This window comes from Chamaea fasciata, unplaced genomic scaffold (genome assembly GCF_029207755.1).
Source record: "Chamaea fasciata isolate MVZ Bird 193981 ecotype frontalis unplaced genomic scaffold, bChaFas1.0.hap1 SCAF_413, whole genome shotgun sequence".
NCBI lineage: Eukaryota > Metazoa > Chordata > Aves > Passeriformes > Sylviidae > Chamaea > Chamaea fasciata.
Genome location: NW_027094498.1, coordinates 3077 through 74177, shown reverse-complemented (window position 1 = coordinate 74177; position 71101 = coordinate 3077). Strand labels below are relative to the sequence as shown.

At 57.4% G+C, this 71101-nt stretch overlaps 4 protein-coding genes across 5 annotated transcripts; 2 read left to right on the top strand and 2 right to left on the bottom strand.

The window, feature by feature from the left end:
• Positions 1-3449: 3449 nt before the first annotated feature.
• LOC136305445 (kallikrein-14-like) lies at positions 3450-13147 on the bottom strand. The gene is made up of 7 exons (XM_066208701.1): positions 13031-13147; positions 7785-7947; positions 6511-6562; positions 5989-6030; positions 5161-5479; positions 4651-4787; positions 3450-4064 (listed from the first exon to the last, which is right to left on the bottom strand). Exons 1-7 carry the CDS (start codon positions 13113-13115, stop codon positions 3915-3917), a joined length of 948 nt encoding a protein of 315 aa, XP_066064798.1. The 5' UTR covers positions 13116-13147; the 3' UTR covers positions 3450-3914.
• A 20534-nt stretch (positions 13148-33681) lies between these two features.
• Positions 33682-47113, bottom strand: LOC136305444 (rRNA 2'-O-methyltransferase fibrillarin-like). Its single transcript, XM_066208700.1, is given in 10 exon segments — positions 33682-33805; positions 35187-35332; positions 38149-38178; positions 38180-38262; positions 39599-39731; positions 41669-41839; positions 42778-42872; positions 44893-45096; positions 46291-46332; positions 47080-47113. Coding segments are annotated over 10 exon segments (936 nt in total). The 5' UTR covers positions 47090-47113; the 3' UTR covers positions 33682-33783.
• Positions 47114-47165: 52 nt separating this feature from the next.
• On the top strand, positions 47166-51383 carry COX6B1 (cytochrome c oxidase subunit 6B1). 2 transcript variants are annotated; one of them, XM_066208696.1, is made up of 5 exons: positions 47166-47247; positions 47487-47553; positions 49585-49701; positions 50737-50837; positions 51196-51383. In XM_066208696.1, exons 3-5 carry the CDS (start codon positions 49596-49598, stop codon positions 51247-51249), a joined length of 261 nt encoding a protein of 86 aa, XP_066064793.1. In that variant the 5' UTR covers positions 47166-47247; positions 47487-47553; positions 49585-49595; the 3' UTR covers positions 51250-51383. The 2 variants fall into 2 exon arrangements, with proteins under 2 accessions (XP_066064793.1, XP_066064792.1); XM_066208695.1 differs by having other exon boundaries at positions 47487-47570; positions 49586-49701.
• A 5187-nt stretch (positions 51384-56570) lies between these two features.
• Positions 56571-59200, top strand: LOC136305443 (uncharacterized; the record flags this gene model as incomplete). Its single annotated transcript, XM_066208699.1, has 2 exons — positions 56571-58101; positions 58977-59200. Coding segments are annotated over 2 exons (1755 nt in total), but the record flags the coding sequence as incomplete, so codon positions are not given.
• Positions 59201-71101: the final 11901 nt, after the last annotated feature.

Below are 71101 nucleotides of genomic sequence, written 5' to 3'. Positions count from 1 at the left end.
TCCCGACCAGTCCATCCCAGTTCAAACCAGTCCATCCCAGTCCATCCCAGTACAAACCAGTTCAAACCAGTTCCATCCCAGTTTCTCCCAGTCCATCCCAGTTCAAACCAGTCCATCCCAGTACAAACCAGTTCAAACCAGTTCCATCCCAGTTTCTCCCAGTCCATCCCAGTTCAAACCAGTCCAGACCAGTTCAAGCCAGTTCCGTCCCAGTTCCTCCCAGTCCCTCCCAGTCCCCCCCAGTCCATCCCAGTCCATCCCAGTTCCCTCCCAGTCCATCCCAGTCCATCCCAGTCCATCCCAGTTTCTCCCAGTCCATCCCAGTTCAAACCAGTCCGGACCAGTTCAAGCCAGTTCCGTCCCAGTTCCTCCCAGTCCATCCCAGTACAAACCAGTTCAAACCAGTTCCATCCCAGTTCATCCCAGTCCCTCCCAGTCCATCCCAGTTCATCCCAGTCCATCCCAGTCCATCCCAGTTCCCTCCCAGTCCATCCCAGTCCTCTCCCAGTCCCTCCCAGTCCCTCCCAGTCCATCCCAGTCCATCCCAGTCCATCCCAGTACAAACCAGTTCAAACCAGTTCCATCCCGGTTCCTCCCAGTCCCTCCCAGTCGCTGGAATTCCATTTGTTTTTTCGTAATTTTTTCCTTTATTTTCCCGAATTCCCCCCAACTTCCGGTCACTGCTGGTCACTCGTGGTCACTAATGGTCACTGGTGATCATTGGTGGTCACTCCTGGTCACTGGTGGTCAGTGGTGGTCACTCCTGGTCACTAATGGTCACTGCGGGTCACTGGTCACTGGTGGTCACTGTTGGTGGTCACTGCTGGTCACTAGTGGTCAGTGGTGGTCACTCCTGGTCACTGGTGGTCACTGTTGGTCATTGGTGGTCACTCCTGGTCACTAGTGGTCAGTGGTGGTCACTCCTGGTGGTCACTGGTGGTCACTGGTCACTGGTGGTCACTCCTGGTCACCGCTGGTCACTCCTGGTGGTCACTGGTCATCACTTGTGGTCACTGGTCACTGTTGGTCATTGGTGGTCACTCCTGGTCGCTCCTGGTCACCAGTGGTCATTGCTGGTCACCGGTGGTCACTCGTGGTCACTGCTGGTCACTAGTGGTCACTCCTGGTCACTGGTGTTCACTGGTGGTCACTCCTGGTCACCGCTGGTCACTCCTGGTGGTCACTGGTCATCACTTGTGGTCACTGGTCACTGTTGGTCATTGGTGGTCACTCCTGGTCGCTCCTGGTCACCAGTGGTCATTGCTGGTCACCGGTGGTCACTCGTGGTCACTGCTGGTCACTAGTGGTCACTGGTGGTCACTGGTCACTGATGGTCATTGGTGGTCACCACTGGTCACTGCTGGTCACTGCTGGTCACTGGTGGTCACTGCTGGTCACTGATGATTATTTATGGTCACTCCTGGTCACCAGTGGTCACTGATGATTATTGGTGGTCACTGCTGGTCACTCGTGGTCACTGCTGGTCACTGGTCGCTGATGATCATTGGTGGTCACTCCTGGTCACTGGTGGTCACCGCTGGTCACTAGTGGTCAATGGTGGTCACTCCTGGTCACTGCTGGTCACTGATGATTCTTGGTGGTCACTGCTGGTCACTAGTGGTCAATGGTGGTCACTCCTGGTCACCGGTGGTCACTGGTGGTTACTGGTGGTCACTGGAGGTCACTGGCAGTCCTTGGTGGTCACTGGTCACCAGTGGTCACTCCTGGTGGTCACTGCTGGTCCCTGCTGGTCATTGCTGTTGGTCACTCGCAGTGGTCTGTGGTGGTCACTGCCGGTGGTCACTGTTGGTCACTCCTGGTCACTGTTGGTCACTCCTGGTCACTCCCGGCAGTCACTGGTCACTGTTGGTCACTGGCGGTCACTGTTGGTCACTCCTGGTCACTGGTGGTCACTGGTGGTCACTCGCAGTCACTGGCGGTCACTCCCGGCGGTCGTTGGTCACTGTTGGTCACTGGCGGTCACTGTTGGTCACTCGTGGTCACTCCCGGCAGTCATTGGTCACTGTTGGTCACTTGTGGTCACTCCCGGCAGTCATTGGTCACTGTTGGTCACTCGCGGTCACTGTTGGTCACTGTTGGTCACTCGCGGTCACTGTTGGTCACTGTTGGTCACTGGCGGTCACTGGCGGTCACTGTTGGTCACTCGCGGTCACTGGTCACTGGCGGTCACTGTTGGTCACTGTTGGTCACTGTTGGTCACTCGCGGTCACTGTTGGTCACTGTTGGTCACCGTTGGTCACTGTTGGTCACTCGCGGTCACTCGCGGTCACTGGCGGTCACTGTTGGTCACTGTTGGTCACTGTTGGTCACCGTTGGTCACTGTTGGTCACTCGCGGTCACTGTTGGTCACTGGCGGTCACTGTTGGTCACTCGCGGTCACTGTTGGTCACTGTTGGTCACTGTTGGTCACTGTTGGTCACTGTTGGTCACTGTTGGTCACTCGCGGTCACTCGCGGTCACTGTTGGTCACTGTTGGTCACTGTTGGTCACTGTTGGTCACTGTTGGTCACTCGCGGTCACTCGCGGTCACTGGCGGTCACTGTTGGTCACTGTTGGTCACTCGCGGTCACTCGCGGTCACTGTTGGTCACTGTTGGTCACTGTTGGTCACTCGCGGTCACTGTTGGTCACTGTTGGTCACTGTTGGTCACTGTTGGTCACTGTTGGTCACTCGCGGTCACTCGCGGTCACTGTTGGTCACTGTTGGTCACTGTTGGTCACTGTTGGTCACTGTTGGTCACTCGCGGTCACTGTTGGTCACTGTTGGTCACTGTTGGTCACTGTTGGTCACTCGCGGTCACTGTTGGTCACTGTTGGTCACTGTTGGTCACTGTTGGTCACTGTTGGTCACTGTTGGTCACTGTTGGTCACTGTTGGTCACTCGCGGTCACTGTTGGTCACTGTTGGTCACTGTTGGTCACTGTTGGTCACTGTTGGTCACCGTTGGTCACTGTTGGTCACTCGCGGTCACTGTTGGTCACTGGCGGTCACTGTTGGTCACTCGCGGTCACTGTTGGTCACTGTTGGTCACTGTTGGTCACTGGCGGTCACTGTTGGTCACTCGCGGTCACTCGCGGTCACTGTTGGTCACTGTTGGTCACCGTTGGTCACTGTTGGTCACTCGCGGTCACTCGCGGTCACTGGCGGTCACTGTTGGTCACTGTTGGTCACTCGCGGTCACTCGCGGTCACTGTTGGTCACTGTTGGTCACTGTTGGTCACTGGCGGTCACTGTTGGTCACTCGTGGTCACTCGCGGTCACTGTTGGTCACTGTTGGTCACCGTTGGTCACTGTTGGTCACTGTTGGTCACTGTTGGTCACCGTTGGTCACTGTTGGTCACTGTTGGTCACTGTTGGTCACTGTTGGTCACTGGCGGTCACTGTTGGTCACTGTTGGTCACTCGCGGTCACTCGCGGTCACTGTTGGTCACTGTTGGTCACTCGCGGTCACTCGCGGTCACTGTTGGTCACTGTTGGTCACTCGCGGTCACTCGCGGTCACTGTTGGTCACTGTTGGTCACTGTTGGTCACTGGCGGTCACTGTTGGTCACTGTTGGTCACTCGCGGTCACTCGCGGTCACTGTTGGTCACTGTTGGTCACTGGCGGTCACTGTTGGTCACTCGTGGTCACTCCCGGCAGTCATTGGTCACTGTTGGTCACTTGTGGTCACTCCCGGCAGTCATTGGTCACTGTTGGTCACTCGTGGTCACTGTTGGTCACTGTTGGTCACCGTTGGTCACCGTTGGTCACTGTTGGTCACTCGCGGTCACTGGCGGTCACTGGCGGTCATTGGTGGTCACTCGTGGTCACTGTTGGTCACTGTTGGTCACTGTTGGTCACTGTTGGTCACTCGCGGTCACTGGTCACTGGCGGTCACTGTTGGTCACTGTTGGTCACTCCCGGGTGACCCTGCGGATCCAGGCGCTGGCCCGGCAGACGTTGCTGTAGACGCCGGGCTGACCGCGCTGACCGCACACGGCCAGGCCCCAGGAGACCACGCCCTGCAGGTAACCGCCGCACACCAGCGGGCCGCCCGAGTCACCCTGCGACAGGTGAGACAGGTGAACACACCGGGGACACCTGGGACACACCTGGGGACACCTGGGGACACCTGGGGACACACCTGGGGACACCTGGGGACACCTGGGGACACCTGGGACACACCTGGGACGCACCTGGGGACACCTGGGGACACCTGGGGACACCTGGGACACACCTGAGATGCACCTGGGGACACCTGGGGGACACCTGAGATACACCTGGGGACACCTGGGGACACCTGGGGGACACCTGAGATACACCTGGGGACACCTGGGGACACCTGGGGACACCTGGGACACACCTGGGGACACCTGGGGACACACCTGGGGACACCTGGGGACACCTGAGATACACCTGGGGACACCTGGGGACACCTGAGATACACCTGGGGACACCTGGGACACACCTGGGGACACCTGGATACACCTGGGGACACCTGAGATACACCTGAGATACACCTGGATACACCTGGGGACACCTGGGGACATCTGAGATACACCTGGGCACACCTGGGTCACACCTGGGGGCACACCTGGGTCACACCTGGGGCACACCTGGGGCACACCTGGGGCACACCTGTGCGCTCACCTGGCAGGAGTCGACGCCGCCCTGGGGCACACCTGCGCAGAACATGTTGCGGGTGACGGCGCTGCCGTAGGCGCGGGCGCACTGCTGCGGGCCGAAGGTCTGCACCTGGGCGCACTGCAGGTCCCGCGGGAGCTTCGCTGCACCGGGGGGGGACGACAGGTGAGGGACAGGTGAGGGACAGGTGAGGGACAGGTGAGGGACAGGTGAGAGGGGAAAAAAAAACCAACCAAAAAAATTCCCGAGTTTGGGGCCCAAAATTCCCGGATTTTGCCCCATTTCGGGATCATTCCCGCCCTCTGTGGAACCCAGAACCTTCCTGGACCTGCCCAGGTGAGCTCAGGTGAGTTCAGGTGAGCTCAGGTGAGAGAAACCCCCCCAAAATTCCCGAGTTTTGGACCCCCAAAATCCCCAGATTTTGCCCCATTTCGGGATCGTTCCCACACAGGTGATGGCGGGACCCCAAAACACCTGCCCAGGTGTGCCCAGGTGTGCCCAGGTGTGCCCAGGTACCTCCAGGTGACTTGGTGGTGCCCCAGCCGGACACGCTGCAGTTCTGCCCCGCCCGGGGACACCTGGTGGCCACGCGGATTTTCTTGACGCGCGGCCCGAAGCGCACAGGTGAGTCCAGGTGCAGCAGCATGAAGTCGTTGTCGTTGCGGCGCCGGTCGTAGGCGGGGTGCACCTGCAGCCGGGAGACGCGGCGCACCTGGCCGGTGCCCGAGCGCAGGGTGTTGGTGCCGATCAGCACCTGCAGGTCACTGGAAGGACAGGTGAGCACAGGTGAGATGGGACAGGTGGGCACAGGTGAGATGGGACAGGTGGGCACAGGTGAGATGGGACAGGTGAGCACAGATGAGCAAAGGTGAGATGGGACAGGAGGGCACAGGTGAGATGGGACAGGTGACCACAGGTGAGATAGGACAGGTGAGCACAGGTGAGATGGGACAGGTGTGCACAGGTGAGATGGGACAGGTGAGCACAGGTGGGCACAGGTGAGATGGGACAGGTGAGATAGGACAGGTGAGAGCACACAGGTGAGCACAGGTGAGAGCACACAGGTGGGCACAGGTGAGATCGGACAGGTGAGCACAGGTGAGATGGGACAGGTGAGCACAGGTGGGCACAGGTGAGATGGGACAGGTGAGCACAGGTGGGCACAGGTGAGATGGGACAGGTGAGATAGGACAGGTGAGAGCACACAGGTGAGCACAGGTGAGCACAGGTGAGAGCACACAGGTGGGCACAGGTGAGATAGGACAGGTGAGCACAGGTGAGATAGAACAGGTGAGCACAGGTGAGATAGGACAGGTGAGCACAGGTGAGCACAGGTGAGCACACCTGGCCGGTGCCCGAGCGCAGGGTGTTGGTGCCGATCAGCACCTGCAGGTCACTGGAAGGACAGGTGGGCACAGGTGAGATGGGACAGGTGAGCACAGGTGAGATGGGACAGGTGAGAGGGGACAGGTGAGCACAGGTGAGCACAGGTGAGATAGGACAGGTGAGCACAGGTGAGATGGGACAGGTGAGCACAGGTGAGATAGGACAGGTGAGAGCACACAGGTGATCACAGGTGAGATGGGACAGGTGAGCACAGGTGAGCACAGGTGAGATGGGACAGGTGAGCACAGGTGAGCACAGGTGAGATGGGACAGGTGAGAGCACACAGGTGAGCACAGGTGAGATAGGACAGGTGAGCACAGGTGAGCACAGGTGAGATAGAACAGGTGAGCACAGGTGAGATAGGACAGGTGAGCACAGGTGAGATAGGACAGGTGAGCACAGGTGAGCACAGGTGAGATAGAACAGGTGAGCACAGGTGAGATGGGACAGGTGAGCACAGGTGAGCACAGGTGAGCACACCTGGCCGGTGCCCGAGCGCAGGGTGTTGGTGCCGATCAGCACCTGCAGGTCACTGGAAGGTGAGATAGGACAGGTGAGCACAGGTGAGATGGGACAGGTGAGCACAGGTGAGATAGGACAGGTGAGAGGGGACAGGTGAGCACAGGTGAGCACAGGTGAGATAGGACAGGGGAGAGGAGAATGATGGGACGGGTGTGAGGGATCTCCCTGGGACAGGTGAGCTGGGCAGGTGAGGTGGAGATCAGGGCACAGGTGAGGGGCTCCAGCACAGGTGAGGTGGGGCGGGTGTCACCACCCACCCGGGTGTGTCCAGGTGTGTGTGTCACCTCACCTGTCCAGGTGTGTGTCACCTGTCCCAGGTGTGTCCAGGTGTGTGTTACCTGTCTCAGGTGTGCGTTACCTGTCCCAGGTGTGCCCAGGTGTATCCCAGGTGTGTGTTACCTGTCCCAGGTGTGCCCAGGTGTATCCCAGGTGTGTGTCACCTGTCCAGGTGTGTGTTACCTGCCCCAGGTGTGCCCAGGTGTGTGTTATCTATCTCAGGTGTATCCCAGGTGTACCCAGGTGTGCGTCACCTGTCCCAGGTGTGTGTTACCTGTCCCAGGTGTGCCCAGGTGTGTCTCACCTGTCCCAGGTGTGTCTCACCTGAGCGGCTGTTTGCAGTGCGCGGCCGTCAGCACCCACCGCGCCCCCACCAGGTGTGTGTCACCTGTCCCAGGTGTGTGTCACCTGTCCCAGGTGTGTCCAGGTGTGTGTCACCTGTCCAGGTGTGTGTCACCTGTCCAGGTGTGTCTCACCTGAGCGGCTGTTTGCAGTGCGCGGCCGTCAGCACCCACCGCCCCCCCACCAGGTGTGTGTCACCTGTCCAGGTGTGTCTCACCTGAGCGGCTGTTTGCAGTGCGCGGCCGTCAGCACCCACCGCGCCCCCACCAGGTGTGTGTCACCTGTCCCAGGTGTGTCCAGGTGTGTCTCACCTGTCCAGGTGTGTCTCACCTGAGCGGCTGTTTGCAGTGGGCGGCCGTCAGCACCCACCGCGCCCCCACCAGGTGTGTCTCACCTGTCCCAGGTGTGCCCAGGTGTGTGTCACCTGTCCAGGTGTGTGTCACCTGTCCAGGTGTGCGTCACCTGTCCAGGTGTGTCTCACCTGAGCGGCTGTTTGCAGTGCGCGGCCGTCAGCACCCACCGCGCCCCCACCAGGTGTGTGTCACCTGTCCCAGGTGTGCGTTACCTGTCCCAGGTGTGTCCAGGTGTGCGTTACCTGTCCAGGTGTGTCTCACCTGAGCGGCTGTTTGCAGTGCGCGGCCGTCAGCACCCACCGCGCCCCCACCAGGCTGCCGCCGCAGAGGATCTGGCCCCGTTTGATCAGCGCCACCTGGAAGGGGCGCTGCGCCATGGAGCACGGCCGGCCCCCGATGATCCGCGACTCGTCCTCCTCGGGAACTGCCGGGGGGGAAAATGGGGAGAAAACGTGAGAAAACGGGAAAAAACGGGGAAAAACGGGAAAAAACGGGGAAAAAACGGGGGGAAAATGACAAAAAATGGGGAAAAAATGACAAAAAAATGGGGAAAAATGGGAAAAACAAACGGTGAAATGTTCTGTCAGGGATCCGCGACTCGTCCTCCTCGGGAACTGCCGGGGGAGGGAAAATGGGGAGAAAACGTGAGAAAATGGGAAAAAATGGGAAAAACGGGAAAAAACGGGGGGAAAATGACAAAAAACGGGGGAAAAACGACAAAAAAAATGGGGAAAAATGGGAAAAACAAACGGTGAAATGTTCTGTCAGGGATCCGCGACTCGTCCTCCTCGGGAACTGCCGGGGGAGGGAAAAATGGGGGGAAAACGTGAGAAAACGGGAAAAAATGGGAAAAACGGGAAAAAACGGGGGGAAAATGACAAAAAACGGGGGAAAAACGACAAAAAAAAATGGGGAAAAATGGGAAAAACAAACGGTGAAATGTTCTGTCAGGGATCCGCGACTCGTCCTCCTCGGGAACTGCCGGGGGAGGGAAAATGGGGAGAAAATGTGAGAAAACGGGAAAAAACGGGGAAAAACGGGAAAAAACGGGGAAAAACGGGGGGGAAATGGGGAAAAATGGGGAAAAAATGACAAAAAAATGGGGAAAAATGGGGAAAAATGGGAAAAAACAAACGGTGAAATGTTCTGTCAGGGATCCGCGACTTGTCCTCCTCGGGAACTGCCGGGGGAGGGAAAATGGGGAGAAAATGTGAGAAAATGGGAAAAAATGGGAAAAAACGGGAAAAAATGGGGGGAAAATGACAAAAAACGGGGAAAAAATGACAAAAAAATGGTGAAAAAATGGGGGAAAATGGGGATAAAACGGGAAAAACCAGAGAAAATTGGGGGGAAAATGGGGGAAAATGGGGAAATATGGGAAAAAGGGGAAAAAAAAGTGAAAAAATGGGGGAAATGGCCAAAAAAATGGCAAAAAGACAGGAAAAAAGGAAAATGGGGAAAACCGGGCGGAAATGAGGGAAAATTGGGAAAAAAAAAGCGAAAAAATGGGGGAAACGGGGAAAAAAATGGGGGGGAATGGTGAAAAACTGGGAAAAACTGGGAAAAACGAGAGAAAAAAGGGGAAAGCAGGAAAAATGGTAAAAAAATGAAAAATATGGAGGGAAATGGTGAAAAAATGGGGAAAATGGTGAAAAGACAGGAAAAAATGGGGAAAATGGGAGGAAAATCGGAGATGGTGAAAAAATGGGAGGAAAAAGTGAAAAATGGGGAAAAAAACGGGGAAAACAGGAAAAATGAGAGTAAAAAAGGGGAAATAGGGAAAAAATGGCAAAAAAGGGAAAAATGTGGAGGGAAATGGGGAAAAAATGGGAAAAATGGTGAAAAGATGGAAAAAAAAGGGGAAAAATGGGAAGAAAATCGGGAGATGGTGAAAAAATGTGGGAAAAAGGCGAAAAATGGGGAAAATGGGGGAAAACAAGGAAAAAATGGGAGAAATGGAGGGAAAAGGTTAAAAAAAGGGAGGAAAAAAGAGGAAAACGGGCAAAACCGAGGGACCGACCCCAAAAACGGGGATTGGGAATTTTTTGGGGAGAAAAAAGGAGATTTGGGGGGAAAAAAAAAATTTTAAAAAATGGGGAAAATCCAGGAGGGAAACGGGAAAACGATTCCTGGGTCGGAAGCGGCGGATTTGGGGTGGATCCAGGTGTGGTCACGTGACCCCCCCCCGAGCGGCCAATCGGGGAGGGGCGGGAGTTGTGACGTCATTGAGAGGGCACACCTGGGCGTGGTCAGGGTCTCCCACCTGCCCAGGTGAGTGTGGTGGGCGTGGTCAGGGTCTCCCACCTGGCCAGGTGAGCTGGGTGGGCGTGGTCAGGGTCTCTCACCTGGCCAGGTGAGTGTGATGGGCGTGGTCAGGGTCTCCCACCTGGCCAGGTGAGTGTGGTGGGCGTGGTCAGGGTCTCCCACCTGGCCAGGTGAGTGTGATGGGCGTGGTCAGGGTGCCTCACCTGCCCAGGTGTGATGGGCGTGGTCAGGGTCTCCCACCTGGCCAGGTGAGCTGGGTGGGCGTGGTCAGCGTCTCATTCTGGCCACGCCCAGTGGGAGAAGAACAAGCAATGGGGGGCCCAGGTGGGGCCGGGGTCACCTGAGGTCACCTGGGGTCACCTGGGGAAAGGGGCTCCTTGACCACCTGGACCCTGTGACCACCTGGACATTGTGACCACCCTGAGAGTGACCACCTGAACTCTGTGACCACCCTGAGAGTGACCACCCTGAGAGTGACCACCCTGTGAGTGACCACCCTGAGTGACCACCCTGCGAGTGACCACCCTGAGAGTGACCACCCTGAGAGTGACCACCCTGAGAGTGACCACCCTGTGAGTGACCACCCTGAGTGACCACCCTGAGTGACCACCCTGAGAGTGACCACCCTGAGAGTGACCACCTGAACTCTGTGACCACCCTGCGAGTGACCACCCTGTGAGTGACCACCCTGAGTGACCATCCTGGACCCTGAGTGACCACCGAGTGACCACCCTGAGAGTGACCACCTGGACACTGGGACCACCTGGACATTGTGACCACCTGGGCCATGGTCACCTGGACCCTGCGACCACCTTGACCACCTTGAGAGTGACCACCCTGAGACTGACCACCTGGACCCTGTGACCACCCTGAGTGACCACCCTGCGAGTGACCACCCTGACCTGTGACCACCCTGAGAGTGACCACCCTGCGAGTGACCCCCCCTGAGAGTGACCACCCTGAGAGTGACCACCCTGAGTGACCACCCTGAGAGTGACCACCCTGACCTGTGACCACCCTGAGAGTGACCACCCTGCGAGTGACCCCCCCTGAGAGTGACCACCCTGAGAGTGACCACCCTGAGAGTGACCCCCCTGAGAGTGACCACCCTGAGAGTGACCCCCCTGAGAGTGACCACCCTGAGAGTGACCACCCTGAGAGTGACCACCCTGAGTGACCACCCTGAGTGACCCCCCTGAGAGTGACCACCCTGAGTGACCACCCTGAGAGTGACCACCCTGAGAGTGACCCCCCTGAGAGTGACCACCCTGAGAGTGACCACCCTGAGTGACCACCCTGAGAGTGACCACCCTGAGAGTGACCACCCTGAGTGACCACCCTGAGTGACCCCCCTGAGAGTGACCACCCTGAGAGTGACCACCCTGAGAGTGACCACCTTGAGTGACCACCCTGAGTGACCCCCCTGAGAGTGACCACCTTGAGAGTGACCACCCTGAGTGACCACCCTGAGTGACCACCCTGAGTGACCACCGAGTGCCCGCCCTGAGTGCCCACCCTAAGAGTGACCACCCTGAGAGTGACCACCCTGAGAGTGACCACCCTGTGAGTGACCACCCTGAGAGTGACCACCCTGAGAGTGACCACCTGGACCCTCTGACCACCCTGAGTGACCACCCTGAGTGACCACCTGGGCATTGGGACCATGTGGACTTCATGAGCACCTTGACCATGAGCACCTTGACCACCTTGAGAGTGACCACCCTGAGAGTGACCACCCTGAGTGACCACCCTGAGTGACCACCGAGTGACCACCCTGAGAGTGACCACCCTGCGAGTGACCACCCTGAGAGTGACCACCCTGCGAGTGACCACCTTGAGAGTGACCACCCTGAGTGCCCACCCTGAGTGACCACCCTGAGTGACCACCCTGAGTGACCACTGAGTGCCCACCCTGAGTGACCACCCTGAGTGACCGAGTGCCCACCCTGAGTGACCACCGAGTGACCACCGAGTTCCCGCCCCGAGTTCCCGCCCCGCCCTGCGCCGGCCCTGCGTGACCCCGCCGAGGTCGCGACCCCTGTCCCCGGCGGCCGCCCCCCGGCCGTGTCCCCGCCCGGCCCCTGGGACATCGCGACGGGCCGACGGCGCTGCCGGCACCGGCCCCGACCGGTCCGGACTGGTTTGGACTGGTCCGGACTGGTTTGGACTGGTTTGGACTGGTTTGGACTGGTTTGGACTGGTCTGGACTGGTCTGGGCCGGGGGGGAGTTCCGGATCCTCCCCGACTCCGGAATCCGGCTCCGGGAGCTCCTCCCTGGGAATTCTCCCAGCCCTGGGAAATTCGGGAATCATCCCAGAGCCGGGAAATTCCGGAATTCTCCCACAGCCGGGAAATTCGGGAATTCTCCCAGAGCCGGGAAATTCGGGAATTCTCCCACAGCCGGGAAATTCGGGAATCATCCCAGACAGGAAATTTGGGACTTGTGTCCCCCAGGAAATTCGGGAATCGTCCCCTGGGAATTCTCCCAGCCAAGAAATTTGGGAATTCTCTCAGCACCGGGATATTTGGGAATTGTTCCTCTGGGAAATTCGGGAATCATCCCCTTGGAATTCTCCCAGGGCCAGGAAACGGGGGAATTGTTCCCCAGGAATTTTCCCAGCCCCGGGAAATTTGGGAATCGTCGCCTGGGAATTCTCCCAGGGCCAGGAAATTTGGGAATTGTCCCAGACAGGAAATTCGGGAATCATTCCCTGGGAATTCTCCCAGCCCCGGGAAATTCGGGAATTCTCCCAGACAGGAAATTTGGGATTTTTCCCAGCTGGGAAATTTGGGAATTGTGTCCCCCGGGAAATTTGGGAATGGTCCCCAAATTTTGGGACTCCGGCCCCGAGGGGGTTTCGGGAATCCCGGGATTGGCGGGTTTGGATCGGATCCAAAGTTTCGGCTGGAGAATCCCGGGAATTCCGATCCCGGGTGGATCCCAGATTTCTCCTCCTCGGAAATTCCCGGCGGGAATTCTCCAAAAACCCCCCAGGAACAAAAACCAAACCCCAACCCCCGATTCCGTTGGCTCCGGCCCCAAATCTGGCGAAATTCCCGGAGATTCCGGAGGAGGAGGAAAAATTTCTTCATCCTCCCTCCCCCGTACCGAAATTCCCGAAAGAAAAATTTCCCCGAAATCCGTGAAAAGAATTCCCCCGAAATAATTCCCGAAATAATTCCCGGATATAAAAAAAAAAAACAAACAACCCCCCCAAAAATTCCAAACTTTTCCCACTCACGCTCCTGGCTGCCGGTTCCCTGCGGCCGCGCCGGGACGACGACGAGGAGGAGGAGGAGGAGGATGAAGGATCCGTGGGGAGCCATTCCTGGCGGGAATTAAAATCCCAAAAAAAAAAAACCCCAAAAAAATCCCCCCAAAAAATCCGGGATCAGCCGCTGGGAGCGAAGGGGTTAAAGGGGCGTGTCCCTCCCCTCCCCTCCCCCCCAGGGGGGATCCCCGTACCTGCCGGAGGGGGCGTGGCCACCAGCCAGGTGCGATTCGGGGCCGATTTGTTTTTTTTTTTTTTTGGGAAAAAGGGGGATGGGAATTTTGGGATTTGGGGATGGATCAAACTTCCCCCCCCCCCCTCCCCCTCCCCCACCCACCCTCCCCAAAAATAAAAATCCCGGGAATTTTTTTGGAGGAGGGATTTTTTCCCCAGGAGAAAAAAAGCGGGATTTGGGCGGGGTTTTTCCCCCCAAAAAAAAAAGAAAAAAGAAAATCCCGGGAATTTTGTTGGGAACGGGCGGCGGGAATTCCGCGGGCGCGGGACTCACCTGGACGGAGCGCGGCGCCGGGCAGAGCCGAGCCGGGCCGGGCCGGGCCGGGCGCTTTATAGCGCGGGGGAGGGGGGAGGGGTGCGTGACTCAGGGCGGGGGAGGATCCCCCGGGAGGATCCCCCGGGATCGGGCGGGGGCGGGGAGGGGGGAGGGGGGGGGAGGGGGAGGGGCAGCCGCGCCCCCGCACCTGAGAGCCGCGCTGGTCCCGATCCCGATCCCGGTTCTGATCCCGGTTCTGATCCCGATCCTGGTTCTGATCCCGATCCCGGTTCTGATCCCGGTTCCGATCCTGATCCCGGCTCTGATCCCGGTTCTGATCCCGATCCCGGCTCTGATCCCGGTTCCGATCCCGGTTCTGATCCCGGCTCTGATCCCGGTTCTGATCCCGATCCCGGTTCCGATCCCGGTTCTGATCCCGATCCCGGTTCTGATCCCGATCCCGGTTCTGATCCCGATCCCGATCCCGGTTCTGATCCCGGTCCTGATCCCGGTTCTGATCCCGATCCTGGTTCTGATCCCGATCCCGGTTCTGATCCCGGTCCTGATCCCGGTTCTGATCCCGGTCCTGATCCCGGTTCTGATCCCGATCCTGGTTCTGATCCCGATCCCGGTTCTGATCCCGATCCCGGTTCTGATTCTGATCCCGGTTCTGATCCCGATCCCGGTTCTGATCCCGATCCCGGTTCTGATCCCGGTTCTGATCCCGGTTCTGATCCCGATCCCGGTTCTGATCCCAGTTCTGATCCCGGTTCTGATCCCGGTTCTGATCCCGGTTCTGATCCCGATTCTGATCCCGATCCCGGTTCCGATCCTGATCCCGGTTCTGATCCCAGTTCCGATCCTGATCCCGGTTCCGATCCCGGTTCTGATCCCGATCCCGGTTCTGATCCCGGTTCCGATCCCGGTTCTGATCCCGATCCCGGTTCTGATCCCGGTTCTGATCCCGATCCCGGTTCTGATCCCGGTTCTGATCCCGGTTCTGATCCCGATCCCGGTTCCGATCCCGGTTCCGATCCCGGTTCCGATCCGGGTTCTGATCCCGATCCAGGTTCTGATCCCGATCCCGATCCCGGTTCTGATCCCGGTTCTGATCCCGATCCCGGTTCTGATCCCGGTCCCAGCCCAGCCCAGGTGTGTGCCCCACCCCCCTCAGGTGTGACAGGTGACCCCCAAGTGACCCCTCCATTGACCCCCAGGTGACCCCAGGTGTGTCCCCTCAGATGACCCCCAGGTGACCCCAGGTGTGTCCTGCACAGGTGACCCCCAGGTGTGTCAGATGTCCCCTCAGGTGTCCCCAGGTGTGTCCCCCCAGGTGTCCCCCGTGTCTCCAGGTGTCCCCTCAGGTGTCCCCAGGTGTGTCCCCCCAAGTGTCCCCAGGTGTGTCCCTCAGGTGACCCCTCATTGTCCCTCAGGTGTGCCCAGGTGTGTCCCTCAGGTGACCCCTCATTGTCCCTCAGGTGTGCCCAGGTGTGTCCCCCAGGTGACCCCTCATTGTCCCTCAGGTGTCCCCAGGTGTGTCCCCTCATTGTCCCCAGGTGTGTCCCCTCATTGTCCCCAGGTGTGTCCCCTCATTGTCCCCGTGGGAATTCGGGGACACCTGGCCGGGCCGGTCACACCTGGCCGGGCTGGACACGCCCCGGGAAGGGCCAGGACAGGTGAGGTCGGGTGGCACCTGGGGAGGGGACACACCTGGGGACACCTGAGGGGACACCTGGGGACACCTGAGGGGACACCGGGGACAACGAGGGGACACACGAGGGGACGCACAGGTGACACCTGAAGGTGACACGGCGGGGGGAGGGGAGGACACGAGGGGACCCCAGATGTCCCCAGGTCGGCGACATCGGCGGCGACATCGGCGGCGACAGCGCCCCGGGCGCCGCGCGGGGGCGGGGCCGGACCGGTCCCGCCGGTGTCGCCGCCCGCGCTAATGGCCCCGGCCCCTCCCCCACCCGCCGTGTCACCGCCGGCCCCGCCCGCGGGGGACACTGGGGACACTGGGGACACTGGGGGACACTGGGGACACTGGGGACACTGGGGACAATGGGGACACTGGGGACACTGGGGACATTGGAGACACTGGGGACACTGGGGACACTGGGGACACTGGGGACACTGGGGACACTGGGGGACACTGGGGGACACTGGGGACACTGGGGACACTGGGGACACTGGGGACACTGGGACACTGGGGATACTGGGGATACTGGGGGACACTGGGGGACAATGGGGACACTGGGGACACTGGGGACACTGGGGACACTGGGGGACACTGGGGACACTGGGGACACCTGGGGACACTGGGGGACAATGGGGACACTGGGGACACTGGGGACACTGGGGGACACTGGGGACACTGGGGACACTGGGGACACTGGGGACACTGGGGGGACACTGGGGACACTGGGGACACTGGGGACACTGGGGACACTGGGGACACTGGGGACACCTGGGGACACTGGGGGACAATGGGGACACTGGGGACACTGGGGACACTGGGGGACACTGGGGACACTGGGGACACTGGGGACACTGGGGACACTGGGGGGACACTGGGGACACTGGGGACACTGGGGACACTGGGGACACTGGGGACACTGGGGGGACACTGGGGACACTGGGGACACTGGGGACATTGGGGACACTGGGACACTGGGGGACACTGGGGACACTGGGACACTGGGGACACTGGGGACACTGGGACACTGGGGACACTGGGGGACACTGGGGAACACTGGGGACACTGGGGGACACTGGGGACACTGGGGGACAATGGGGGACACTGGGGACACTGGGGGACACTGGGGACACTGGGGACACTGGGGACACTGGGGGACAATGGGGACACTGGGGACACTGGGGGACACTGGGGACACTGGGGACACTGGGGACACTGGGGACACTGGGGACATTGGGGACACTGGGGACACTGGGGGACACTGGGGACACTGGGGACACTGGGGACACTGGGGACACTGGGGACACTGGGGACACTGGGGACACTGGGGGACAATGGGGACACTCGGGACACTGGGGACACTGGGGACACTGGGGACACTGGGGGACAATGGGGACACTGGGGACACTGGGGACATTGGGGACACTGGGGGGACACTGGGGACACTGGGGACACTGGGGACACTGGGGACAATGGGGACACTGGGGACACTGGGGACACTGGGGGACAATGGGGACACTGGGGACACTGGGGACACTGGGGACACTGGGGACATTGGGGACACTGGGGGACACTGGGGACACTGGGGACACTGGGGACACTGGGGGACACTGGGGACACTGGGGACACCTGGGGACACTGGGGGACAATGGGGGACACTGGGGACACTGGGGACACTGGGGACACTGGGGGACACTGGGGATACTGGGGACACTGGGGGGACACTGGGGATACTGGGGACACTGGGGACACTGGGGACACTGGGGACAATGGGGGACACTGGGGACACTGGGGACACTGGGGGACACTGGGGACACTGGGGGACACTGGGGACACTGGGGACACCTGGGGACACTGGGGACACTGGGGACACTGGGGACACTGGGGACACTGGGGGGACACTGGGGATACTGGGGACACTGGGGACACTGGGGACACTGGGGACAATGGGGGACACTGGGGACACTGGGGACACTGGGGGACACTGGGGACACTGGGGACACTGGGGGACACTGGGGGACACTGGGGACACTGAGGACACTGGGGACACTGGGGGACAATGGGGACACTGGGGACACTGGGGACACTGGGGACACTGGGGACACTGGGGGACACTGGGGGACACTGGGGACACTGGGGACACTGGGGGACACTGGGGGACAATGGGGACACTGGGGACAATGGGGACACTGGGGACATTGGGGACAATGGGGACACTGGGGACATTGGGGACACTGGGGACACTGGGGACACTGGGGACACTGGGGGACACTGGGGACACTGGGGACACTGGGGGGACACTGGGGACACTGGGGACACTGGGGGACACTGGGGACACTGGGACACTGGGGGACACTGGGGACACTGACACTGGGGACACTGGGGACACTGGGACACTGGGGACACTGGGGACACTGGGGAACACTGGGGGACACTGGGGGACACTGGGGACACTGGGGGACAATGGGGGACACTGGGGACACTGGGGGACACTGGGGACACTGGGGACACTGGGGACACTGGGGGACAATGGGGGACACTGGGGGACACTGGGGGACACTGGGGACACTGGGGACACTGGGGACACTGGGGACACTGGGGACATTGGGGACACTGGGGACACTGGGGGGACACTGGGGACACTGGGGACACTGGGGACACTGGGGACACTGGGGACACTGGGGGACACTGGGGACACTGGGGGACGCACTGGGGACACTCGGGACACTGGGGACACTGGGGACACTGGGGACACTGGGGGACACTGGGGACACTGGGGGACACTGGGGGACACTGGGGGACACTGGGTGGGGACAATGGGGACACTGGGGACACTGGGGACACTGGGGGACAATGGGGACACTGGGGACACTGGGGACACTGGGGACACTGGGGACATTGGGGACACTGGGGGACACTGGGGACACTGGGGACACTGGGGACACTGGGGGACACTGGGGACACTGGGGACACCTGGGGACACTGGGGGACAATGGGGGACACTGGGGACACTGGGGACACTGGGGACACTGGGGGACACTGGGGATACTGGGGACACTGGGGGGACACTGGGGATACTGGGGACACTGGGACACTGGGGACACTGGGGACAATGGGGGACACTGGGACACTGGGGACACTGGGGGACACTGGGGACACTGGGGGACACTGGGGACACTGGGGACACCTGGGGACACTGGGGACACTGGTGGACACTGGGACACTGGGGACACTGGGGGACACTGGGGATACTGGGGACACTGGGGACACTGGGGACACTGGGGACAATGGGGGACACTGGGGACACTGGGGACACTGGGGGACACTGGGGACACTGGGGACACTGGGGGACACTGGGGGACACTGGGGACACTGAGGACACTGGGGGACACTGGGGGACAATGGGGACACTGGGGACACTGGGGACACTGGGGACACTGGGGACACTGGGGGACACTGGGGGACACTGGGGACACTGGGGACACTGGGGGACACTGGGGGACAATGGGGACACTGGGGACAATGGGGACACTGGGGACATTGGGGACACTGGGGACACTGGGGACACTGGGGACACTGGGGGGACACTGGGGACACTGGGGACACTGGGGGACACTGGGGACACTGGGGACACTGGGGACACTGGGGACACTGGGGACACTGGGGACACTGGGGGGACACTGGGGACACTGGGGACACTGGGGGGACACTGGGGACACTGGGGACACTGGGGACACTGGGGACACTGGGGACACTGGGACACTGGGGACACTGGGGGACACTGGGGAACACTGGGGACACTGGGGGACAATGGGGGACACTGGGGACACTGGGGACACTGGGGGACACTGGGGACACTGGGGACACTGGGGGACAATGGGGACACTGGGGACACTGGGGACACTGGGGACACTGGGGGGACACTGGGGACACTGGGGACACTGGGGGGACACTGGGGACACTGGGACACTGGGGACACTGGGGACACTGGGGACACTGGGACACTGGGGACACTGGGGGACACTGGGGAACACTGGGGGACACTGGGGACACTGGGGGACAATGGGGGACACTGGGGACACTGGGGACACTGGGGACACTGGGGGACACTGGGGACACTGGGGACACTGGGGACACTGGGGACACTGGGGGACAATGGGGACACTGGGGACACTGGGGACACTGGGGGACAATGGGGACACTGGGGACACTGGGGACATTGGGGACACTGGGGACACTGGGGGACACTGGGGACACTGGGGACACTGGGGACACTGGGGACACTGGGGACATTGGGGACACTGGGGGAACACTGGGGACACTGGGGGACAATGGGGACACTGGGGACACTGGGGACACTGGGGACACTGGGGGACAATGGGGACACTGGGGACACTGGGGACACTGGGGACACTGGGGGGACACTGGGGACACTGGGGGACACTGGGGACACTGGGGGACAATGGGGGACACTGGGGACACTGGGGACACTGGGGGACACTGGGGACACTGGGGACACTGGGGGACAATGGGGACACTGGGGACACTGGGGACACTGGGGACACTGGGGACATTGGGGACACTGGGGACACTGGGGGACACTGGGGACACTGGGGACACTGGGGACACTGGGGGACACTGGGGACACTGGGGACACTGGGGACACTGGGGACACTGGGGACACCTGGGGACACTGGGGGACACTGGGGACACTGGGGACACCTGGGGACACTGGGGACACTGGGGACACTGGGGGGACACTGGGGATACTGGGGACACTGGGGACACTGGGGACACTGGGGGACAATGGGGACACTCGGGACACTGGGGACACTGGGGACACTGGGGACACTGGGGGACAATGGGGACACTGGGGACACTGGGGACATTGGGGACACTGGGGGACACTGGGGACACTGGGGACACTGGGGACACTGGGGATACTGGGGGACACTGGGGACACTGGGGACACTGGGGGGACACTGGGACACTGGGGACACTGGGGGACACTGGGGACACTGGGGACATTGGGGGACAATGGGGACACTGGGGACACTGGGGGACACTGGGGGACAATGGGGACACTGGGGACACTGGGGACACTGGGGACACTGGGGGGACACTGGGGACACTGGGGACACTGGGGGGACACTGGGGACACTGGGGACACTGGGGACACTGGGACACTGGGGAACACTGGGGACACTGGGGGGACACTGGGGACACTGGGGGGACACTGGGGACACTGGGGACACTGGGGACACTGGGGACACTGGGGGACACTGGGGACACTGGGGACACTGGGGGACACTGGGGACACTGGGGACACTGGGGACATTGGGGACACTGGGGACACTGGGGGACACTGGGGACACTGGGGACACTGGGGACACTGGGGGACAATGGGGACACTGGGGACACTGGGGACACTGGGGACACTGGGGACACTGGGGGACAATGGGGACACTGGGGACACTGGGGACACTGGGGACACTGGGGACACTGGGGGACAATGGGGACACTGGGGACACTGGGGACATTGGGGACACTGGGGGGACACTGGGGACACTGGGGACACTGGGGACAATGGGGACACTGGGGACACTGGGGACACTGGGGGACAATGGGGACACTGGGGACACTGGGGACACTGGGGACACTGGGGACATTGGGGACACTGGGGGACACTGGGGACACTGGGGACACTGGGGACACTGGGGACACTGGGGGACACTGGGGGGACACTGGGTGACACTGGGGACACTGGGGGACACTGGGACACTGGGGGACACTGGGGACACTGGGGACACTGGGGACACTGGGGACACTGGGGGACACTGGGGAGACTGGGGACACTGGGACACTGGGGACACTGGGGACACTGGGGACATTGGGGGACACTGGGGGACAATGGGGACACTGGGGACACTGGGGGACACTGGGGACACTGGGGACACTGGGGACACTGGGGACACTGGGGGACACTGGGGGACACTGGGGACACTGGGGACACTGGGGACACTGGGGGACACTGGGGACACTGGGGACACTGGGGGACACTGGGGGACAATGGGGACACTGGGGACACTGGGGACACTGGGGACACTGGGGGACACTGGGGACAGTGGGGGGACACTGGGGGACAATGGGGACACTGGGGGACACTGGGGACACTGGGGGACACTGGGGATACTGGGGACACTGGGGACACTGGGGACACTGGGGACATTGGGGACACTGGGGACACTGGGGGACACTGGGGACACTGGGGGGACACTGGGGGTGACACTGCGGGTGGCACGGGCGGGGGGGTGGGGACAGCGGGGGTGGCACAGGTCACCCTGGGGCTGGCCCAGGTGACACTAGAGGTGACACAGGTTGACACAGGTGACACTGAGGGTGACACAGGTGACCCCGGGGTGGCCCAGGTGACACTGGGTGACAGTAGGGGTGGCCTAGGGGACACAGGTGACCCTGGGGGTGGCCCAGGTGACCCTGGGGGTGACACCAGGTGACCCCGGGGGTGGCCCAGGTGACACTGGAGGGGACACGGGTGACACGGGTGACACGGGCGGGGGGATGGGCACAGCAGGGGTGGCCCAGGGGACACCGGGTGACACTAGAGGTGACACTGGGGGTGGCACTGGGTGACCCCAAGGTGGCTCGGGAGGCACAGGTGACCCTGGGGCTGGCACAGGTGACACCAGGTGACACTGCGGGTGACACGGGCGGGGGGGTGGGGACAGCGGGGGTGGCACCGGTGACACTGCAGGTGGCTCAGGTGACACTGGAGGTGACCCTGGGGGTGACACAGGTGACACAGGTGACCCTGGGGGTGACACAGGTGACATTGGGGGTGACACAGGTGACCCCAGGGGTGGCCCAGGTGACATTGGGGGTGACACAGGTGGCACAGGTGACACTGGAGGTGACCCTGGGGGTGGCACTGGGTGGCCCCGAGGTGGCTCAGGTGACCCGGGTGACCCTGGGGGTGACACAGGTGACACGGGGTGACACTGCGGGTGACACAGGTGACCCCTGGGGTGACACCAGGTGACACTAGAGGTGACACAGGTGACCCTGGGGGTGATGCAGGTGACACTGGGTGACCCTGGGGGTGGCACTGGGTGACCCCGAGGTGGCTCAGGTGACCCAGGTGACCCTGGGGGTGACACAGGTGACCCTGGGGGTGACACATGTGACACTGGGTGACACTAGGGGTGGCACAGGTGACACTGCGGGTGGCAGTGGGTGACCCCGAGGTGGCTCAGGTGACACGGGGGACACCGGGGGTGACACCAGGGGTGGCCTCGGGGACACCAGGTGACACTGGGGGTGGCCCAGGTGACACTGGGGGTGACACAGGTGACACTGGGGGTGGCCCAGGTGACACTGGGGGTGACACAGGTGGCACTGGGGGTGGCCCAGGTGACACAGGTGACACTGGGGGTGACACCAGGGGTGGCCTCGGGGACACCAGGTGACACTGGGGGTGGCCCAGGTGACACTGGGGGTGACACAGGTGACCCTGGAGGTGGCACAGGTGACACAGGTGACACTGGGGGTGACACCAGGGGTGGCCTAGGGGACACAGGTGACACTGCGGGTGGCCCAGGTGACACTCCATGGCCAACTCCATATGGGCGTGGCGCGAGGGGGCGTGGCCAGGAAATAGGATTGATTAGCCCTTTGGGGGCGTGGCCGGGCTTGGGTGGGTGGGACTAATTAGGGGCGTGGCAAATGATTGGGTGGGGCCAAGCAGGGGGCGTGTCCCCCGTTCCATCGTCGGAGGGGCGTGGCCTCTCTGGGTGGGGCCAAACATTTGGGGCGTGGCCACTCCTGGGTGTGGCAGGCTTTTGGGGGGCGTGGATGAATTTTTTTGGGAGGTGGAGACCAGCTAGGGGGCGTGTCTGGTCATTTCGGGGCGTGGTCACGTTTGGGGGGCGTGGCTGTGGTTTTGGGGTGGATACCTTGTCTTGGGGGCGTGGCCAGGATTGGGAGGGACTTATTTTGGGGGCGTGGCCAGGATTGGACAGCGCTTGGTTTGGGGGCGTGGTCAGGATTGGGTGGGGCTGATTTGGGGGCGTGTCCAGGGTTGGGCGGGGCTGAGTTTTGGGGGCGTGGCCAGGGATGGGCGGGGCTGGATTTTGGGGGATTTTGGGGCGGATTTTTTGGGGATTTCGAGGTGAATTTTTGGGAATTTTTTGGGCTGTGACCCGGAATTTTTTTTTTTTTAGGATTTTTTTTCCGCGTTTTGGGAATTTCTGGGATGGATTTTTTGGGGTTTTTTTTGGGGGGGGGCCGGGGTGGATTTTTAAAAAATTCTGGGAATTTTTGGGGCGGAATTTTGGGGAGAAATTTTGGGATTTTGGGGGCGAAATTTTGGGATTTTTGGGGAGAAATTTTGGGGGCGAAATTTTGGGATTTTTGGGGTGAAAATTTGGGATTTTGGGGAGAAATTTTGGGATTTTTGGGGTGAAATTTTGGGAGTTTTTTTGGGTTTTGAAGCCGATTTCTTGGGATTTTTGGGGTGAAATTTTGGGATTTTGGGGAGAAATTTTGGGGGCGAAATTTTGGGATTTTTGGGGTGAAATTTTGGGATTTTTTTGGGATTTTGAAACAGATTTGGGATTTTTGAGGTGAAATTTTGGGATTTTGGGGAGAAATTTTGGGATTTTGGGGAGAAATTTTGGGATTTTGGGGAGAAAATTTGGGATTTTGGGGGTGAAATGTTGGGATTTTTGGGGGAGAAATTTTGGGATTTTTTTGGGGAAAAATGGGATTTTTTGGGGGGATTTTTGAAGCGGATTTCTTGGGATCATGGGGCGGGATTTTGGGAATTTTGTGATCCTGGCCACCAGGATTTTTGGGCCGGATTTCGGGGATTTTTGGGCCGGATTTCGGGGATTTTTGGGCCGGATTTTGGGGATTTTTGGGCCGGATTTTGGGGATTTTTGGGCCGGATTTTGGGGATTTTTGGGCCGGATTTTGGGGATTTTTGGGCCGGATTTTGGGGATTTTTGGGCCGGATTTTGGGGATTTTTGGGCTGGATTTTGGGGATTTTTGGGCCGGATTTTGGGGATTTTTGGGCCGGATTTTGGGGATTTTTGGGCCGGATTTCGGGGATTTTTGGGCCGGATTTTGGGGATTTTTGGGCCGGATTTTGGGGATTTTTGGGCCGGATTTTGGGGATTTTTGGGCTGGATTTTGGGGATTTTTGGGCCGGATTTTGGGGATTTTTTTTTAATTTTTGCGGCCGGAACTCTTCAGATTTTGGGGAATTTGGGGCTCCTGGGACACGGCGTTTTTTCGGGGTGAATTTCTTTATTTCTTTTCCCAATTTTCGAGGCTGCCGCTGGGATTTGGGGGGAATTTGGGGGGTTTTGGTCTCTCGGCCCCTGGGGGGGGTTTGGGGCGAATTTTCCCATTTTTGTGCTGAATTTTTCCCGTTTTTGGGCGAATTTTCCCATTTTTGTGTTGAATTTTCCCATTTTTGGGTTGAATTTTCCCATTTTTGGGTTGAATTTTCCCATTTTTGGGTGAATTTTCCCGGTTTTGGGTGAATTTTCCCATTTTTGGGTTGAATTTTCCCGTTTTCGGGTAAATTTTCCCATTTTTGGGTGAATTTTCCCCTTTTTGTGTTGAATTTTCTGATTTTTGTGCTGAATTTTCCCCATTTTTGGGTGAATTTTCCCATTTTTGGGTTGAATTTTCCCATTTTTGGGCGAATTTTCCCATTTTTGGGTTGAATTTTCCCATTTTTGGGTGAATTTTCCCATTTTTGTGTTGAATTTTACCATTTTTGGGTGAATTTTCCCGTTTTTGTGTTGAATTTTCCCGGTTTTGGGTGAATTTTCCCATTTTTGGGTGAATTTTCCCATTTTTGGGGTGAATTTTCCCATTTTTGGGTGAATTTTCCAATTTTTGGGTGAATTTTCCCATTTTTGGGTGAATTTTCCCATTTTTGGGTTGAATTTTCCCATTTTTGGGCGGATTTTCCCATTTTTGGGCGAATTTTCCCATTTTTGTGTTGAATTTTCCCATTTTTGGGTGAATTTTCCCATTTTCGGGTTGAATTTTCCCATTTTCAGGTGGAATTTTCCCGGTTTCAGGTGGAATTTTCCCGTTTCTGGGTGAATTTTCCCGGTTTTATGTGGAATTCTCCCGTTTTCGTGTGGAATTTTCCCAGTTTTTGGTCAGTTTCCGGCCCTGGTCTCCTGCAGCCATTTTTGGGTTGAATTTTCCCATTTTCGTGCGGAATTTCCCCGTTCCCGTGTGGAATTTTCCCATTTCCGGGTGGAATTTCCCCGTTTCCGTGCAGAATTTTCCCGGTTTTCGGTCAGTTCCCGGCCATGGTCTCCCGCAGCCGTTTCCGGGTGGAATTTTCCCGTTTCCATGCGGAATTTCCCCGTTTTCGGTCAGTTCCCGGCCATGGTCTCCCGCAGCCGTTTTTGGGTTGAATTTCCCTGTTTCCGGGTGGAATTTCCCCATTCCCGGGCGGAATTTCCCGTGTCACCTGTGTCACACCTGTGTCACCTGTCTCACCTGACACACCTGTGTCACACCTGTCACACCTGTGTCACCTGTCTCACCTGACACACCTGTGTCACACCTGTCGCACCTGTCGCACCTGACACACCTGTCTCACCTGTGTCACACCTGTAACACCTGTTTCACCTGTCACACCTGTCACACCTGTCACACCTGTGTCACCTGTGTCACACCTGTCCCACCTGTCCCACCTGTCCCCCCCGTGTCTCACCTGGCAGGTGTCGGCGCAGCTCCGGGGCTCACCTGTCCCATCTCACCTGTCCCATCTCACCTGTCCCCCCCCGGGTCTCACCTGGCTCCCCGGCGCAGACCGTGTTGGGGGTGATGGAGTTGGGGCAGATGCGGCGACAGGTGCGCTCAGGTACGATCCTCACCTGGCTGCAGCGCAGGTCCTTGGGGAACGTCACTGACAACACACAGACACACCTGGGGTCACCTGGGGGCACCTGGGGGCACCTGGGCAGGTAACACCTGGCTGGGGTCACACCTGGGGTCACACCTGGGGTCACCTGGGGGCACCTGGGCAGGTAACACCTGGCTGGGGTCACACCTGGGCAGGTAACACCTGACTGGGGTCACCTGGGGTCACACCTGGGGTCACCTGGGGTCACACCTGGGGGCACCTGGGGTCACACCTGGGGGCACCTGGGCAGGTAACACCTGGCTGGGATCACACCTGGGGTCACACCTGGGCAGGTAACACCTGACTGGGGTCACCTGGGGTCACCTGGGGTCACACCTGGGGTCACCTGGGGGCACACCTGGGCAGGTAACATCTGACTGGGGTCACCTGGGGTCACACCTGGGGGCACACCTGGGGTCACCTGGGGGCACACCTGGGGGCACACCTGGGGTCACCTGGGGGCACACCTGGGCAGGTAACATCTGACTGGGGTCACCTGGGGTCACACCTGGGGGCACACCTGGGGTCACCTGGGGGCACACCTGAGCAGGTAACACCTGATCTCAGCTCTCACCTGTCCCCAGGTAACCACAGCCATTCCCACCTTACCTGTGCCCAGGTAAACCTTCCACATTCCCACCCTCACCTGTGCCCAGGTGTGTCCCCTCACCTGTGCCCAGGTGTGTCCCCTCACTCCTCCCAGGTGTGTCTCACCTGTGCCCAGGTGTGTCCGCTCGCCCGGAGCCGGGGCCTCACCTGAGGGGGCGTGGCCGGGAGGGGCCTCACCTGGGCGCACCTGAGCGGGGCCGCGGCCGCCCAGGCGGACGGTGATGGGGCTGCGGGGAGAGGGGACAGGTGAGACATGGACAGGTGAGGGATGGAGACAGGTGAGCACAGGTGAGACAGGTGAGGCGCGGACAGGTGAGGGATGCTGGGACAGGTGATGCCCAGGTAACCCCTTTACCGGCCCAGGTGTGTCCAGGTGTCCCCAGGTGTCCCCAGGTGTGTCCCAGGTGTGCCCAGGTGTGTCCCAGGTGTCCCCAGGTGTCCCAGGTGTCCCCAGGTGTGTCCCAGGTGTGCCCAGGTGTGTCCCAGGTGTCCCAGGTGTCCCCAGGTGTGTCCCAGGTGTCCCCAGGTGTGTCCCAGGTGTGTCCCAGGTGTCCCCAGGTGTGTCCCAGGTGTCCCCACGTGTCCCAGGTGTCCCCAGGTGTGTCCCAGGTGTCCCCAGGTGTCCCCAGGTGTGTCCCAGGTGTGTCCCAGGTGCGTCCCAGGTGTCCCCAGGTGTGTCCCAGGTGTGCCCAGGTGTCCCCAGGTGTCCCAGGTGTCCCCAGGTGTGTCCCAGGTGTGTCCCAGGTGTGCCCAGGTGTGTCCCAGGTGTCCCCAGGTGTGTCCCAGGTGTGTCCCAGGTGTCCCCAGGTGTGTCCCAGGTGTGTCCCAGGTGTGCCCAGGTGTCCCCAGGTGTGTCCCAGGTGTGTCCCAGGTGTGCCCAGGTGTGTCCCAGGTGTCCCCAGGTGTGTCCCAGGTGTGTCCCCATTACCTGGCCCTACCCGGGGGCGTGGCAGTGCGCTGCCATCAGCACCCACACACCTGGCGGACAGGTGAGTCAGGGCGGGGCCAGGGCGGGGCCCAGGTGAGTTTCGGGGTCCCCCAGGTGAGTTTCGGGTCCCCAGGTGAGTTTCGGGGTCTCACCTGAGGCCGGCGGGAGCAGCAGCAGCAGCAGCTTCATCCCGAGGGGCTCCTGGAAACGGCGGAAAACCGGGAATTTCGGGAGAGAAAAAAAATGGGAATTCTGGGGAAAAAGTGGGAATTCTGGGGGGAAAACCGGGAGTTTTGGGTGGAAAATCGGGAATTTTGGGGGGGAAACCCAAGGATTTTGGGGGAGAAAAAGCGGGAATTTTGGGAAGTGAATGGGAATTTTGGGGGGGGAAAAATGGGAATTTTGGGAGGAAATTCGGGAATTCTGGGAGGTAAAAAGGGGAATTTGCGGGAAAATCGGGAATTTGGGGAGGGGAAACTGGGAATTTTTTTCGCGGGGGAAAAGGAATTTTGGGGAAATTTGGGAGGAAAACCGGGAATTTTGGGGTGGGAAATGGGAATTTTGGGGAGGGGGAAATTTGTGGAATTTTGGGAGGGGAAATGGGAATTTTGGGGGAAATTTTGGGGAAATTTGGGAGGGAAAAAAATGGGGAAATGTTGGGGGGGGAGGAGAATTTGGGGGAATTTGGGAGGGAAAATGGGAATTTGGGAAAGGGGGAAAATGGGGGGAAAAGGGAGAAAATTTGAGGGGAAAAAAAAGGGAAAAATGGGGAAAAAAGAGGAGGGAAAGGGGGAAGGGAGAAAAGGCGGGAAAAGAGGAAAAAATGGGAGGAAAAGGGAATTTGTGGGGAAAATTTGGGATAAAGGGGGGGAAAGGAAAAATGGGGGAAAAGGGGGAAAAATGGGGGAAAGGAAATTTGGGGGGAAATGGGGAAAACTGAGGGGAAAAAGGGGAAGGAAAAAATGGGGGGAAATGGGGAAAAATGGGGGAAAATCGAGGGGAAAATGGGGAAAAACTGAGGAAAAAGGGTAAAAAACGGGAGGAAAAAGGGGGAAAAGGGGAAAAGGAGAAAAAAGGGGAAAAAAGGGTAAAAGAGGAGAAAAAAAGGGAAAAAAAGAGAAGAAAAAAGGGAAAAAAGGAGAAAAAAAAGGGGAAAAAAGGAGAATAAAGGAAAACAGGAGAAAAAAGGGGAAAAGGAGGAAAAAGGGGAAAAAAGAGAAAAAGAGGAGAAAAAAGAGAGGGAAAAGGAGGGAAAAGGGAAAAAAGGAGAAAAAAGGAAAAAAAGAGAAGAAAAAAGGAGAAAAAAGGGGAAAAAATGGGGGAAAGGAGAAAAAAGGAAAAAAAGGAAAAAAGGAAAAAGGAGAAAAAGGGAAAAAAGAAGAATAAAGGAAAACAGGAGAAAAAGGGAAAAAAGGGGAAAAAGCGAAAAAAGAGGAAAAAAGGGGAAAAGGAGAAATAGAAAAAAAGGACAAAAGGAAAAAAGGGAAAAAAGGAGAAAAAAAAAGGGAAAAAAGAAGAAAAAAGGGAAAAAAGGAGAAAAAAAAGGGAAAAAAGGAGAAAAAAGGGAAAAAGAGAAAATAGGAGAAAAAAGAAAAAAAGGGAAAAAAGGGGGAAATGGGGGAAAAAAGGGAATAAAGGGAGGAAAAGAGGGAAAAAGGGGGAAAAAAAGGGGGAAAAGTGAAAAAATCGAGGGAAAAATGGGGGAAAATAGGAAATGAGAGGGAAAAAGGGAGGAAATAGGGAAAATGGGGAAAAAAGGGGGAAAAAAGGGGGGAAAGTGTCGGGAAAAGGGGGTGGAGGGGAGGGAAAACCCGGAAATACAAAATTCCCAGCGGGAAACCCCAAATTCCCAGTGGGAAACCCCAGAATTCCGGCCGGGAATCCCGAAATTCCACCCGGGAATCCCGAAATTCCGGCCGGGAATCCCGAAATTCCCTCGGGAACCTGAAAATTCCCCTGGAAAACCCAAAATTCCCTCGGAAAAAAACCCCCAAATCCCTCAAAATTCCCCAAATCCCTCCGGAAAAGCCCAAAATTTCCCCGGAAAACCCCAAAATCCTCCCGGAAAACCCCAAAATTCCCTAGAAAACCCCCAAATCCCCCTGAAAAACCCCAAATTTTCCCGGAAAATCCAAAAATCTTCCTGGAAAACCCCAAAATTCCCTGGAAAACCCCCAAATCCTCCCGGAAAACCTCAAATTTTCCCCGGAAAACCCCAAAATTCCCTCGAGACCTCCCGAAATTCCGCTGAAATTCCCCTGGAAAACTCCCTGATCCCCCTGGAAAAACCCCCAAAATCTCCCCGAAAAAAAACCCCAAAAAACCCAAAATTCCCTCTGGAAAAGTTCCCAAAAAATTCCCCCCGGGACCGTTCCCAAAATTCCCGGCTCCCGGAATTCCCGGAGTTCCTACCGGCGCCGGGATCCTCGGGAATTCTCGGGAGGAGGAGGAGGAGGAAGCGCCTCGAATCCCCCAAATCCCTTCCGGGAGTGGGAGCGGGAATTCCCGGCGGCCGGGCCGGGAAAAAGCGGGAGAAATTCCCGGAAAAACCAAACAAAAAGGAAAAAGGAAAAGGGAAAAAGGAAAAAGGGGCGGGAGAGTCTGGAAAATGGGGGAATTCCGTGAAAAATGGGGGAATTCTGTAAGAAATGGGGGGAATTCCGGAAAAAATGGGGGAAATCCATAAAAAATGGGGAAATTCCGTAAAAAATGGGAGAAATTCCATAGAAAATGGGGGGAATTTCATAAAAACTGGAGGAAATTCCGTAAAAAATGGGGAAATTCCGTAAAAAATGGGAGAAATTCCATTTAAAAAATCGGGGAAATTCCAGGAAATGGGGGGAAACTCCCCCAAAATGGGAGAAATCCTAAAAAAATGGAGAGAAATCCCTGGAAAATGGGAGAAATTCCGGGGAAAAAAAGGGAAAAATCTCCGTAAAAATGGGAGAAATTCCGGGAAAAAAAAAAGGGAGAAATTCCAGGGAAAAAAGGGAAAAATCCCCCCAAAAATGGGAGAAATTCCGGAAAAAATGGGAGAAATTCCAAAACTGAGGGAAAAAATCGTGAAAATTTGGGAAAATCCCAAAAATGGGATTTGGGTGCTGGGAAAAGTGGGAGAAATCCTGGAAAATTTGGAGTAGATCCAAAAAAATGGGAGAAATTCTCCAAAAAAAAAAAAATTGGGGAAAAATCCTGGAAAAATGAGGGAGAAATCCTGGAAAATTGGGAGGAATCCTGAAAAAAAGGAGGGAAAAATAAAAATCCCCAAAATTCGGATAAATTCCTGAAAAATTTCGGGATAAATCCCCAAAAATGGAGAAGTCGCCCAAAATTGTGGAGGAATCCCCCCAAAAATTTGTGGCAAATTCCAAAAAAAAAAACTAAAAAAAATTTGGGATGATTCCCAAAAATTGTGGAGAAATCCCAAAAATTTGGGAGAAATTCCCCAAAATTTTTTGGGGGATGAGTCCCGGAACTTGGGGGACAAATCCCCAAAATTTGGGGGATCAATTTCCAAGGATTTGGGATCAATTCCCCCAAAATTTGGGAAAAATCGAAAAAAAATTTGGGAGAAACAAAAAAAAAAAAATTGGGAGAAATAAATTAAAAAAAAAAAATTTCGGATAAATTAAAAAAAAAAAAATTTGGGAGAAATCCAAAAAAAAATTTGGGAGAAATCCCCAAAATTTGGGATTTTTTGGGGGGTTTTGGGCCGGCCGGAGCTCCCAGTTCAGCCCAGTTCGATCCCAGTTTATCCCAGTTCGATCCCAGTTCAAACCAGTTCGATCCCATTTATCCCAGTTTAAACCAGTTCAAACCAGTTCGATCCCAGTTCAGTCCCAGTTCATCCCAGCTCGATCCCAGTTTATCCCAGTTCGATCCCAGTTTATCCCAGTTCAAACCGGTTCAAACCAGTTCGATCCCAGTTCAAACCAGTTTGATCCCAGTTCGATCCCAGTTCAAACCAGTTCGATCCAGTTCGATCCCAGTTCAAACCAGTTCGATCCCAGTTCAAACCAGTTTGATCCCAGTTCGATCCCAGTTCAAACCAGTCCATCCCAGTCCATCCCAGTCCCCTCCCAGTCCCTCCCAGTCCACTCCCAGTTCATCCCAGTTCCCCCCAGTCCGATCCCAGTTTATCCCAGTTTATCCCAGCCCCTCCCAGCGCAGCTCGGGCTCTCCCAGTTGGCTCCGCTCCCAAACTGGGACGGACTGGGAGCGGCGGCGCTGAGTCAGCACCTGCGGGGCCCCAGCGGGGAGCGCCCAGTTCACACCAGTTCAAACCAGTTCACACCAGTTCAAACCAGTTCACACCAGGGCTCCCAGTCCATCCCAGTCCATCCCAGTCCATCCCAGTCCATCCCAGTTCCCCCCAGTTCATCCCAGTCCCTCCCAGTCCCTCCCAGTCCGTCCCAGTCCATCCCAGTCCATCCCAGTCCATCCCAGTCCATCCCAGTTCATCCCAGTTTGTCCCAGTCCATCCCAGTTCCATCCCAGTTCCCCCCAGTCCGATCGCTCCCGTTCATTAACGACCCAATAACGAGTTCATGAACCCCGGTCGTTAATTAGCCCGGTAATTAATGGCATCATTAACCCAGCAGTTAATTACCCCGGCAATTACCGCAGTAATTAGTTAACCTGCTAATTAATGCAGCAATTATTGTGGCAATTAATTCAGCTGGTAATTAACCGAATAATTAATTAACCTGGTAAATTAATGCAGTAATCAATTATCCTGCCAATTAACACAATAATAAATTAACCAGCTAATTAATGCAGTAATTGTTGTGGTAATTAATTACCCTGGTAATTAACTGAGCAATTAATTAACCGGCTAATCAATGCAGTAATTTTTATGGTAATTAACTGAGTAATTAATTAACCCGGAAATTAACCCAGTAATTAATGAACCTGGTTACCAACCCAGAAATTAATTAACCTCGTAATTAATGTGGTCATTAACTCAGTAATTAATGCGGTAATTAACCCACCAGCCAATTCCCAGCTCCTAATTAACCCCAGCCATTAATGGCAGCGGCCCACTGTTAATTAACCCCATCGTTAATTAACTCCATTGCTAATTAACCCCGTTGTTAATTAACGCCATCATTGGTTGATCCCATCATTAATTCTGTGATTCATTAACCCACAAATAACCCTGGCATTAATTAACCCTGGCATTAATTAACCCTGGCATTAATTAACCCCATCGTTAATACCACCATTAATTAACACATCATTAATTAACCCCATCGTTAATGCTGTCATCAACCCCCACTAATTAATCCTGTCGTTAATTAACTCCATCATTAACCTCGTCACTAATTGACTCCATCGTTAACCCTGTCATTAATTAACCTGTCATTAATCAACCTGTCATCGATTAACTCCATGAATTACTAATCCTGTCATTAATTACCCCCATTAATTAAAATGCCAATCAATGAATCCCGCAGCTAACCGCTTCCATTAATTAATTAACCCCAATTAACATCTCCTAGCCAATAATAAACCCCAATCATTAATTAAAAGCCCAATGATGCCCCTAATTAATAAAATCCTGACTTAATTAATGCAACCAATTAACCCTAATTAATGCCCCCAATTAATCACACCCCCCAATTAATCACTAATTAGCTAAACCACGTTAATTATTCACCCCCCCACTAATTAACCACCCTGCTAACTCGCATGCCCAGGAATTAATGAACTCTCCCTAATTAATTATTAGAGCTAATTAATCACCTGGAGCGTTAATCCATTAATTAATAATCGCATTCATCCCCCCAACCCCCTTCATGCCCCCATTAACCACGCCCCAACCCATTCATTAATCCCGATCAATTAATTAACGGCGCCAATTAACAAATTTTCCTTTATTTACCAACCCCCTCCCCGGGCCTCCCCGGGCCCCTCCCCCACCCCCAAAACGAGTCTCTTCCGGGTTAGGCCGCGCCCACTTCCGGAGCAGCGGCGAGAACTTCCGGCTTAGGCCACGCCCTCGCTGATGGCGCCCTCTGGCGGCCCGGCGGCGTGATGACGTCATTTCTCCTTTGGAGGCGGCCTGGGGGGGGCAGAGCGGCACTGAGCACCAGTACGGACCAGTATAAACCAGTATAAACCAGTCTGGACCAGTCTGGACCAGTATAAACCAGTACGGACCAGTATAAACCAGTATAAACCAGTTCCCTTTTTATCCCCCAAAATCCCATTTTCCCCATAAAATTCCCATTTTTCACCCTAAATCCGCCATTTTTGTGCCCAAACCTCCCGGGTTTTTTCCTCCCAGTCCAAACCAGTCCCTCCCAGTATAAACCAGTATAACCCAGTTACTTTTTCACCCCCAAAATCCCATTTTTCCCCATAAAATTCCCATTTTTTCACCTAAATCCGCCATTTTTGTGCCCAAATCTCCGTTTTTTTCCCTCCCAGTCCCTCCCAGTATAAACCAGTATAACCCAGTCCCCTCCCAGTATAACCCAGTATAACCCAATCCATTTTTCACCCCCCCAAAATCCCATTTTTCCCCATAAAATTCCCGTTTTTTCACCTAAATCCGCCGGTTTTGTGCCCAAATCTCCGTTTTTTTCCCTCCCAGTCCCTCCCAGTATAACCCAGTATAACCCAATTCCCCTCCCAGTATAACCCAGTATAACCCAGTTCCTTTTTCACTCCCCCCAAAATCCCATTTTTCCCCATAAAATTCCCGTTTTTTCACCCTAAATCCGCCATTTTTGTGCCCGAACCTCCGTTTTTTTCCCCTCCAGTCCCTCCCAGTATAAACCAGTATAACCCAATTCCCCTCCCAGTATAAACCAGTATAACCCAGTTCCTTTTTCACCCCCAAAATCCCATTTTTCCCCATAAAATTCCCGTTTTTTCACCTAAACCCGCTGTTTTTGTGCCCAAACCTCCGTTTCTTTCCCCTCCCAGTCCCTCCCAGTATAAACCAGTCCCCTCCCAGTATTACCCAGTATAACCCAGTTCCTTTTTCACCCCCCAAAATCCCATTTTTCCCCATAAAATTCCCGTTTTTTCACCTAAATCCGCCGGTTTTGTGCCCAAATCTCCGTTTTTTTCCCTCCCAGTCCCTCCCAGTATAAACCAGTATAACCCAGTCCCCTCCCAGTATAACCCAGTATAACCCAATCCATTTTTCACCCCCCAAAATCCCATTTTCCCCCATAAAATTCCCATTTTTTCACCTAAACCCACCCTTTTTGTGCCCGAACTCCATTTTTTTCCTCCCAGTCCCTCCCAGTATAAACCAGTATAATCCAATTCCCCTCCCAGTATAAACCAGTATAACCCAATCCATTTTCACCCCCCAAAATCCCATTTTTCCCCATAAAATTCCCATTTTTTCACCTAAACCCGCACTTTTTGTGCCCAAACCTCCTTTTCTTTCCCCTCCCAGTCCCTCCCCCCAGGTATAACCCAGTCACCGGTAGACGCCGACCACCACGGCGTGGTCCCTCTCGTAGGGCTCCAGGGTCAGCTGCTCCTGCGGCTTCATCCTCTCGGCCGTCATCTTCTTCACCTCGCCGGCGAACACCGCCTCGGCCGGCGCCGTCGAGTCGATGCAGTTGGCCTGCCGAACCGGTTCCCACCAGTCAGAACCAGTAAAAACCAGTTCGGCCCCAGTTGGAAGGAGAGAAATCCCAAGTAGGGGCGGCGAAAACCGGTTCGACGCCGGTTCGAAGCGGTAAAAACCAGTTAGAACCGATTGAGTCCCAGTTAGATCCGGTCCGAACCGGTTCAAGACCAGTTTGAAGCGGTGGAAACCAGTTCAATCCCAGTTTGATCCGGTCCGAACCGGTTCAAGACCAGTTTGAAGCGGTGGAAACCAGTTCAATCCCAGTTAGAAGCAGTTAAACCCCAGTTAGGACCAGTTAGAACCAGTAAAACACCAGTTAGAACCAGTCAAAACCAGTTCAATCCCAGTTAGAACCACTTAAATCCCAGTTAGGACCAGTTAGGACCAGTTCAATCCCAGTCTGGACCAGTCCAATCCCAGTCAGGACCAGTTCAATCCCAGTCAGGACCAGTTCAATCCCAGTTTGGACCAGTTCAATCCCAGTCTGGACCAGTTCAATCCCAGTTAGGACCAGTCCAATCCCAGTCTGGACCAGTCCAATCCCAGTCTGGACCAGTTCAATCCCAGTGTGGACCAGTTCAATCCCAGTTTGGACCAGTTCAATCCCAGTGTGGACCAGTTCAATCCCAGTTTGGACCAGTTCAATCCCAGTTTGGACCAGTCCAATCCCAGTCAGGACCAGTTCAATCCCAGTTTGGACCAGTCCAATGCCAGTTAGGACCAGTTCAATCCCAGTTAGGACCAGTTAAATCCCAGTTTGGACCAGTCCAATCCCAGTCGGGACCAGTTCAATCCCAGTCAGGACCAGTTCAATCCCAGTCAGGACCAGTTCAATCCCAGTGTGGACCAGTTCAATCCCAGTTTGGACCAGTTCAATCCCAGTTTGGACCAGTCCAATCCCAGTCAGGACCAGTTCAATCCCAGTTTGGACCAGTCCAATGCCAGTTAGGACCAGTTCAATCCCAGTTAGGACCAGTTAAATCCCAGTTTGGACCAGTTCAATCCCAGTTTGGACCAGTTAAATCCCTATTTCCACTCCCAGTGCCCCGTACTGGTCCATACTGCTATATATTGGTCCATACTGGTTTATACTGGTCCATACTGGTCTGTACTGCTCCACACTGGTTTATACTGGTCCATACTGGTTTCTAACCCTCCCAAACCCCCTTCCCAACATCCCCTGAACTGGTTCTTACTGGTTTTCAATGCCTCGTTACTGGTTTTAACTTGTCCCATTCCCAGTTCCGTACCGGTTTCTTGTGCTTCGTACTGGTCTATACTGGTCCCTACTGGTTTACACTGGCTTATAGTGGTTCGTAGTGGTTTATACTCGTCTGTACTGATTTATACTGGTCCATACTGGTTTATACTGGTCCTATTAGTTTATACCCGTCTGTACTGGTCTATACTGGTTTATACTGGTCCGCACTGATTTATACTGGTCCGCACTGATTTATACCGGTCTACACTGGTCCATACTGGTTTATACCCATCCGTACTGGTTTATACCGGTCTGTACTGATTTATACTGGTCCACACTGGTTTATACCCGTCCGCACTGGTCTATACTGGTCCGTACTGGTCCACAGTGATTTATACTGGTCCATACTGGTTTATACCCATCTGTACTGCTCTGTACTGGTCCGTACTGGTCCGTACTGGTCCACAGTGATTTATACTGGTCCACACTGGTCTATACCGGCCCGCACTGGTCTGTACTGGTCCGTACTGGTCCACAGTGATTTATACTGGTCCACACTGGTCTATACCCATCCGCACTGGTCTATACTGGTCCGTACTGGTCCACACTGGTCTATACTGGCCCGCACTGGTCTGTACTGGTCCGTATTGGTCCACAGTGATTTATACTGGTCCACACTGGTCTATACCCGTCCGCACTGGTCTATACTGGTCCGTACTGGTCCACAGTGATTTATACTGGTCCACACTGGTCTATACCCGTCCGCACTGGTCTATACTGGTCCGTACTGGTCCACAGTGATTTATACTGGTCCACACTGGTCTATACCGGCCCGCACTGGTCTGTACTGGTCCGTACTGGTCCACAGTGATTTATACTGGTCCACACTGGTCTATACCGGCCCGCACTGGTCTGTACTGGTCCGTACTGGTCCACAGTGATTTATACTGGTCCACACTGGTTTATACCCGTCTGTACTGGTCTATACTGGTCCGTACTGGTCCACAGTGATTTATACTGGTCCATACTGGTTTATACCCGTCTGTACTGGTCCACAGTGATTTATACTGGTCCATACTGGTTTATACCCGTCTGTACTGGTCCACAGTGATTTATACTGGTCCACACTGGTCTATACCGGCCCGCACTGGTCTATACTGGTCCGTACTGGTCCACAGTGATTTATACTGGTCCACACTGGTCTATACCCATCCGCACTGGTCTATACTGGTCCGTACTGGTCCACAGTGATTTATACTGGTCCACACTGGTCTATACCGGCCCGCACTGGTCTATACTGGTCCGTATTGGTCCACAGTGATTTATACTGGTCCACACTGGTCTATACCGGTCCGCACTGGTCTGTACTGGTCCGTACTGGTCCACAGTGATTTATACTGGTCCACACTGGTCTATACCGGCCCGCACTGGTCTGTACTGGTCCGTACTGGTCCACAGTGATTTATACTGGTCCACACTGGTTTTATACCGGCCCGCACTGGTCTGTACTGGTCCGTACTGGTCCACAGTGATTTATACTGGTCCACACTGGTCTATACCGGCCCGCACTGGTCTGTACTGGTCCGTCCTGGTCCGTACTGGCCGGTACCTTGATGGAGATGAGGAAGTGCCCCCCCGCAGCGCAGGAAGTGGTGCGCGTTCAGCGCCACGATCCGCGTCTGGTCCGGCTGCGCCACGTCCGCGAAGATCACGTCCACCATGCCTGGGGGGGGGGGGCGGGGCGGAAAAATGGGATCGTTCCAGGATTATCCGGAATTCCCCAGGAGGATCCTGGAATTCCAGCCCAAAATTCCCAAAAAAAAACCCCCCAAAAAAACCCCCGAATTCCAGCGAAATTCCCGCAAAATTCCACCCAGGAACATGAAATTCCCACAGAATTCCGTATCCCAGAAGATCGCGTCCACCGTGCCTGGGGACACGGAATTATTCCCGAATTATCCCGAATTCCCAACCGGCATCCCCGAATTCCAGCAAAAAATCCCGAAATTCCAAGGAAAAAACCCCAAAATTCCCACAAAATTCCCACAGAATTCCGTATCCCAGAAGATCGCGTCCACCGTGCCTGGGGACACGGAATTATTCCCGAATTATCCCGGAATTCCCAGCCGAAAACCCCGAAATTCCCACAAAATATTTTAGGAGTTAATTTGGGATAATTTTGGGAACTAATTTGGGAATATTTTGGGAGTTAATTGGGGAATATTTTAGGAGTTAATTGGGGATTAATTTGGGAGTTAATTTGTAATAATTTGGGAGTTAATTTGGGATAATTTGGGATAATTTGGGAGTTAATTGGGGAACATTTTGGGTGTTAATTTGGGAAAATTTTGGGAGTTAATTTGGGATAATTTGGGAGTTAATTGGAGAATATTTTAAGAGTTATTTGGGAGTTAATTTGGGGGACGATTTGGGATAATTTTGGGAGCTAATTTGGGATAATTTTGGGAGTTAATCGGGGACAATTTGGGAGTTAATTTGGGGTAATTTGGGAGTTAATTGGGATAATTTTGGGAATTAATTTGGGATATTTTGGGAGTTAATTGGGGAAATATTTTAGGAGCTAATTGGGGAATATTTTAGGAGTTAATTGGGAATTAATTTGGGAGTTAATTTGTAATAATTTGGGAGGTAATTTGGTTTATTTTGGGAATTAATTTGGGATAATTTTGTGAGTTAATTTGGGATGTTTTGGGAGTTAATTTGGGATAATTTGGGACAATTTGGGGAAGTTAATTTGGGATAATTTGGGAATTAATTGGGATAATTTTGGGAATTAACTTGGGATATTTTGGGAGCTAATTGGGGATAATTTGGGGAGTTAATTGGGGATAATTTTGGGGGTTAATTGGGGGTAATTTGGGAGTTAATTGGGGAATATTTCAGGAGTCAATTGGGGATATTTTGGGGATAATTTGGGATAATTTTGGGAATTAATTTGGGATATTTTGGGGGTTAATTGGGGATAATTTGGGGTTAATTGGGGATAATTTGGGGTTAATTGGGGGTCACTGGGGAGGTTTTCGGGGATGGCGACTGACCAATCAGCATGCGGTACTTGTGCGGGTGCCGCGCGTCCTCGATGACGGGCACCACGTTCGTTCTCTTCTTGGCCACGTTGAGCAGGTCGCGGCCCGAGCGGTGCGAGAACTCCACGGCGTAGACCACGCCCTCCTGGGGGGCGCCAGGGGTCACCAAAGGGCATCAAAAGTCAACGGGGGTCACCAAAGGTCAACAGGGGTCACCAAAATGTCAACAAGGGTCATCAAAGGTCAACAGGGGTCATCAAAGCTCATCAAAAGTCAACAGAGGTCACCAAAGGTCAACAAGGGTCACCAAAGGTCAACAGGGGTCACCAAAGGTCAACAGGGGTCACCAAAGGTCATCAAAAGTCAACAGGGGTCAACAGGGGTCACCAAAGGTCAACAGGGGTCACCAAAATGTCAACAAGGGTCACCAAAGGTCAACAGGGGTCACTGAAGGCAAACAGGGGTCACCAGAGATCACCAAAGGTCAACACGGGTCACTAAAGGTCATCAAAAGTCAACAGGGGTCACTGGGGGTCACCAAAGGTCAACAAGGGTCACCAAAGGTCAACAGGGGTCTTCAAAAGTCAACAGGGGTCACCGGGGGTCACCAAAGGTCAACAGGGGTCACTAAACAGGGGTCACCAGAGATCACCAAAGGTCAACAGGGGTCACCAAAGGTCATCAAAAGTCAACAGGGGTCACCGGGGGTCACCAAAGGTCACCAGGGGTCACCAGAGGTCAGCAGGAGTCACCAAAGGTTAACAGGGGTCACCACAGATCACCAAAGGTCAACGGGGGTCACCGGGATCATCTAAGGTCACCAGGGGTCACCAAAAGTCACCAGAGGTCACCAGGGGTCACCAGAGGTCAGCCGGGGTCACCAAAGGTCCCCAGGGGTCACCAGGAGTCACCAACGCCCACCCCGGGTCACCTGGGGCAGGAGCAGAAGCCACCACCAGGTGGTCCCAGGACCCCGGGGACACCAAAGGGGTGTCACCTGGCCCAGGTGAGACCTTGGGGACAGCCCAGGTGTGCCTCAGGTGTACCCAGGTGTGTGTGCGACCTGTGCCCAGGTGTGCGTGACCTGTGCCCAGGTGTGTGTTCCCTGTCCCAGGTGTCCCCAGGTGTCCCCAGGTGTGCGTCACCCGTCCCAAGTGTGTATTACCTGTGCCAGGTGTGTGTTACCTGTCCCAGGTGTGTGTTTCCTGTCCCAGGTGTCCCCAGGTGTGCGTCACCCGTCCCAAGTGTGTATTACCTGTCCCAGGTGTGTGTTACCTGTCCCAGGTGTATCCAGGTGTACCCAGGTGTGTGTTACCTGTTCCAGGTGTGCGTCACCCGTGCCCAGGTGTGTGTTACTGTGCCCAGGTGTGCGTCACCCGTGCCCAGGTGTGTGTTACCTGTCCCCAGGTGTGTGTTTCCTGTTCCAGGTGTACCCAGGTGTCCCCAGGTGTGTGTTACCTGTCCCAGGTGTGTGTTACCTGTGCCCAGGTGTGCGTCACCCGTGCCCAGGTGTGTGCGACCTGTCCCCAGATGTGTATTACCTGTGCCCAGGTGTGCGTCGCCCGTGCCCGGGTGTACCCAGGTGTCCCCAGGTGTGTGTTACCTGTGCCCAGGTGCGCGTCGCCCGTGCCCAGGTGTCCCCAGGTGTGTGTCACCTGTGCCCAGGTGTGTGTTACCTGTGCCCAGGTGTGCGTCACCCGTGCCCAGGTGCGCGTCGCCCGTGCCCAGGTGTCCCCAGGTGTGTGTTACCTGTGCCCAGGTGCGCGTCACCTGTGCCCAGGTGTCCCCAGGTGTGCGTCACCCGCGCCCAGGTGTGCGTTACCCGTGCCCAGGTGTGCGTCACCCGTGCCCAGGTGTCCCCAGGTGTGCGTCACCCGCGCCCAGGTGTGCGTTACCCGTGCCCGGGTGTGCGTCACCCGTGCCCAGGTGTCCCCAGGTGTGCGTCACCCGCGCCCAGGTGTGCGTTACCCGTGCCCGGGTGTGTGTCACCCGTGCCCAGGTGTGTGTTACCTGTCCCCAGGTGTGCGTCACCCGCACCCAGGTGTCCCCAGGTGTGCGTCACCCGCGCCCAGGTGCACCCACCTGCCCCACGATGTCGGACACGTGGCTGACGGTGGTACCTGAGGCCGCCCCCAGGTAGAGCACCTTGGCCCCGGGCCGGATGTGGATCTGGTCGATGCCGCCCAGGATCGCCGCCGCCAGCTTGGAGCGGAACGGGTTCCAGGCGCGGTACTCCACCGAGCTCTCGCCGTCCTGCGGCCGGGACAAACCAGTTTGGACCAGTACGGACCAGTATACACCAGTACAAACCAGTACGAACCAGCAGACACCAGTACGGACCAGTACGGACCAGTATAACCCAGTACGGACCAGAATACACCAATATACACCAGTACAAACCAGTACGGACCAGTACGGACCAGTATAACCCAGTATGCACCAGTATACACCAGTACGGACCAATATATACCAGTACACACCAGTATGGACCAGTATTCACCAGTACAGACCAGTATGGACCAGCATACACCAGTACAGACCAGTATACACCAATACAGACCAGTACAGACCAGTATGGACCAGTATACACCCGTACAAACCAGTATGGACCAATATATACCAGTACAGACCAGTATGGACCAGTATACACCAGTACAGACCAGTATGGACCAATATATACCAGTACAGACCAGTATGGACCAGTACACTACCACACCCACACGCTACAGACCAGTATACACCAGTATGAGCCAGTATAAATCAGTACGGACCGGTATACACCAGTACAGACCAGTATGGACCAGTATAAACCAATACGGGCCAGTCTACACCAGTACAGACCAGTACAAACCAGTATGGACCAGTGTGGACCGGTACGGACCTTTTCATCCCCAAAATCCCAGTTTTTGACCCCAAAATTCCCGTTTCTCACCCCAAAACCCGCCGGGATTTTTCCTCCCAGTACAAACCAGCATAAACCAGTACAGACCAGTATAACCAGCATAAACCAGTTCCCTCCCAGTTCATTCCCAGTCCCCTTTTCACCCCCAAAATTCCCATTTTTATCCCCCAAATCCCAATTTCCGCCCCCAAAATTCCCGTTTTTCACCCCAAACCCGCCGGGATTTTTCCTCCCAGCCCCTCCCAGTACAAACCAGTACAAACCAGTATAAACCAGTCTGTCCCAGTACCTCGACGCTGATGCGTTTCTCGCCGTACACCGACTCCCCCGGCACCAGGTTCCGCGTCACCAGCGCGTCCTCGCGGCCCCGGCAGATGAACACACCTGGGGAGGGGGCGGGGAGCACACCTGAGACACCTGAGAGACACCTGAGACACTTGGGGACACCTGGGGACACCTGGGGACACCTGAGACACCTGAGGGGACACACCTGAGACACCTGGGGACACCTGAGACACCTGGGGACACCTGGGGACACACCTGAGACACTTGGGGACACCTGAGACACCTGGGGACACCTGAGACACCTGGGGACACCTGGGGACACACCTGAGACACCTGGGGACACCTGAGACACCTGGGGACACACCTGAGACACCTGGGGACACCTGAGGGACACACCTGAGACACCTGGGGACACCTGAGACACCTGGGGACACCTGGGGACACACCTGAGACACTTGGGGACACCTGGGGACACCTGAGACACCTGAGGGACACCTGAGACACCTGAGACACCTGGGGACACCTGAGACACCTGAGGGACACCTGAGACACCTGGGGACACCTGAGACACCTGAGACACCTGAGACACCTGAGAGACACCTGAGACACCTGAGACACCTGAGAGACACCTGAGGGACACCTGAGACACCTGGGACACCTGAGAGACACCTGAGACACCTGAGACACCTGGGGACACCTGAGACACCTGAGAGACACCTGAGACACCTGAGACACCTGGGGACACCTGAGACACCTGAGGGGACACCTGAGGGACACCTGAGACACCTGAGACACCTGAGACACCTGAGACACCTGAGACACCTGAGGGACACCTGAGGGACACCTGAGACACCTGAGACACCTGAGACACCTGAGGGACACCTGAGACACCTGAGACACCTGAGACACCTGAGGGACACCTGGGACACCTGAGACACCTGAGACACCTGAGGGACACCTGAGACACCTGAGACACCTGAGAGACACCTGAGACACCTGAGACACCTGAGGGACACCTGAGACACCTGAGACACCTGAGACACCTGAGACACCTGAGACACCTGAGGGACACCTGAGACACCTGAGGGACACCTGAGACACCTGAGACACCTGAGACACCTGAGAGACACCTGAGACACCTGAGGGACACCTGAGACACCTGGGACACCTGAGAGACACCTGAGACACCTGAGACACCTGGGGACACCTGAGACACCTGAGAGACACCTGAGACACCTGAGACACCTGGGGACACCTGAGACACCTGAGGGACACCTGAGGGACACCTGAGACACCTGAGACACCTGAGACACCTGAGACACCTGAGACACCTGGGGACACCTGAGACACCTGAGGGACACCTGAGACACCTGGGGACACCTGAGACACCTGAGGGACACCTGAGAGACACCTGAGACACCTGAGACACCTGAGGGACACCTGAGACACCTGAGACACCTGAGACACCTGAGACACCTGAGAGACACCTGAGACACCTGAGACACCTGAGACACCTGGGGACACCTGAGACACCTGAGACACCTGAGGGACACCTGAGACACCTGAGACACCTGAGAGACACCTGGGGACACCTGGGGACACCTGAGACACCTGGGACACCTGGGGACACCTGAGACACCTGGGGACACCTGAGACACCTGAGGGGACCTGGGACACACCTGGGGCCCACAGCTGCTCCACAGCCCCATCCCCCACCCCTCCCAGTCCCCTCCCAGTTCCCGTCCCAGTATAAACCAGTCCCCCCAGTCCCCCCCCCCACTCCATCCCAGTCCCCCCCAGTTCCCTCCCAGTCCCTCCCAGTACAAACCAGTCCCCCCCAATTCCCTCCCAGTCTCCCCAGTCCCTCCCAGTTCCTCCCAGTCCCCCTCCCAGTACAAACCAGTCCCCCCAGTTCCCCTCCCAGTACAAACCAGTCCCCCCAATCCCCCTCCCAGTCCCTCCCAGTCTCCCCAGTCCCTCCCAGTCCCTCCCAGTACAAACCAGTCCCCCCTGTTCCCCTCCCAGTACAAACCAGTCCCCCCCAGTTCCCTCCCAGTCTCCCCAGTCCCTCCCAGTTCCTCCCAGTCCCTCCCAGTACAAACCAGTCCCCCCCAGTTACCCTCATGCCGATGCGGTTCCACCGTCACTTTCTTGCCGCCTTTGAACCCGCCGCGGGCCCCGCCCCTGGCCCCGCCCCCTCGGCCCCGGCCCCCGCCCCCTCGGGCCGCCGCGGGCCCCCGCCCCCGCCGCGGGACACGCCCCCTCCGCGGGACACGCCCCCCTCCGCGGGACACGCCCCCTCCGCGGGGCGAGAAACCGGAACCTGCGGGGAGGGAACTGGGGTTACTGGTTTGTACTGGGAGGGGAACTGGGGATACTGGGATGTACTGGGAGGGGAACTGGGGGGACTGGGATGGACTGGGAGGGGAACTGGGGATACTGGGATGGACTGGGAGGGGAACTGGGGATACTGGGATGGACTGGGAGGGGAACTGGGGATACTGGGATGGACTGGGAGGGGAACTGGGGATACTGGGATGGACTGGGAGGGGAACTGGGGATACTGGGATGGACTGGGAGGGAACTGGGGATACTGGGATGGACTGGGAGGGGAACTGGGGATACTGGGATGGACTGGGAGGGGAACTGGGGATACTGGGATGGACTGGGAGAGGAAATGGGGATACTGGGATGGACTGGGAGGGGAACTGGGGATACTGGGATGGACTGGGAGGGGAACTGGGGGGACTGGGATGGACTGGGAGGGGAACTGGGGATACTGGGATGGACTGGGAGGGGAACTGGGGATACTGGGATGGACTGGGAGGATACTGGGGATACTGGGATGGACTGGGAGGGGAACTAGGGGGACTGGGATGGACTGGGAGGGGAACTGGGGATACTGGGATGGACTGGGAGGGGAACTGGGGGACTGGGATGGACTGGGAGGGGAACTGGGGATACTGGGATGGACTGGGAGAGGAAATGGGGATACTGGGATGGACTGGGAGGGGAACTGGGGATACTGGGATGTACTGGGAGGGGAACTGGGGGGACTGGGATGGACTGGGAGGGGAACTGGGGATACTGGGATGGACTGGGAGGGGAACTGGGGATACTGGGATGGACTGGGAGGGGAACTGGGGGGACTGGGATGGACTGGGGGTGGAACTGGGGTTACTGGTTTATACTGGGATGGACTGGGACAGGAAGTGGGGGGGACTGGGGTTACTGGTTTGTACTGGGAGAGACTAGGGGGGGTTACTGGTTTATACTGGGATGGACTGGGAGGAAAACTCTTGATACTGGGAACAACTGGGAAGGGACTGGGGGGGAACTGGTTCATACTGGGAGAGCACTGGGGCTCCCAGTACGGGCTGGACTGGCCTTACTGGAGCTACTGGTTGTTACTGGGAAGGGACTGGGAGAGACTGGTTTATACTGGGAGGGCACTGGGGCAGCCGGGACAGGCAGCACTGGGGGTTACTGGTTCATACTGGTTTGTACTGGGACTCACCTCGGCCCCGGAAGCCGCCGCGTCCCCCCCGGGGGCTGAAACCTGCGGGGAGGGAACTGGTCAGACTGGGATGGAACTGGGATGGAACTGGGAGAGGCCCTGGAGGCTCCCAGTGCTCCCAGTTTGGCTCCAACCCCTCTCCCAGTTCCCTCCCAGTTCATCCCAGTATAACCCAAATCCCTCCCAGTATAACCCAGTTACCCCTCCAGGTCCCTCCCAGTCCATCCCAGTATAACCCAGTTACCCTCAGATCCCTCCCAGTTCCCTCCCAGTACCCCCCCAGTCCCAATCCCAGTACATCCCAGTTACCCCCCAAACCTCTCCCAGTAGATCCCAGTCCCTCTCAAACTCTCCCCGTTTGTCCCAGTCCCATCCCAGTACATCCCAGTCCCTCCCAGTTTGCCCCAGTTCCCTCCCAGTCCCATCCCAGTAACCCCCCAAACCTCTCCCAGTGCCCACCAGTCTCCCTCCCAGTTTATCCCAGTCCCCTCCAGTCCCTCCCAGTTTGCCCCAGTTCCCTCCCAAACCTCTCCCAGTTCCCTCCCAGTCCCGTCCCAGTTTATCCCAGTATATCCCAGTCCCTCCCAGTCCCCCCCAGTTCCCTCCCAGTCCCTCCCAGTCCCCCCCCAGTTCCCTCCCAGTCCTCCAGTCCCCCAGTCCCCAGTTCCCTCCCAGTCTCCCAGTCCATCCCAGTATATCAGTCCCCCCAGTTCCCTCCCAGTCCCTCCCAGTCCCCCCCAGTTCCCTCCCAGTCCCTCCCAGTCCATCCCAGTATATCCCAGTTCCCACCCGGCCTCATTGCTCCACGCGGGGCTCGCGCGCCTGTGTCGGAACGGGAAGTGACGTCACAAACCACGCCCCTTCCCCCGCAGCCCCCCAGACGCTCAGGCCCCGCCCCCTTCCGGGCGGAAGTGCCCTCAGAGCGCCGCGAGGCCGCTGCCGGGGGAGATTTTTGGGGTAAAAAACCGGGATTTTGGTGCCAAAACGGGGATTTTGGGGCTGGAATTGAACATTTTGAGCGCCGCGGGGCCTTTCGGGCTGATTTGGGGCCGTTTCGGGGCCGTTTCGGGGCCGTTTCGGGGCCGTTTCGGGGCCCTTCCGGCGGGCCCCGGGCCACGCGGGGTCGGGGATTCGCCGCCATTTTTCCTCCCGGCCTGAGACGCTCCGGTCTGACGCGAGCGCTCTGTGGGCTTTAGTGACGTCACTTCCGGCGACCTTCCGGCGTGACTCGTTGGTTCCGGCGGGCGGCGAGCGGCGGTGAAAGTGACTTTGAGGACTGGGACGTACTGGGATGGACTGGGGGGGACTGGGAGGGACTGGGGGGGACTGGGATGGACTGGGAGGGACTGGGGGGGACTGGGGGGGGACTGCGGGGTTACTGGTTTATACTGGGAGGGGTGTGGGGGGTTACTGGGATGAACTGGGAGGGGACCGGGGGGGATTGGAGGGGCGGGGGGGGCGCTGGGAGCGGGTTCGGCCTCACTGGGATGGACTGGGACGGACTGGGACGGACTGGGACGGACTGGGATGAACTGGGAGGGAACTGGGATGGACTGGGAGGGACTGGGAGGGACTGGGAGAGAACTGGGATGGACTGGGGAGGAACTGGGATGGACTGGGATGGACTGGGATGAACTGGGAGGGACTGGGATGGACTGGGAGAGAACTGGGATGGACTGGGGAGGAACTGGGATGGACTGGGGGGAACTGGGACGGACTGGGAGGGACTGGGATGGACTGGGATGGACTGGGATGGACTGGGATGGACTGGGAGGGACTGGGAGGGACTGGGAGGGACTGGGATGGACTGGGATGGACTGGGATGGACTGGGACGGACTGGGATGAACTGGGAGGGAACTGGGACGGACTGGGATGGACTGGGACGGACTGGGAGGGACTGGGATGAACTGGGACGGGATACTGGGATGGGCCTGGGCCTTACTGGGAGCACTGGGAGGGAACTGGGGCAAACTGGGAGCACTGGTTTGAACTGGGATGGACTGGGGGGGGGGGGGGAACTGGTTTGAACTGGTTTGAACTGGTCTGAACTGGGAGGCGCCCTCGGCCTCCTGAATTCCCCTTGCCCCTCATTAGCATATTTAATCAGCGGATGCTAATTAGCGATTGAGCATCTTCAGAACCCATTAGCGACCCCGGGGGTTGATTAATCCTGGGGCGCGTTAATTAATCTCATTAACCCCCGGGGGTGGTAATTAATTAGCGGGTTTAATTAATCCTTGGGGGGGTGTTAATTAGTCCAATTAACCCCCGGGGGTGTTAATTAATTAACGGGGGGTTAATTAATCCTGGGGCAGGGGGCGTTAATTAATCCAGTTAACCTCAGGGTGTTGATTAATTAGCAGGTTTAATTAACCCCTGGGGCTTAATTAATTAGTCGGAGGGTCTAATTAAGCCCGGGGTGCATTAATTAGTCCAATTGACCCTGGCAATGTGAATTAATTAAGGGAGTTAATTAACTGTGGGGTGCATTAATTAACTTAGCTAACGCTAGAAGCTGTTAACGAGTTGGTTGAGTGGTAACCAGGCTGTGAGCTCGTTAATTAGGCGCTAATTAGTGTAATTAGCTTTTAATGTTATTTTCCAGTGGCTTAAGGCTTGGTTTTCGTTCCGGGCGAGAATTTATTAACTTATTAATTAATTAACTATTATGATGGACATATGAGTTAATGCCATTAGGTAGCTAATTAGTTCCTAATCAGCTTGTTAATTAATTAATTAGGCACTAGCGAGTGTTATTAATGACTTTTTAGTGTTATTTTTTGTTAGTTTCTATTTTATTCCGGGACGGGATTAATTAACCTGTTAACGAGCTGGTCGTTACGAGGCAATTAACTAATTAAAATCGCACGTGGTTAGCTAGCTAATTAAGCGCTGACCAGCCTGCTAACTAATTAACTCGCTGCCAATTAACGCCGTTAACGACCTTTTCATCTCCCCGCCGTTTTCCTTGCCGGTTTATTTTTCCACTGTCGGGCGGCGTTAATTAATGAACTAATTACCGGCGCAGCTTGATAATTAATGGGGTGTTAATCAGTTGTTTGGTTAGCTATTTAGCTGCTGAGCGACTTAGTTAATTGTCTCTTAATTATCGGAGTTAATTGGTTGTTAATTACTCGCCAAACCCCCCAGGACGAGCTTGAGAATCTTCATTCCCCCCCTGTTAATTAAGCAATTAATGCCTCCTAGAATTAATTAATCGAGGCAGGGCGGTAATTAACCCCCAGCAGGGGGGGATTGACGAGCCCAGGCGCTAATTAGCGGGGTCTAATTAGGCTAATTAGCCATGGCTGAGGACATCAAGGCCAAGCTGGCTCGTTACAAGACGGCGCCGTTCGACAGCCGCTTCCCCAACCAGAACCAGACGCGCAACTGCTGGCAGAACTACCTGGGTACGGCCCCGGAAGTCACCTGGGCGAGCCCGGAAGTCACCTGGGCCCCCCGGAACTCACCTGGGCGTCCGGAAAAACCCCGAAATTCCCGGAATTCCCGAAAAAATCCCCCCGAAAATGCCCAAATTTGGGGTTTTTTTATCAGTGATAGTGGCGGGGTTCACCTGGTGTCCCAACACTTTGGAACCCCAAAACTGACCCAAAATTGACCCAAAAATCACCTGGGGGAGCCCAAAACTCACCTGGGCCCCCCGGAACTCACCTGGGCGTCCCGAAAAACCCCGGAATTCCCGGAATTCCCGAAAAAATCCCCCCGAAAATGCCCAAATTTGGGGTTTTTTTATCACCGATAGTGGCGGGGTTCACCTGGTGTCCCAACACTTTGGAACCCCAAAATTGACCCAAAATTGACCCAAAAATCACCTGGGCGAGCCCAAAACTCACCTGGGCACCCCGGAACTCACCTGGGCGTCCCGAAAAACCCCGGAATTCCCGAAAAAATCCCCCCGAAAATGCCCAAGTTTGGGGTTTTTTTATCACCGATAGTGGCGGGGTTCACCTGGTGTCCCAACACCTGAGAACCCAAAATTGACACGAAATTGACCCAAAAATCACCTGGGGGAGCCCAAAACTCACCTGGGCACCCCGGAACTCACCTGGGCGTCCCGAAAAATCCCGGAATTCCCGAAAAAATCCCCCCGAAAATGCCCAAATTTGGGGTTTTTTTATCCCCGTTGGGGGCGGGGTCGACCTGGTGTCCGTTTGGCCCTCCCGTTGTTCCCTGGGTGTCCCCAAATGTCCCCTGGGTGTCCCCAAATGTCCCCTGGGTGTCCCCAATGTCCCCTGATGTCCCCTGGGTGTCCCCAAATGTCCCCTGGGTGTCCCCTGGGTGTCCTCAATGTCCCTGATGTCCCCGATGTCCCCTGGGTGTCCCCTGGGTGTCCCCAGTGTCCCCGATGTCCCCTGGGTGTCCCCTGGGTGTCCCCAATGTCCCCTGGGTGTCCCCACTGTCCCCACTGTCGCCGTTGTCCCCAGACTTCCAGCGGTGCCAGCGCGCCATGGCCGCCCGCGGCGCCGACGCCGGCCCGTGCCAGTGGTACTACCGCGTGTACCGCTCCCTGTGCCCCACGGCCTGGGTGAGTGCCGCCGGTGTCACCGGAGTGTCACCGGAGTGTCCCCAGTGTCCCCAGTGTCCCCCAGTGTCCCCAGTGTCCCCAGTGTCCCCAGTGTCCCCAGTGTCCCCAGTGTCCCCCAGTGTCCCCAGGTGTCCCCAGTGTCCCCAGTGTCCCCAGTGTCCCCCCAGTGTCCCCCAGTGTCCCCCAGTGTCCCCAGTGTCCCCCAGTGTCCCCAGTGTCCCCAGTGTCCCCCCAGTGTCCCCGAGTGTCCCCAGTGTCCCCCAGTGTCCCCCAGTGTCCCCCAGTGTCCCCCAGTGTCCCCAGTGTCCCCCAGTGTCCCAGTGTCCCCAGTGTCCCCAAATGTCCCCGTGTCCCCCAGGTGACGGCGTGGGACGAGGCGCGCGAGGAGGGGACGTTCACCGGCAAGATCTGAGTGTCCCCGACGTCCCCAACGTCCCCCAGCCCCCACCGCGGGTGACAGCGGTGACACCGGGCCGGGGGAGGGGACGGCGCCGGGCCGGGGGAGGGGACGCGCGGTGACTGCGCCAATAAAGGGTTAAAAACTGGGCCTGGGGACGCTTGGGGACAATTGGGGACATGGGGGACATTGGGGACAGCGGAATTCGTCACAATCGGGACCCCCAATGTCACCTGGGACCCCCAAAATGTCACCTGGGAGCCCCAAATGTCCCCAAATGTCACCTGGGACCCTCCAAATGTCCCCAGATGTCACCTGGGACCCTCCAAATGTCACCTGGGAGCCCCAAATGTCACCTGGGACCCCCCAAATGTCACCTGGGACCCTCCAAATGTCACCTGGGACCCCCAAATGTCCCCAAATGTCACCTGGGACCCTCCAAATGTCACCTGGGAGCCAGGTGGCAGTTTGTGCCAGTCCATCCCAGTCCCTCCCAGTGCCCCCAAAGCCCCTCCCCCGTTCCCATCACCCCCCCCACGGCTGCGGCACCAGTATAAACCAGTTTGACTTCCCAGTGACTTCCCAAACCCTTCCCAGTCCATCCCAGTTCCATCCCAGTCCCTCCCAATTCCCTCCCGGTTCCATCCCAGTCCCTCCCAGTCCCTCCCAGTTCCCTCCCAGTCCGTCCCAGTCCCTCCCAGTTCATCCCAGTCCATCCCAGTTCCCTCCCAGTTCATCCCAGTCCATCCAAGTTCCCTCCCAGTTCCCTCCCAGTACAAACCAGTCCCTCCCAGTCCCCTCCCAGTTCCCCGGCAGGTGACACCAGTGACCCCGCCGCGCACAGGTGACACGGGCGCCTTTATTGTCCCCAGCCCCAGGTCAGGGCCCCAGGGGGGCTCCCAGTGCTCCCAGTGCTCCCAGTGGGGCTCCCAGTCCCCCTCCCAGTGCTCCCAGTGGGCCGCCCATGGCTCCTCCCAGTGCTCCCAGTGGCGCCCCCATGGCCGCTCCCAGTGGGGCTCCCAGTCCTCCCAGTCCCCCTCCCAGTCCTCCCAGTGCTCCCAGTTGTCCCAGTCCTCCCAGTCCTCCCAGTGGTCCCAGTTGTCCCAGTCCTCCCAGTCCTCCCAGTGGTCCCAGTTGTCCCAGTCCTCCCAGTCCTCCCAGTGGTCCCAGTTGTCCCAGTCCTCCCAGTCCTCCCAGTGGTCCCAGTTGTCCCAGTCCTCCCAGTGGTCCCAGTGGTCCCAGTTGTCCCCCTCCCAGTCCTCCCAGTGCTCCCAGTCCCCCTCCCGGTGGTCCCAGTTGTCCCAGTGGTCCCAGCGGTGCTCCGAAGGGCGTTCCCAGTGCTCCCAGTGCTCCCAGTGGTTCCAGCAGGTGGCCTGGGGTGGGGGAGGGAAACACAGGGTGGGGTCACTCTGGGGCGTCTTCGTCGTCACCATCATCATCATCACCATCATCATCACCCTATCAGCATCATCATCATCATCATCTTCATCATCATCATCATCCCCCGCTGTCTTCATCATCATCATCATCGTCATCATCATCTCGTCATCATCATCATCATCCCATCACCGTCTTCGTCATCGTCACCTTCATCATCGTCCCACCATCATCATCCCCCACCGTCTTCGTCATCATCATCTTCACCTCACCATCGTCGTCACCCTGTCACCACCGTCGCCTTCCTCCCCTCTTTATCATCCCATCATCATCATCATCATCCCACCACCATCTTCATCCCCATCCCTGCATCATCATCTTCGTCCTGTCATCGTCGTCTTCGTCCCACCATCATCATCATCATCATCCCGTCACCACCATCTTCATCCCACCATCATTCATCATCATCATCCCACCACCACCGTCTTCATCCTCTCCATCATCATCATCATCATCCCGTCGCCGTCTTCATCCCACCATCATCATCATCATCCCATCACCACCATCTTCATCCCGCCACCATCATCATCATCCCGCCACCACCGTCATCTTCATCCCGCCACCGTGATCACGCCGCCTTCATCATCGTCGTCCCACCGTCTTCATCCCGCCCTCATCTTCATCATCTTCACCCCAGCCCTTCGTGACCTCCCATCCCATCGTCTTCACCCTGCCTTTGTCCCATCCCAACGCCTTCGTCCCGGCCCCGCCGTCCCATCATCATCGTCGTCATCCCACCGCCGCCTTCCTCCCACCGCTGTCATCTTCATCCCTCCACCGTCTTTACCATCCTCATCCCGCCGCCGTCCTGCTCTTCATCCCATCATCGTCATCCCGCCGTCATCATCATCCTCGTCCCGCTGCCACCCTAGTCCCACCACCATCTTCATCCCACCCTCATCGTCTTCATCTTCGTCCCACCGCCATCTTTACCGTCTTCATCCCACCTTCATCATCATCTGCACCTTCGTCCCACCCTCATCATCATCATCCCACCTCCATCTTCATCCCACTGCCACCCTCATCATCATCCCACCCTTATCTTCATCCCACCACCCTCATCTTCATCCCGCCATCATTTTTACTTTCTTCATCCCACCCTCATCATCATCCCACCCTTATCTTCATCCCACCATCGTCTTCATCCCACCATCATCTTTACCGTCTTCATCCCACCACCACCACCATCTTCGTCCCACCATCTTCATCCTCGTCCCGCCATCTTCGTCATCATCAGCCCACCCTCATCATCATCCTCGTCCCACCACCACCTTCATCCCACCATCATCATCTTCTTCATTCCACCATCATCATCATCTTCGTCCCACCACCTCCACCACCATCGTCCCACCATCTTCATCTTCATCCCACCATCTTCGTCATCATCATCCCACCATCATCATCATCCTCGTCCCACCACCATCATCATCCCACCATCATCATCATCCTCATCCCACCACCGCCTTCATCCCACCATCATCATCATCATCTTCTTCATTCCACCATCATCATCATCTTCGTCCCACCACCGTCATCATCCCACCATCATCATCATCCTCGTCCCACCACCACCTTCATCCCACCATCATCATCTTCTTCATTCCACCATCATCATCATCCTCATCCCACCACCATCATCATCATCATCCCACCACCATCGTCATCGTCATCTTCATCCCACCACCACCATCGTCCCACCATCATCATCATCATCTTCTTCATCCCGCCACCATCCTCATCATCTTCATCCCACCCCCATCATCTTCATCCCACCACCGCCATCGTCATCTTCATCCCGGCGCCCCCGTTCGCCCCCGCCCGCCACCACCGTCATCATCATCATCATCATCGTCACCTTCCTCACCTGTGCTGAGGTCGCGGGGGGGCCGAGGGCCGGCGGCCGGGGGACACCGGGCGGCTGTGGGGACACACAGGGGTCACACAGGGGTCACACAGGGGTCACACAGGGGTCACCGAGGTCATGGGTGGACACTGGAGTGGATGCAGAGGTCATGGGTGGACACAGAGGTCATGGGTGGACACAAAGGTCATGGGTGGACACGGAGGTCATGGGTGGACACTGGGGTGGACACGGAGGTCATGGGTGGACACGGAGGTCATGGGTGGACACAGAGGTCATGGGTGGACACGGAGGTCATGGGTGGACACTGGGGTGGACACAGAGGTCATGGGTGGACACGGAGGTCATGGGTGGACACGGGTGGGCACAGAGGTCATGGGTGGACATGAGAAGGTCATGGGTAGACTCTGGGGTGGACACGGAGGTCATGGGTGGACACGGAGGTCATGGGTGGACACAGAGATCATGGGGGGACACAGGTGGACACAGAGGTCATGGGTGGACACCGGGGTGGACACAGAGGTCATGGGTGGACACGGGTGGGCACAGAGGTCATGGGTGGACATGAGAAGGTCATGGGTAGACTCTGGGGTGGACACGGAGGTCATGGGTGGACATGAGGGCCATGGGTGGACACAGGGGTCATTGATGGACACAGAGGTCACGGATGGACACGAGGGCCATGGATGGACACAGGGGTGGAGAAGGTCACGGATGGACCCGTGACGGTCACGGGAAGGGGATGGACACATGGAGAGGTCAAGGATGGACACAGGTCAAGGATGGACACAGGTGGATCAAGGATGGACATTGAGAGGTCAAGGATGGACATGAGGTCAAGGATGGACACCAGGAGGGGTCAAGGATGGACATGGAGAGGTCAAGGATGGACATTGGTCAAGGATGGACACAGGTGGGTCAAGGATGGACATTGAGTGGTCAAGGATGGACACAGGTGGGTCAAGGATGGACATTGAGTGGTCAAGGATGGACATTGAGTGGTCAAGGATGGACACAGGTGGGTCAAGGATGGACATGAGGTCAAGGATGGACACAGGTGGGTCAAAGATGGACATTGAGTGGTCAAGGATGGACACCAGGAGGGGTCAAGGATGGACACAGGTGGGTCAAGGATGGACATTGAGTGGTCAAGGATGGACACAGGTGGGTCAAGGATGGACATTGAGTGGTCAAGGATGGACATTGAGTGGTCAAGGATGGACACAGGTGGGTCAAGGATGGACATGAGGTCAAGGATGGACACCAGGAGGGGTCAAGGATGGACACAGAGAGGTCAAGGATGGACACAGGTGGGTCAAGGATGGACATGAGGTCAAGGATGGACATGAGGTCAAGGATGGACACAGGTGGGTCAAAGATGGACATTGAGTGGTCAAGGATGGACACCAGGAGGGGTCAAGGATGGACACAGGTGGGTCAAGGATGGACATTGAGAGGTCAAGGATGGACACGAGGAGGTCCCAGAGGACACATCAAGGTCCTGCGAGGCCCCACCCCGTGTCCCGTGTCCCGTGTCCCGTGTCCCGTGTCCGTGTCCCGTGTCCCCTGTCCCGTGTCCCCTGTCCCGTGTCCCGTGTCCGTGTCCCCTGTCCCCTGTCCCCTGTCCCGTGTCCGTGTCCGTGTCCCGTGTCCGTGTCCCGTGTCCGTGTCCCGTGTCCGTGTCCGTGTCCCGTGTCCCGTCCCGTGTCGCACTCACGGCAGCCTCCCTGGGGACACTTCCCGGCGTCCCCGAGGTCGTTGTGGGCGTGGCCGTCGAAGTCCCCGCACAGGCCGCAGGTGCGGTTGCGCAGCCGGGGGGACGCGGTGACCTCCAGGACGTGGCCGGTGGCCACGCGCAGGTCAGGGGTCAGCAGCACCAGGGCGGGGCCGGGGGCGGGGCCGGGGGCGGGGCCGACGCAGGCGGAGCCGTCCGGGAGGCAGAAGGGCAGCGGGAGGGCGGAGCCGTCCAGCTGGGGGAGGGACGGCGGCGTCTTCGTCATCGTCATCATCGTCATCGTCATCATCCATCCATCATCGTCATCAGCCTTCATCCAACCTTCTCCATCCATCCATCATCCATCATCATCATCAGCCTTCATCCATCCTTCTCCATCCATCCATCATCCATCATCATCAGCCTTCATCCAACCTTCTCCATCCATCCATCATCGTCATCAGCCTTCATCCAACCTTCTCCATCCATCCATCATCCACCATCATCGTCACCATCATCTCCACCATCTTCATCATCATCATTGTCATCATCGTCATCATCTCCATCATCATCATCATCCTTCATCCAACCTTCTCCATCCATCCATCATCGTCATCATCAGCCTTCATCCAACCTTCTCCATCCATCCATCATCCACCATCATCGTCACCATCATCTCCACCATCTTCATCATCATCATTGTCATTGTCATCATCATCTCCATCATCATCATCATCCTTCATCCAACCTTCTCCATCCATCCATCATCATCATCATCATCCTTCATCCAACCTTCTCCATCCATCCATCATCCATCCATCATCGTCATCATCATCTCCACCATCTTCATCATCATCATTGTCATCATCGTCATCATCTCCATCATCATCATCCTTCATCCAACCTTCTCCATCCATCCATCATCATCATCATCATCATCATCCTTCATCCAACCTTCTCCATCCATCCATCATCCACCATCATCGTCATCATCATCTCCACTATCTTCATCATCATCATCGTCATCATCGTCATCATCTCCATCATCATCATCATCAGCCTTCATCCAACCTTCTCCATCCATCATCATCATCGTCATCAGCCTTCATCCAACCTTCTCCATCCATCCTTCATCCATCATCATCGTCACCATCATCTCCACCATCTTCATCATCATCATTGTCATCATCGTCATCAGCCTTCATCCGACCTTCTCCATCCATCCATCATCCACCATCATCGTCATCATCATCTCCACCATCTTCATCATCATCCTTGTCATCATCGTCATCATCTCCATCATCATCATCCTTCATCCAACCTTCTCCATCCATCCCTCATCCATCATCGTCATCATCATCATCATCATCTCCATCATCATCATCCCTCACCCATCCTTCATCCACCATCCTCATCTCCATCGTCACCGTCCTCCATCCAGCCTTCATCCATTCGTCCTTCCCCCGTCATCATCGTCATCCTCGTCCTTCAGCCAAACTTCTCCGTCCATCATCGCCGTCACCTTCATCACCGTCACCCTTCCTCCACCACCCGCCGGCGCCGTCCTCACTCATCCACCCGCCCATCCATCATCTTCCTCCTCCTCCCCCTCCCCTCCCCCTCACCTGTCCCCTCCCCCCCGCTCACCTGTGCCAGCGCCCCCTGCAGGTGCCACCGTCGCCGTCCCGTTGTCACCGTCACCGCCCCTCCCCCCGCCAGCGCCACCTCCAGGGTGGGCGGGGCTCCCTCGGCCGGGGGCGGGGCTCCCTCGGCCGGGGGCGGGGCGCAGGTGCGGACCAGCAGGAGGGGGGAGGGGCAGCCCCGCCCCCCCCGCGCCCCCCCCGCGCCGTCAAAGGTGCGGAAGCGCCGCGGCCACACCTGGCAGGTACCTGCGGGGAGGGGGGAGGGGCCGGGGGGAGGGGCTGGGGGAGGGGCTGGGGGGAGGGGAGAGAGCGAGGGGGGAGAGGGGTTGGGGGAGGAGCCCGGACACAGATGGGGGAGGGGGGAGTGTCCGGGACCCGCCCCCACAGGTGAGGGGAAACACCTGGGACACACCTGGGACCTCCCACCCACACCTGGACACACCTGGGGACACCTGGGGACACACCTGGGACCTCCCACCCACACCTGGACACACCTGGGGACACCTGGGGACACACCTGGGACCTCCCACCCACACCTGGACACACCTGGGGACACCTGGGGACACACCTGGGACCTCCCACCCACACCTGGACACACCTGGGGACACCTGGGACACACCTGGGACCTCCCATCCACACCTGGACACACCTGGGGACACCTGGGACACACCTGGGACCTCCCACCCACACCTGAGATACACCTGGGGACACCTGGGACACACCTGGGACCTCCCACCCACACCTGGACACACCTGGGGACACACCTGGGACCTCCCACCCACACCTGAGCACACCTGGGGACACACCTGGGACCTCCCACCCACACCTGGACACACCTGGGGACACACCTGGGACCTCCCACTCACACCTGAGATACACCTGGGGACACACCTGGGACCTCCCACCCACACCTGGACACACCTGGGGACACACCTGGGACCTCCCACCCACACCTGGACACACCTGGGGACACACCTGGGACCTCCCACCCACACCTGGAACTCACCTGTGCCCTGCAATCCTCACCTGTCCCCCAGGTGACCCTCCCCCGCCCCGCCCGCCCCCCCATGACTCACCTGTGTGACAGGTGCGCTGCCCGGCGCAGGCCCCGCAGAGCCCCCTGGCGGCGGTGGCGGTCACGGTGACGGCTCCGTCACCTGCCCGGCTCACCTGCAGCCCCGCCCAGGTGAGCAGCACCTGCCGCTGCCCCCCCCGGCGCCGCACCTGCACCCGGCCCCCGGCCACGCCCACCGGGAGGCGCACGCGGCGGCCGGACACCTGCGGACAGGTGAGACACGCCTGGTCAGGTGACACACACCTGGGACAGGTGAGACACACCTGGGATACACCTGGGACAGCTGAGACACCTGGGATAGGTGAGGGGCCTGGGACAGGGGAGACACCTGGGACAGGTAGGACACACCTGGGACAGGGACATGGACAAACCTGGAACAGGGACACAGATACACCTGGGACAGGTGACACACCTGGGACAGGGACACGGACACACCTGGGACAGACACACCTGGGACAGGCGGGACACACCTGGGGACTGGGACATGGACAAACCTGGGACAGGGACACGGACACACCTGGGAGAGGTGACACACCTGGGACAGGGACACGGACACACCTGGGAGAGGTGACACACCTGGGACAGGGACACATCTGGGACAGGGACACGGACACATCTGGGACAGACACACCTGGGACAGGTGGGACGCACCTGGGACAGGGACAGACACACTTGGGACAGGGACACGGACACACCTGGGACAGGTGACACACCTGGGAGAGGTGGCATACCTGGGACAGGGACACACCTGGGACAGGGACACACCTGGGACAGGGACACACCTGGGACAGGGACACGGACACACCTGGGATAGGGACACACCTGGGACAGGGACACGGACACACCTGGGACAGGTGACACACCTGGGAGAGGTGGCATACCTGGGACAGGGACACACCTGGGACAGGGACACGGACACATCTGGGACAGGTGTCACACCTGGGACTGGGGCAGACACCCCTGTGACAGGGACACACACACACACCTGCGGGCAGGTGTCCCACCTGCCCAGGTGCGCACTCACCCAGGCCGTGGTGCTCTCTCCGTGCCTCAGCTCCACCTGGAACCCGTCCCCGGCCACGGTCACCTGCGAGAAGGTGGCGCGGGGCCCGGAGCCCACCTGGCCGGACAGCCACACCTGCAGCCCAGGTGAGCCCCCGCAGGCGGCCACCAGCGGACAGGTGAGCGGCAGCCGCCAGGTGCGGCCGTCGAAGGCGCGGAAGCGGCGCCGGCTCAGGACGTGGCACACGAGGGGCGGGGCCGGAGCGCAGGTGGGGCGGCAGGTGCGGCCAGGTGGGCAGGGCGGGTCCTGGCAGGTGAATCCGGGTGGGCAGGTGAGGTCCTGGCAGGTCACTGGTGTAGGGACACACCTGGGCGTGGCTTCATCCATCTGACAGGTGGATCCAGGTGGGCAGGTGAGGTCCTGGCAGGTCACTGGTGTAGCGACACACCTGGGCGTGGCTCCGTCCATCCGACAGGTGTACCCAGGTGGACAGGTGAGGTCCTGGCAGGTCAGTGCCGTGGGGACACACCTGGGCGTGGCTCCGTCCATCTGACAGGTGGACCCAGGTGGGCAGGTGAGGTTCTGGCAGGTTGATTTGATGGGGACACACCTGGGCGAGGCTCCGTCCATCTGACAGGTGGATCCAGGTGGGCAGGTGAGGTCCTGGCAGGTCACTGATGTAGCGACACACCTGGGCGTGGCTCCGTCCATCTGACAGGTGGACCCAGGTGGGCAGGTGAGGTCCTGGCAGGTTGATTTGATGGGGACACACCTGGGCGTGGCTCCGTCCATCTGACAGGTGGATCCAGGTGGGCAGGTGAGGTCCTGGCAGGTTAACTTCACAGGAACACACCTAGGGACCATTTTCTCCATTCTACAGGTGGACCCAGGTGGACAGGTGAGGTCCTGGCAGGTTGATTTGATGGGGACACACCTGGGCGTGGCTCCGTCCATCTGACAGGTGGACCCAGCTGGACAGGTGAGTTCCTGGCAGGTCAACTTGACGGGAACACACCTGGGCGTGGTTCTGTCTATCTGACAAGTGGATCCGGGTGGGCAGGTGAGGTCCTGGCAGGTCAGTGGTGTAGGGACACACCTGGGCGTGGATTTCTCCATTCTACAGGTGGATCTGGGTGGGCAGGTGAGGTCCTGGCAGGTTGATGCGATGGGGACACACCTGGGCGTGGCTCCGTCCATCTGACAGGTGGATCCAGGTGGGCAGGTGAGGTCCTGGCAGGTCAGTGGTGTAGGAACACACCTGGGGACCATTTTCTCCATTCTACAGGTGGATCCAGGTGGGCAGGTGAGGTCCTGGCAGGTCAGTGGTGTAGGGACACACCTGGGGACCATTTTCTCCATTCTACAGGTGGACCCAGGTGGGCAGGTGAGGTCCTGGCAGGTTGATGTGATGGGGACGCACCTGGGCATGGCTCCGTCCATCTGACAGGTGGACCTAGCTGGACAGGTGAGGTCCTGGCAGGTCAGTGGTGTAGGAACACACCTGGGCGTGGATTTCTCCACTCTACAGGTGGATCTGGGTGGGCAGGTGAGGTCCTGGCAGGTCAGTGGTGTAGGGACACACCTGGGCGTGGATTTCTCCATTCTACAGGTGGATCCAGGTGGGCAGGTGAGGTCCTGGCAGGTCAGTGGTGTAGGAACACACCTGGGCGTGGATTTCTCCATTCTACAGGTGGATCCAGGTGGGCAGGTGAGGTCCTGGCAGGTCAGTGGTGTAGGAACACACGTGGGGGTCATTTTCTCCATTCTACAGGTGGATCCGGGTGGGCAGGTGAGGTCCTGGCAGGTTGATGCGATGGGGACACACCTGGGCCAGCCCTGCAGCACCCGGCAGGTGGCTCCGGGCTCGCAGGTGACGTCGGAGCAGGACAGGGCGGGGACAGCGCGGGCGCGGCGCCGGCAGCCCGGGCCCCGGCAGGGCAACGGGGCGGGGCCACACCGCGGCCAGCCGGCGGTCACCTGGCACCTGGTGGCCTGAGGACAGCGGAGGTCACCGCAGGAAGGTCTGATGGACATCTTGGTCTGGACACACTGGGGATGACCGCTGACCACGTGACACATGGTGTCCTTGGGACACTGGACATCCTGGCAGGATGGAGAGGAGTGGACACACTGCGGCCACCCATTGGTCATCTGACACGTGGTGTCCTTGGAGCACTGGACGTCACGGCAGGAAGGTCTCCTGATGGACGTCTTGGTGGGGACACACTGCGGCCACCCACTGACCATCTGGCACATTGTCCCCTTGTGGCACTGGACATCCTGGCAGGATGGAGAGGAGTGGACACACTGTGGCCACCCATTGGTCATCTTACACTGGGTTCCTTGGGGACACTGGAGGTCACCACAGGAAGGTCTCCTGATGGACGTCTTGGTCTGGACACACTGGGGATGACCGCTGACCACGTGACACGTGGTGTCCTTGGGACAGTGGATGTCCTGGCATGATGGCGGCTGATGGACACACTGCGGCCACCCATCGGTCATCTTGCACCTGGTGGCCTGCGGACAGCGGAGGTCGTCGCAGGAAGGTCTGATGGACATCTTGGTCTGGACACACTGTGGCCATCCATTGGTCATCTGACACGTGGTGTCCTTGGCGCACTGGACGTCACGGCAGGAAGGTCTCCTGATGGACGTCGTGGTCTGGACACACTGGGGATGACCATTGACCATCTGGCACATTGTCCCCTTGTGGCACTGGACATCCTGGCAGGATGGAGAGGAGTGGACACACTGCGGCCACCCATCGGTCATCTTACACTGGGTTCCTTGGGGACAGTGGAGGTCATGGCAGGAAGGTCTCCTGATGGACGCCTTGGTCTGGACACACTGGGGATGACCGCTGACCATGTGGCACGTGGTGTCCTTGGGGCAGTGGAGGTCACTGCAGGATGGAGAGGAGTGCACACACTGTGGCCACCCATTGGTCATCTGGCAGGTGGTGTCCTTGGAGCACTGGACATCACCGCAGGAAGGTCTCCTGATGGACGTCTTGGTGGGGACACAGTGCGGCCACCCGCTGACCATCTGGCACATGTGACCTGTCTGGCAGTGGACATTGTGACAGGATGGTCGCTGATGGACACACTGCGGCCACCCATTGGTCATCTTACACTGGGTTCCTTGGGGACAGTGGAGGTCACCACAGGAAGGTCTCCTGATGGACGTCGTGGTCTGGACGCACTGGGGATGACCACTGACCACGTGACACGTGGTGTCCTTGGGACAGTGGATGTCCTGGCATGATGGCGGCTGATGGACACACTGCGGCCACCCATCGGTCATCTTGCACCTGGTGGCCTGCGGACAGCGGAGGTCACCACAGGAAGGTCTGATGGACATCTTGGTCTGGACACACTGTGGCCATCCATTGGTCATCTGACACCTGGTGTCCTTGGAGCACTGGACGTCACGGCAGGAAGGTCTCCTGATGGACGTCTTGGTCTGGACACACTGGGGATGACCACTGACCACGTGACACATGGTGTCCTTGGGGCAGTGGAGGTCACTGCAGGATGGAGAGGAGTGGACACACTGTGGCCACCCATTGGTCATCTGGCAGGTGGTGTCCTTGGAGCACTGGACATCACGGCAGGAAGGTCTCCTGATGGACGTCTTGGTGGGGACACAGTGCGGCCACCCACTGACCATCTGGCACATTGTCCCCTTCTGGCACTGGACATCACTACAGGATGGAGAGGAGTGGACACAATGCGGCCACCCATTGGTCATCTTACACCTGGTGCCTTGTGGACAGCGGAGGTCACTGCAGGAAGGTCTGATGGACATCTTGGTCTGGACACACTGTGGCCATCCATTGGTCATCTGACACGTGGTGTCCTTGGAGCACTGGACGTCACGGCAGGAAGGTCTCCTGATGGATGTCTTGGTGTGGACACACTGGGGATGACCATTGACCATCTGGCACATTGTCCCCTTGTGGCACTGGACATCCTGGCAGGATGGAGAGGAGTGGACACACTGCGGCCACCCATCGGTCATCTTACACTGGGTTCCTTGGGGACAGTGGAGGTCACGGCAGGAAGGTCTCCTGATGGACGTCGTGGTCTGGACGCACCGGGGATGACCACTGACCTCGTGACACGTGGTGTCCTTGGGACAGTGGAGGTCACTGCAGGATGGAGAGGAGTGGACACACTGCGGCCACCCATCGGTCATCTTGCACCTGGTGCCCTGAGGACAGTGGAGGTCACCGCAGGAAGGTCTGATGGACATCTTGGTCTGGACACACTGCGGCCACCCATTGGTCATCTGACACGTGGTGTCCTTGGAGCACTGGACGTCACGGCAGGAAGGTCTCCTGATGGACGTCTTGGTGGGGACACACTGCGGCCACCCACTGACCATCTGGCACATTGTCCCCTTGTGGCACTGGACATCCTGGCAGGATGGAGAGGAGTGGACACACTGCGGCCACCCATTGGTCATCTTACACTGGGTTCCTTGGGGACAGCGGAGGTCACTGCAGGAAGGTCTCCTGATGGACGTCGTGGTCTGGACACACTGGGGATGACCACTGACCACGTGACACGTGGTGTCCTTGGGACAGTGGACATCACTACAGGACGGTGGGTGATGGACACAGTGAGGTTGACCATTGGTCATCTTACATCTGGTTCCTTGTGGACACTGGAGGTCACCGCAGGAAGATCTGATGGACGTCTTGGTGGGGACACACTGTGGCCATCCATTGGTCATCTGACACGTGGTGTCCTTGGAGCACTGGACATCACGGCAGGAAGGTCTCCTGATGGACGTCGTGGTCTGGACACACTGAGGATGACCACTGACCATGTGACACGTGGTGTCCTTGGGACAGTGGAGGTCACTGCAGGACGGTGGGTGATGGACACAGAGAGCTTGACCATCGGCCATCTTACATTGGGTTCCTTGGGGACAGTGGACACCATGGCAGGAAGGTCTCCTTGGGGTCACCTTGGTCTGGACGCACCGCGGCCACCCGTTGACCACGTGACACAGGTGACCTTTCTGGCACTGGACATCACGACAAGATGGTGGGTGATGGACACACTGCGGCCACCCATTGGTCATCTTGCAGCTCGTGCCCTGTGGACAGTGGACATCACGGCAGGAAGGTCTCCTGATGGACGTCGTGGTCTGGACACACTGCGGCCACCCGCTGACCATGTGACACGTGGTGTCCTTGGAGCACTGGACATCGTGACATGACGGGGGGTCATGGACACACTGCGGCCACCCATTGGTCATCTGGCAGGTGGTGTCCTTGGAGCACTGGACGTCACGGCAGGAAGGTCTCCTGATGGACGTCGTGGTCTGGACACACTGGGGATGACCGCTGACCACGTGACACGTGGGGTCCTTGGGACAGTGGATGTCCTGGCATGACCTTGGTGACACCTTGGTCTGGACACACCGTGGCCACCCGTCAATCATCTGACACGAGGTGTCCTTGTGGCACCGGACGCTGTCACACGATGGCCAGTTGTGGACACACCGTGGTTGACCATCGGTCATCTGGCACGAGGTTCCTTGGGGACAGCGGAGGTCACCACAAGATGGACTCTTGATGGATGTCTTCATAAGGACACACTGGGGATGACCGCTGACCACGTGACACGTGGTGTCCTTGGGACAGTGGACATCGTGGCATGACCTTGGTGACACCTTGGTCTGGACACACTGCGGCCACCCATCGATCATGTGACACGTGGCATCCTTGTGGCACCGGACGTTGTCACACGATGGCCGGTTGTGGACACACTGTGGATGACCATCGGTCATCTTACACCTGGTTCCTTGGGGACAGTGGACGTCACCACAGGAAGGTCCCCTGATGGATGTCTTGGTCTGGACACACTGGGGATGACCGCTGACCATGTGACACGTGGTGTCCTTGGGACACTGGACATCGTGGCATGACCTTGGGGTCACCTTGGTGGGGACACACCGTGGCCACCCATCAATCATGTGACACATGGCATCCTTGTGGCACCGGATGTTGTCACACGATGGCCGGTGGTGGACACACCGTGGTTGCCCATCGGTCATCTGGCACGAGGTTCCTTGGGGACAGTGGAGGTCACTGCAGGAAGGTCTCCTGATGGACGTCGTGGTCTGGACGCACTGGGGATGACCGCTGACCACGTGACACGTGGTGTCCTTGGGACAGTGGAGATCGTGGCATGACCTTGGTGACACCTTAGTCTGGACACACTGCGGCCACCCATCGATCATCTGACACGTGGCGTCCTTGGGGCACCGGACGTTGTCACACAATGGCCGGTGGTGGACACACCGTGGTTGACCATCGGTCATCTGGCACGAGGTTCCTTGGGGACAGCGGAGGTCACTGCAGGAAGGTCTCCTGATGGACGTTGTGGTCTGGACACACTGGGGATGACCACTGACCATGTGACACGTGGTGTCCTTGGGACAGTGGAGGTCACTGCAGGAAGGTCTCCTTGGGGTCACCTTGGTGTGGACACACTGCGGCCACCCACTGACCATGTGGCACCAGGAGCCCTTGGGACACTGGATGTCCTGGCAGGTGGGCGGGTGATGGACACAGCGGGGTTGGTCATCCACCGTGTGACACGTGGTGTCCTTGGGGCAGTGGACATCGTGGCACGAAGGTCTCCTGATGGACGTCTTGGTCTGGACGCACCGTGGCCACCCATCGATCATCTGACACGAGGTCTCCTTGTGGCACCGGACGTTGTCACACGATGGCCGGTGGTGGACACACTGGGGATGACCATCGGTCATCTGGCACGAGGTTCCTTGGGGACACTGGAGGTCAGCACAAGATGGACTCTTGACCGACGTCTTGGTCTGGACACACCGGGGATGACCGCTGACCACGTGACACGTGGTGTCCTTGGGACACTGGACATCGTGGCATGACCTTGGTGACACCTTGGTCTGGACACACCTCGGCCACCCGTCAATCATGTGACACGTGGCGTCCTTGTGGCACCGGACGTTGTCACACGATGGCCGGTGGTGGACACACCGTGGATGACCATCGGTCATCTGGCACGAGGTTCCTTGGGGACAGCGGAGGTCACTGCAGGAAGGTCTCCTGATGGACGTCTTGGTCTGGACACACCGGGGATGACCACTGACCACGTGACATGTGGTGTCCTTGGGACAGTGGACATCATGGCATGACCTTGGTGACACCTTGGTCTGGACACACCGTGGCCACCCGTCAATCATCTGACACGTGGCGTCCTTGTGGCACCGGACGTTGTCACACGATGGCCGGTGGTGGACACACTGTGGTTGACCATTGACCATGTGACACGTGGTGTCCTTGGGACAGTGGACATCATGGCAGGATGGTCTCATTGTGGTCACCTTGGTCTGGACACACTGAGGCCACCCACTGACCATCTGGCACACGTGGCCGGTCTGGCAGTGGACATCACGACAAGATGGTGGGTGATGGACACACTGCGGCCACCCATTGGTCATCTTGCAGCTCGTGCCCTGTGGACAGTGGACATCACGGCAGGAAGGTCTCCTGATGGACGTCGTGGTCTGGACACACTGGGGATGACCATTGACCATGTGACACGTGGTGTCCTTGGGACAGTGGATGTCCTGGCATGACCTTGGTGACACCTTGGTCTGGACACACCGTGGCCACCCGTCAATCATCTGACACGAGGTGTCCTTGTGGCACCGGACGCTGTCACACGATGGCCAGTTGTGGACACACCGTGGTTGACCATCGGTCATCTGGCACGAGGTTCCTTGGGGACAGCGGAGGTCACCACAAGATGGACTCTTGATGGATGTCTTCATAAGGACACACTGGGGATGACCGCTGACCACGTGACACGTGGTGTCCTTGGGACAGTGGACATCGTGGCATGACCTTGGTGACACCTTGGTCTGGACACACTGCGGCCACCCGTCAACCATCTGACACACTGTCCCCTTGTGGCACCGGATGTTGTCACACGATGGCCGGTGGTGGACACACTGTGGTTGACCATCGGTCATCTGGCACGAGGTTCCTTGGGGACAGCGGAGGTCACTGCAGGAAGGTCTCCTGATGGACGTCTTGGTCTGGACACACTGGGGATGACCGCTGACCACGTGACACGTGGTGTCCTTGGGACAGTGGAGGTCACTGCAGGAAGGTCTCCTGATGGACGTCGTGGTCTGGACACAACGGGGATGACCACTGACCATGTGACACGTGGTGTCCTTGGGACAGTGGAGATCGTGGCATGACCTTGGGGTCACCTTGGTGGGGACACACCGTGGCCACCCGTCAATCATGTGACATGTGGCGTCCTTGTGGCACCGGACGTCGTCACACGCCGGCGGCCGGTGGACGCACCGCGGCTCGCCGCCCACCGCCCGGCACGAGGTTCCCCGGGGACAGCGCAGGTCACCGCAGCCGGGTGGCCTTGGGGACACCTGGGCGGGGACGCAGCGCGGCCACCCCCGGGTGACGTCACACGCGGCGCCTCGGGGACATCGGGGACACGACGCGCTCCGGCGGCGACGCCCGACGCACACCGGCCACCCGTCGGACATCTCGCACCGGGGACAGCCGGCCAGGGGACACGAGGGGACAGGGACACAGCGGGGCCACCCGTTGGTCACTCTGCACCGTGTCCCCTCCCCGCACCGGACGTTGTCACACGAGGGGACAGGGACACATTTGGGCCACCCGTCGGTCACCCTGCACCGTGTCCCCTCCCCGCACCGGACGTTGTCACACGAGGGGACGTTGGGGACACATTTGGGCCACCCGTCGGTCACTCTGCACCGTGTCCCCTCCCCGCACCGGACGTTGTCACACGAGGGGACGTTGGGGACACATTTGGGCCACCCGTCGGTCACTCTGCACCGTGTCCCCTCCCCGCACCGGACGTTGTCACACGAGGGGACAGGGACACATTTGGGCCACCCGTCGGTCACTCTGCACCGTGTCCCCTCCCCGCACCGGACGTTGTCACACGAGGGGACGTTGGGGACACATTTGGGCCACCCGTCGGTCACTCTGCACCGTGTCCCCTCCCCGCACCGGACGTTGTCACACGAGGGGACAGGGACACAGCGGGGCCCCAGGTCGGTGACCTGGCAGGTGCCACCGCGGCCGCAGGTGACGCCGGAACAGCCGCTCCAGGTGAGGGGGTCGGCACCTGGGGGAAAAATAGGGAAAAATGGGAAAAATGGGAAAAATGGGGAAAAATGGGGAAAAATGGGGAGAAATGGGGAAATGGGGGAAATGGGGAAATGGGGAAATGGGGAAATGGGGAAATGGGGGAATGAGGGAAATGAGGGAAATGGGGAAATGGGGAATTGGGGGAAATGGGGAAATGGGAAATGGGGAAATGGGGAAATGGGGAAATGGGGAAATGGGGAAATGGGAAAATGGGGAAATGGGGAAATGGGGAAATGGGAAAATGGGGAAATGGGGAATGGGGGAATGGGGAAATGGGGAAATGGGAAATGGGGAAATGGGGAAATGGGGAAATGGGGAAATGGGGAAATGGGAAAATGGGGAAATGGGGAATGGGGGAATGGGGAAATGGGGAAATGGGGGAAATGGGAAATGGGGAAATGGGGAAATGGGAAATGGGGAAAAATGGGGGAAATGGGGGAAAAATGGGGAAAAATGGGAAAAATGGGAAAAATGGGGGGAAAATGGGGGAAAAATGGGGGAAAAAGGGGGAAAATGGGGGAAATGGGGAAATGGGGAAAATTGGGGAAATGGGGAAATGGGGAAATGGGGAAATGGGAAATGGGGAAATGGGGGAAATGGGGAAATGGGGAAATGGGGAAATGGGGGAAATGGGGGAAAATGGGGAAATGGGGAAATGGGGAAATGGGGAAATGGGGAAATGGGGGAAATGGGGAAATGGGGAAATGGGGAAAAATGGGGGAAATGAGGGTAATGGGGAAATGGGGAAATGGGGGAAATGGGGAAAATGGGGAAATGGGAAATGGGAAAATGGGGAAATGGGGAAATGGGAAATGGGGAAATGGGGAAATGGGGGAAATGGGGGAAATGGGAAATGGGGAAATGGGGAAAATGGGAAATGGGGAAATGGGGAAATGGGGAAATGGGGAAATGGGGAAAAATGGGGAAATGGGGAAATGGGGAAATGGGGAAATGGGGGAAATGGGGAAATGGGGGAAAATGGGGAAATGGGGAAAAATGGGGAAATGGGGAAATGGGGAAATGGGGAAAAATGGGGGAAATGAGGGTAATGGGGAAATGGGTAAATGGGGGAAATGGGGAAAATGGGGAAATGGGAAATGGGAAAATGGGGAAATGGGGAAATGGGAAATGGGAAAATGGGGAAATGGGGAAATGGGGGAAAAATGGGAAGTAATGGGGAAAATAGTTGGACAAATAATGGGGAGAATAATGGGTGAAAAATGGGGAAATTTGGGGAAAATAATGGGGAAAAGGGGGTAAAATGAGGGAAATCATGGGGGGAAATGGGGAAAATAATGGGGGAAAATGGGGAAATAATGGGGGGAATTTGGGAAAATAGTGGGAAAAATAATGGGGAAAATGGGGGAAAATAAGGAGGGGAAATAATGGGGAATATGGGGAAAAAATGGGGGGAAAAATGGGGAAATTTGGGGGAAATAATGGGGAAAATGGGGAAATGGTGGGGGAAAAATAACGGGGGAAAAATAACGGGGGGAATGATGGGAAAAATGGGGGAAATAAGGGAAATTGGGAATTTGGGGGGAAAAATGGGAAATTTGGGGGGAAATGGGGGAAAATAACGGGGAGAAATAATGGACAGAAGAGTGGGGAAAATAATTAGGGGAAATTTGGGGGAAAAATGGGAAAATTTGGGAAAATAATGGGAAAAAGTGGGGGGAAAATGGGGAAAATAATGGGGAAATAATGGGGAAAAACGGGAAATGCAGGGAAATAATGGGGAAAACGGGGGAAATCGGGGGATTTCGGGAAATTTGGGATTTCGGGGACGGGAATTGGGAAAATGGGGGGATTTGGGGGGGAAAATGGGGGAATTTGGGGCTGGAAATGGGGGGAAATTGAAGGAATCGGGGGAAATGGGAATTTTGGGGGGAATTTGGGAATTCGGGGTGGGACGGGGAGATT

Coding starts and splice junctions, on each gene's coding strand:
- LOC136305445 (XM_066208701.1), bottom strand. CDS start 13,115: ATGGCTCCCCACGGATCCTTCATCCTCCTCCTCCTCCTCCTCGTCGTC. Junction 6,563..7,784: donor CACTGCAAACAGCCGCTCAG/GTGAGACACACC, acceptor CTCACCTTCCAG/TGACCTGCAGGTGCTGATCG. Junction 6,031..6,510: donor TGCGCTCGGGCACCGGCCAG/GTGTGCTCACCT, acceptor AGTGACCTGCAG/GTGCTGATCGGCACCAACAC.
- COX6B1 (XM_066208696.1), top strand. CDS start 49,596: ATGGCTGAGGACATCAAGGCCAAGCTGGCTCGTTACAAGACGGCGCCG. Junction 49,702..50,736: donor CTGCTGGCAGAACTACCTGG/GTACGGCCCCGG, acceptor CGTTGTCCCCAG/ACTTCCAGCGGTGCCAGCGC. Junction 50,838..51,195: donor CCCTGTGCCCCACGGCCTGG/GTGAGTGCCGCC, acceptor CGTGTCCCCCAG/GTGACGGCGTGGGACGAGGC.